Source organism: Abramis brama (genome assembly GCF_963993115.1).
Source record: "Abramis brama genome assembly, chromosome: 18".
Lineage (NCBI taxonomy): Eukaryota > Metazoa > Chordata > Actinopteri > Cypriniformes > Leuciscidae > Abramis > Abramis brama.
Window position 1 is genome coordinate 21506662 of NC_139980.1, and position 72089 is coordinate 21578750.

Here is a 72089-nt window from a genome sequence, read left to right on the forward strand (position 1 = left end):
CCATAGTTTACCATGATTTACCACGATTTACTATAGTTTACCATGATTTACTATAGTATGCCATGATTTACCATGTTCAAGTATGATTTACTGATTCAAGCATGATTTACCATAGTTTACCATGATTTACCACGATTTACCATAGTTTACCATAATTTACTATAGTATACCAGGATTTACCATGTTCAAGTATGATTTACTGATTCTAGCATGATTTATCATAGTTTACCATGATTTACCACGATTTACCATAGTTTACCATGATTTATTATAGTATACCATGATTTACCATGTTCAAGTATGATTTACTGATTCTAGCATGATTTACCATAGTTTACCATGATTTACTATAGTATACCACAATTTACCATGTTCTAGTATAATTTACTGATTCTAGCATGATTTATCATAGTTACCATGATTTACCATGATTTACCATAGTTTACCATGATTTACTATAGTATACCATGATTTACCATGTTCAAGTATGATTTACTGATTCTAGCATGATTTACCATAGTTTACCATGATTTACAACGATTTACCACTAATTACCATAGTTTACCATTAGGGATGCACCGATTGGGAAATTCTGGGCCGATACCGATACCGATGTTTAACATAACAACTTGGCCGATGGCCGATGCCGATGCCGATGTTTTTTCTTTTTGTTATTTATTCCTTTTGTGCCACGGAAACATACAAGTCTTTCGGCTCTTGATCACACTATCCTAGAATGAGCACAAATTCAATCAGACCAATTTATGAAACAAAAAAAACCTTTAATGTCACTTTCTGGTTGACAGTTATAACCTTATTTATAAGTTCTTTTTCAGTTGTTATGAGGAGCAATATGAGAGAGAAATGTGGTAATTATTGTCTGACCCAACAAAAAAAACATTATAATATTCATTTTATTTTTCGTGTTCGCATTTATGAGGGAAAAAACACGGGTGAATGTTCATACCAAAATATTAAATTTTAAGCGCGCACGCGCTCTTCTGCGAGAGAGAGAGAGAGAGAGAGAGAGAGCCCCGCCCGACGGCGCGCGCGCTGTCACTCACTATTCAGAGCGGTCAAGCTTCCCCGTACTTTTTGACAAGCGTCCTTGACAGGGAGGCCAGAGCTTCTTTGCAGCTCAAGTCGGCGGCGGTGTGTGCAGTTAACGCTCTATCTGTTGACGGCGCTGAGGGAAAAGCTCCCGCCACTGGAAGAAGCGGTCGCCGCCCATTTGTGCCCTCCTGCGCACCCATCAAAGCCGTGCAGAACGTCTTCAGCACTTGCGGATCGTGCATACTCCGCCGCTTTTTCTGCTACACACCATGGTCGTTCTTTTCTCGAGAAAAGGAGTTTTCTCATAGAAAAAAAATAAAATAAATGCGTCATTGTAACCAGCACTTCTGAAAATGCACTTCCGAATGCGTCTCTGTCCCCAGCATATCAAACCAAACTGACGCCCATGTGACATCGGCGAATGTCATTTTTATTTCCCGATGGCCGATGGCAGTTAACGAGGCAAATATCGGCCGTTACCGATGTTCAGCCGATGCATCGGTGCATGCCTATTTACCATGATTTACTATAGTATACCATGATTTACCATGTGCAAGTATGATTTACTGATTCAGGCATGATTTACCATAGTTTACCACAATTTACTACGATTTACTATAGTTTACCATGATTTACTATAGTATACCACGATTTACCATGTTCAATTATAATTTACTGATTCTAGCATGATTTACCATGATTTACCATAGTTTACCATGATTTACTATAGTATACCATGATTTACCATGTTCAAGTATGATTTACTATGATTCTAGCATGATTTATCATAGTTTACCATGATTTACCATAGTTTACCATGATTTACCATAGTTCACCACGATTTACCATAGTTTACCATGATTTACCATGTTCAAGTATGATTTACTGATTCTAGCATGATTTACCATAGTTTACCACGATTTACCATAGTTTACCCTGATTTACTATAGTATACCATGATTTACCATGTTCAAATATGATTTACTGATTCTAGCATGATTTACCATAGTTTACCATGATTTACCACGATTTACCATACTTTACCATGATTTACTATAGTATACCATGATTTACCATGTTCAAGTATGATTTACTGATTCTAGCATGATTTACCATAGTTTACCATGATTTACCACGATTTACCATACTTTACCATGATTTACTATAGTATACCATGATTTACCATGTTCCAGTATGATTTACTGATTCTAGCATGATTTATCATAGTTTACCATGATTTACCATAGTTTACCATGATTTACTATAGTATACCATGATTTACCACGATTTACCATAGTTTACTATGATTTACTATAGTATACCATGATTTACCATGTTTTAGTATGATTTACTATGATTCTAGGATCATTTACCATAGTTTACCATGATTTACTATAGTATACTATGATTTACCATGTTCAAGTATGATTTACTGATTCTAGCATAATTTACCATAGTTTACCATGATTTACTATAGTTTACCATGATTTACCACGATTTAGCATAGTTTACCATGATTTACTATAGTATACCATGATTTACCATGTTCAAGTCTGATTTACTGATTTTAGCATGATTTAACATAGTTTACCATGATTTACCACGATTTACTATAGTTTACCATGATTTACTATAGTATACCATGATTTACCATGTTCAAGTATGATTTACTGATTCTAGCATGATTTACCATAGTTTACCATGATTTACCATAGTTTACCACGATTTACCACGATTTACCATAGGTTACCATGATTTACTATAGTATACCATGATATACCATGTTCAATTATGATTTACTGATTCTAGCATGATTTATCATAGTTTACCATGATTTACCATAGTTTACCATGATTTACCATAGTTTACCATGATTTACTATAGTATACCATGATTTACCATGTTCAAGTATGATTTACTATGATTCTAGCATGATTTACCATAGTTTACCATGATTTACCACGATTTACCATAGTGTACTATGATTTACTATAGTATACCATGATTTACCATGTTTTAGTATGATTTACTATGATTCAAGGTTGATTTACCATAGTTTACCATGATTTAGTCAAAAGAGCCAAGTCCCATCTCTATACTATGTTTTGATGCAGAGATATACGTTTTGCTAAACGGTTGCTAGGATACTCTCTTTGGTTGCTATGGAGTTACTTGGCAGCTGCCAATGATGAAATTCCAAAGGCTTCTTGTCAGTATGAAAGATATAAACCAACTCCCATGCCTCTGTGACATTCAGAATGGAAGATATCCCTCTTTGGATTTTGGTTGCTAGGGTACTCCGTTTGGTTGCTATGGAGTTACTTGGCAGCTGCCAATGATGCAATTGCAAAGGTTTCTTGTCACTATGAATGATATAAACCAACTCCCATGCCTCTGTGACATTCAGAATGTAAGATATCCCTCTTTGGATTTTGGTTGCTAGGGTACTCTGTTTGGTTGCTAGGGAGTGTCTTGGCAGCTGCCAATCATGAAACTCATAGGCTGCTTGTCAATATGAATGATATAAACCAACTACCTTGCCTCTGCGACATTCAGAATGGAAGATATCCCTCTTTGGATTTTGGTTGCTAGGGTACTCTGTTTGGTTGCTATGGAGTTGCTTGACAGCTGCCACTGATGATACTGCAAAGGCTTCTTGTCACTATGAATGAAATAAACAAACTCCCATGCCTCTGTGACATTCAGAATGGAAGATATCCCTCTTTGGATTTTGGTTGCTAGGGTACTCTTTTTGGTTGCTAGGGAGTGGCTTGGCAGCTGCCAATGATGCAATTCCAAAGGCTTCTTGTCAGTATGAATGATATAAACCAACTCCCATGCCTCTGTGACCTTCAGAATGGAAGATATCCCTCTCTGGAGTTTGGTTGCTAGGGTAATCTGTTTGGTTGCTATGGAGTTGCTTGACAGCTGCCAATCATGAAACTCCAGAGGCTGCTTGTCATTATGAATGATATAAAACAACTTCCATGCCTGTGTGACATTCAGAATGGAAGATATCCCTCTTTGGATTTTGGTTGCTAGGGTACTCTGATTGGTTGCTATGGAGTTACTTGGCAACTGCCAATGATAAATCTGCAAATACTTCTTGTCACTATGAATGATATAAACCAACTCCCATTCCTGTGTGACATTAAGAATGGAAGATATCCCTCTTTGGATTTTGGTTGCTAGGGTACTCTGTTTGGTTGCTATGGAGTTGCTTGACAGCTGCCACTGATGAAACTGCAAAGGCTTCTTGTCACTGTGAATGATATAAACCAACTCCCATGCCTCTGTGACATTCAGACTGGAAGATATCCCTCTTTGGATTTTGGTTGCTAGGGTACTCTGATTGGTTGCTAGGGAGTGGCTTGGCAGCTGCCAATCATGAAACTCCAAAGGCTTCTTGTCACTATGAATTTTATAAACCAACCCCCATCTCTATACGATGCTCTGATACAGAGATATAGGTCTTGCTAAATAGTTGCTAGGGTACTCTGTTTGGTTGCTATGGAGTGGCTTGGCAGCTGCTAATGCTGAAACTCCAAAGGCTGCTTTTTCAGTATGAATGATATAAACCAACTCCCATGCCTCTGTCATATTCAGAATAGAAGATATCCCTCTAGGATTTTGGTTGCTAAGGTGCTCGACAATGGTTGCTAGGGAGGGGCTAGGAAGTGTTGAGGTGATTCATGATTGGCCATTTGATGCCCTGAGTGAAACGAGACCACCTTTGTGTTTATATGATCTACTAGAGCGTTTCTAGACGTTTCTAGGGTGTTCAGGATGGTTGCTAAGGTATTTTTGGTAGTTGCTATGGTGTTACTAGGTGGTTGGTAGTTGTCAAAGATGTGGTTACTATGGAGTTTTTATAGAGTTATTAAAATCTTTAATAACGAGTGCCTTCAGTACGGCACTCGGCCTGCGGCCTCGTGCCTATGGCCGATTAGGCACAAGCATGGAGCGATATCGCAAGGCCACGAGTGTAATATTGCTTTAAAAAATACAAAAAAATGTACAAATTTATTTTTTTTGGTTTAGGATGGTTGCTAGGGAGCTCTTAGTGGTTGCTAGGGTGCTGTAACTGGTTTCTAGGGTGTGGCTATGAAGATTTTAGGCCATTACTTATTGGCTGCTTGATAATATAAATTCTCTGAGGGAGAGAGAGACGGAGAGACGCAGGGGTGTCAGGCCCTTTGGAGTCTGTGTGTGTGAAAACGTCGGTTTGGATTCAAATGTTTTTAGAACTCCCCATGTTAAGTCAATGGGACTTTTTTGGCCGCTTTTTCGTCCGCTGTGCGAACATCGTACACCCGATCGCTTAGAAAAGTCATAGCACACCTCTCCTCAATGAGCCGGTCGATTTGACACCTCACTCAGGGGTCTGTGACAAACGGTGCGGGGCGAGTTACGCGCCAAACTTTTGTCCGGAATAATAAGAAAAAGAAGAAGAATAATAAGTATGAGCAATAACAATAGTGATGCTTTTAAAAAAGCACCACTAATAACTAGAATGTACATTTCCTGAAGAAAATGTGAAGTGGTGCTTGCAGTGGCAAAACTCGCCACTCGGTTGCTAGGGTGTTGTACATGATTGCATACGAGCCAACAACCATGTCTGTACGATGTTGTGGATCTGAAATATGGCTTCTATATGTTGCAATATGGTTGCTAGGTGGCTGTAAATGGTTGCTAGGGTGTGAAAACACAGTTACCATGGTGATATTTACAGACTGTTTTCCAACTGAAACTAATGAGCCAACCCCCATCTCTATACGATGTTCTGATGCAGAGATATACGTTTTGCTAAACGGTTGCTAGGGTACTCTATTTGGTTGCTAGCGAGTGGCTTGGCAGCTGCCAATGATGAAACTCCAAAGGCTTCTTGTCACTATGAATGATATAAACCAACTCCCATGCCTCTGCGACATTCAGAATGGAAGATATGCCTCTTTGGATTTTGGTTGCTAGGGTACTCTGTTTGGTTGCTAGGGAGTGGCTTGTCATCTGTCAATGATGAAATTCCAAAGGCTTCTTGTCAGTATGAATGATATACAACTCCCATGCCTCTGTGACATTCAGAATGGAAGATATGCCTCTTTGGATTTTGGTTGCTAGGGTACTCTGTTTGGTTGCTATGGAGTTGCTTGGCAGCTGCCAATGATGAAACTGCAAAGGCTTCTTGTCACTATGAATGATATAAACCAACTCCCATGCCTCTGTGACATTCAGAATGGAAGATATCCCTCTTTGGATTTTGGTTGCTAGGGTACTCTGTTTGGTTGCTATGGAGTTGCTTGGCAGCTGCCAATGATGAAACTGCAAAAGCTTCTTGTCAGTATGAACGGTATAAACCAACTCCTATGCCTCTGTGACATTCACAATGGAAGATATGCCTCTTTGGATTTTGGTTGCTAGGGTACTCTGTTTGGTTGCTATGGAGTTGCTTGGCAGCTGCCAATGATGAAACTGCAAAGGCTGCTTGTCAGTATGAACGGTATAAACCAACTCCCATGCCTCTGTGACATTCACAATGGAAGATATGCCTCTTTGGATTTTGGTTGCTAGGGTACTCTGTTTGGTTGCTATGGAGTTGCTTGGCAGCTGCCAATGATGAAACTGCAAAGGCTGCTTGTCAGTATGAACGGTATAAACCAACTCCCATGCCTCTGTGACATTCACAATGGAAGATATCCCTCTTTGGATTTTGGTTGCTAAGGTACTCTGTTTGGTTGCTATGGAGTTGCTTGGCAGCTGCCAATGATGAAACTGCAAAGGCTGCTTGTCACTACGAACGGTATAAACCAACTCCCATGCCTCTGTGACATTCACAATGGAAGATATCCCTCTTTGGATTTTGGTTGCTAGGGTACTCTGTTTGGTTGCTATGGAGTTGCTCGGCAGCTGCCAATGATGAAACTGCAAAAGCTTCTTGTCACTATGAATGATATAAACCAACTCCCATTTCTCTGTGACATTCAGAATGGAAGATATCCCTCTTTGAATTTTGGTTGCTAGGGTACTCTGTTTGGTTGCTAGGGAGTGGCTTGGCAGCTGCCAATGATGAAACTCCAAAGGCTGCTTGTCAGTATGAATGATACAAACCAACTCCCATGCCTCTGTGACATTTAGAATGGAAGATATCCCTCTTTGGATTTTTGTTGATAGGGTGCTCGACAATGGTTGCTAGGGAGGGGCTTGGAAGTGTTGAGGTCATTCATGATGGGCTGTTTGCTGCCCCGAGTCAAATGAGACCACCCCCACGTTTCTATGACAATTCAGTCTGGAGATATCTCTTTGAACTCTTTCAATGGAAGTCTATGGAACTTGTTGCTAAGGGGCTCTAAATGGTTGCTAGGGCGTGGCTTGATAGCTTCACAATGATCCTGAGAGACTGATTGGTCGTCTGAGTAAAATGAGCCCTCCCCCTTGTCTCTATGACACTGTGATCCAGAGCTACGTTCAGTACAAAGTCCCTATGCAATTTACCATAGTAGGAAAAGCATGTGTGTTTCATGGGACGTTCCTTCCCCATAGTAAGTCAATGGGGCAACTTTGGGCAGCTCCTGCCCCCCAGGGGTGCAACTTTTACCCCATTGTGAGGTATGTTCTTACAGAGCCTGTTAGCCTCTTCAAATGTGGCAAATCACACGTTTCTGCGAAATCCTCGCTCAGAGCTACGTGTGGTCAAAGTTCGTCTCAATGTTAAGTCAATGGGACTTTTTTGGCCGCTTTTTCGCCCCTGGGGCGAACACCGCACCCCTGATCGCTTATAAAAGTCATAGCACACCTCTCCTTAATGAGCCGGTCGATTTGACACCTCACTCAGGGGTCTGTGACAAATGGTGCGGGGCGAGTTACGCGCCAAACTTTTGTCCAGAATAATAAAAAGAACTAGAATGTACATTTCCTGAAGAAAATGTGAAGTGGTGCTTGCAGTGGCAAAACTCGCCACTCGGTTGCTAGGGTGTTGTACATGATTGCATACGAGCCAACAACCATGTCTGTACGATGTTGTGGATCTGAAATATGGCTTCTATATGTTGCAATATGGTTGCTAGGTGGCTGTAAATGGTTGCTAGGGTGTGAAAACACAGTTACCATGGTGATATTTACAGACTGTTTTCCAACTGAAACTAATGAGCCAACCCCCATCTCTATACGATGTTCTGATGCAGAGATATACGTTTTGCTAAACGGTTGCTAGGGTACTCTATTTGGTTGCTAGCGAGTGGCTTGGCAGCTGCCAATGATGAAACTCCAAAGGCTTCTTGTCACTATGAATGATATAAACCAACTCCCATGCCTCTGCGACATTCAGAATGGAAGATATGCCTCTTTGGATTTTGGTTGCTAGGGTACTCTGTTTGGTTGCTAGGGAGTGGCTTGTCATCTGTCAATGATGAAATTCCAAAGGCTTCTTGTCAGTATGAATGATATAATCCAACTCCCATGCCTCTGTGACATTCAGAATGGAAGATATGCCTCTTTGGATTTTGGTTGCTAGGGTACTCTGTTTGGTTGCTATGGAGTTGCTTGGCAGCTGCCAATGATGAAACTGCAAAGGCTTCTTGTCACTATGAATGATATAAACCAACTCCCATGCCTCTGTGACATTCAGAATGGAAGATATCCCTCTTTGGATTTTGGTTGCTAGGGTACTCTGTTTGGTTGCTATGGAGTTGCTTGGCAGCTGCCAATGATGAAACTGCAAAAGCTTCTTGTCAGTATGAACGGTATAAACCAACTCCTATGCCTCTGTGACATTCACAATGGAAGATATGCCTCTTTGGATTTTGGTTGCTAGGGTACTCTGTTTGGTTGCTATGGAGTTGCTTGGCAGCTGCCAATGATGAAACTGCAAAGGCTGCTTGTCAGTATGAACGGTATAAACCAACTCCCATGCCTCTGTGACATTCACAATGGAAGATATGCCTCTTTGGATTTTGGTTGCTAGGGTACTCTGTTTGGTTGCTATGGAGTTGCTTGGCAGCTGCCAATGATGAAACTGCAAAGGCTGCTTGTCAGTATGAACGGTATAAACCAACTCCCATGCCTCTGTGACATTCACAATGGAAGATATCCCTCTTTGGATTTTGGTTGCTAAGGTACTCTGTTTGGTTGCTATGGAGTTGCTTGGCAGCTGCCAATGATGAAACTGCAAAGGCTGCTTGTCACTACGAACGGTATAAACCAACTCCCATGCCTCTGTGACATTCACAATGGAAGATATCCCTCTTTGGATTTTGGTTGCTAGGGTACTCTGTTTGGTTGCTATGGAGTTGCTCGGCAGCTGCCAATGATGAAACTGCAAAAGCTTCTTGTCACTATGAATGATATAAACCAACTCCCATTTCTCTGTGACATTCAGAATGGAAGATATCCCTCTTTGAATTTTGGTTGCTAGGGTACTCTGTTTGGTTGCTAGGGAGTGGCTTGGCAGCTGCCAATGATGAAACTCCAAAGGCTGCTTGTCAGTATGAATGATACAAACCAACTCCCATGCCTCTGTGACATTTAGAATGGAAGATATCCCTCTTTGGATTTTTGTTGATAGGGTGCTCGACAATGGTTGCTAGGGAGGGGCTTGGAAGTGTTGAGGTCATTCATGATGGGCTGTTTGCTGCCCCGAGTCAAATGAGACCACCCCCACGTTTCTATGACAATTCAGTCTGGAGATATCTCTTTGAACTCTTTCAATGGAAGTCTATGGAACTTGTTGCTAAGGGGCTCTAAATGGTTGCTAGGGCGTGGCTTGATAGCTTCACAATGATCCTGAGAGACTGATTGGTCGTCTGAGTAAAATGAGCCCTCCCCCTTGTCTCTATGACACTGTGATCCAGAGCTACGTTCAGTACAAAGTCCCTATGCAATTTACCATAGTAGGAAAAGCATGTGTGTTTCATGGGACGTTCCTTCCCCATAGTAAGTCAATGGGGCAACTTTGGGCAGCTCCTGCCCCCCAGGGGTGCAACTTTTACCCCATTGTGAGTTATGTTCTTACAGAGCCTGTTAGCCTCTTCAAATGTGGCAAATCACACGTTTCTGCGAAATCCTCGCTCAGAGCTACGTGTGGTCAAAGTTCGTCTCAATGTTAAGTCAATGGGACTTTTTTGGCCGCTTTTTCGCCCCTGGGGCGAACACCGCACCCCTGATCGCTTATAAAAGTCATAGCACACCTCTCCTTAATGAGCCGGTCGATTTGACACCTCACTCAGGGGTCTGTGACAAATGGTGCGGGGCGAGTTACGCGCCAAACTTTTGTCCAGAATAATAAAAAGAACTAGAATGTACATTTCCTGAAGAAAATGTGAAGTGGTGCTTGCAGTGGCAAAATTCACCACTGGGCAGATGCTAACACAATTAACATGTTGTGATACCATGATATACCACATTTTAGCATTATTTACCACGATTTACCATGTTTCTAAGATGATTTATTACGATTTACTACATTCCAGCATGATTTACTATGATTAACATGCTGTTAGAATGATGCTAGCAGGATTAGCATGTTGTTAGCATGATTAGCATGTTGGTTGGATGATGCTAGCATGATTAGCATGTTGCTAGCATGCTTTTAACAAGATGCTAGCATGATTAGCATGTTGCTAGCATGTTTTTAGCTAGATGCTAACATGATTAGCATGTTTTTAGCATTATGCTAGCTTGATTAGCATGTTGCTAGCATGATGCTAGCTTGATTAGCATGTTGCTAGCATAATGCTAGCATGATTAGCATGTTGCTAGCATGATGCTAGCTTGATTAGCATGATGCTAGCATGATGCTAGCTTGATTAGCATGTTGCCAGCATTATGCTAGCTTGATTAGCATGTTGTTAGCATGATGCTAGCTTTATTAGCATGTTGTTAGCATAATGCTAGCATGATTAGCATGTTGCTAGCATGATGCTAGCTCGATTAGCATGTTGCTAGCATGATGCTAACTTGATTAGCATGTTGCTAGCATGATGCTAGCTTGATTAGCATGTTGCCAGCATGTTTTTAGCAAGATGCTGTTGCCAGGTGGTTGCTAGGGTGTTCTGGGTGGTTGCTATGGTGTTGCTAGGCAGTTGCTAAGGTGTTCTGGGTGGTTGCTAGGCAGTTGCTAAGGTGTTCTGGGTGGTTGCTAGGCAGTTGCTAGGGTATTCTTGGTGGTTGCTAGGGCGTTGCTAGGTGGTTGCTAGGGTGTTCTGGGTGGTTGCTATGGTGTTGCTAGGCAGTTGCTATGGTATTCTGGGTGGATACTAGGGCATTGCTAGGCAGTTGCTAGGGTGTTCTGGGTGGTTGCTAGGTGTTCTGGGTGGTTGCTAGGCAGTTGCTAGGTGTTCTAGGTGGTTGCTAGGCAGTTGCTAGGGTGTTCTGGGTGCTTGCTAGAGATTTTTGTGGTTACTAGAGCATTTCTAGACGTTGCTAGGGTGTTCAGGGTGGTTGCTAAGGTGTTTTTGTTAGTTGCTATGGTGTTACTAGGTGGTTGGTAGTTGTCAAATATGGTTACTATGGAGTTTTTATAGAGTTCTTAAAATCTTTAATAACGAGTGCCTTCAGTACGGCACGAGGCCTGCGGCCTCGTGCCTATGGCCGAATAGGCACAAGCATGGAGCGATATCGCAAGGCCACGAGAGTAAAATTGCTTTAAAAAATAAAAAAAATGTAAAAAAATGTTTTTTTTTGGTTTAGGGTGGTTGCTAGGGAGCTCTTAGTGGTTGCTAGGGTGCTGAAACTGGTTGCTAGGGTGTGGCTATGAAGATTTTAGGCCATTACTTATTGGCTGCTTGATAATATAAATCCTCTGAGGGAGAGAGAGAGGGAGAGATGCAGGGGTGTCAGGCCCTTTGGAGTGGTGTGTGTGTGAAAACGTCGGTTGGGATTTGAATTTTTTTAGAATGCCCAATGTAAAGTCAATGGGGACTTTTTTGGCCGCTTTTTCGTCCGCTGTGCGAACATCGTACACCCGATCGCTTAGAAAAGTCATAGCACACCTCTCCTCAATGAGCCGGTCGATTTGACACTTCACTCAGGGGTCTGTGACAAACGATGCGGGGCGAGTTTCGCGCCAAACTTTGTCCAGAATAATAATAATAATAAGAATAATAAGTATGAGCAATAACAATAGTGATGCTTTCAAAAAAGCACCACTAATAATAATAAGTATGAGCAATAACAATAGTGATGCCTTGCTTTCAGCAAGCACCACTAATAATAATAAGTATGAGCAATAACAATAGTGATGCCTTGCTTTCAGCAAGCACCACTAATAATAATAAGTATGAGCAATAACAATAGTGATGCCTTGCTTTCAGCAAGCACCACTAATAATAAGTTTAAATTGGATTTCAGTAAGTTGGCTCTCTCAAGCCAACTTAATAAGTTTAAGTACAATATCAGAAAGTTGGCTCTCTCAAGCCAACTTAATGAGCCTCAGCCTACCATTGAGTAGTTATTTTAGTGACTGTTGCTGTTTGACTTACAATATGTTAGGCTATGGTAGATGGTCTATTTCCCTGTTATCTAACTAAAAAGGCTATGATCGTTTTCTGTTGGTCGGATCGAATGGCACAGACGTGAGCTTTTGACGGTGAAATGGATAGCGCGCTGTTGGTGCGCAACTCAGCTAACGTTAGGCATTTAGTACTCAAACTAAACTCGTGGTGAAGATGAAACCAATGTGGTACACCCATCAATCATCCATCATCAGTAGCCTATACATCACTGTGACACTGCAGACTAGAGTAATGATGCTGAAAATTCAGCTCTGCCATCACAGGAATAAATTACATTTTAAAATATATTCAAATAGAAAACAGTTATTTTACTGTGTAATAATATTACACAATATTTCTTTAAAAAAAAAAATCTACTGACCAAGTAGTGACTATAGTGTATATAAATTGCCCATCATACATTTTTAATAACTTATATGTCCAAATTCCTTTTTGGGCATAAAAAGGGTGTGTTTGTATTTCTACTTTCTGAAAAAAATCAAACATGGATGAAGTCGAGTCAACCTTCTTTTAATATCTAAGAAAACAGGAAGAAAAGTGTAATTTGAGGAGTAATTTGTTGTAAATGTAAATAAGACTGAAAAGATTTCTAACCTCAAAGTTCAGATTGCGGACTTCTATTTTATATGCTCTGCTATGATTTTGTAGATGGACAGTTTTGAGAATACATAAAGCAAACAAACGTTGGATGAATTATATAATTTAGGGGATCATTAAGATTTCCTCTTAGCAGTTTTAATATTGGTTGTTTGCACATTCTTCCAGTCACTCTGCAATTTAACAGAACCACTTTTTTTGACATTGAACACTAGGGACCTGACAGAGCAAAGCGGAAGGAAGGAAGGAAGGAAGGAAGGAAGGAAGGAAGGAAGGAAGGAAGGAAGGAAGGAAGCAGAATAAGTTATAGGAGCAAAGCAGAATAGAGCAGTGACTGCAATGAGAGGGAGCCCAAAGACAGACAGGAGAATCCAGTCCAGACAGATAGAAGGCAGGCAGTTGCTTTCAGAGACAGACTGAGGGAGAGACAGAAAGTTTTCACATGATTCATGAAATATGTCTAATCTTTCTGCATATGTTCTTCAGTTGGACAAATTCCTATAGGTACATTAGTAAACTGAAGCTCTCGTTTGAAGATCAGATTCTGCCTTTGCCAGATCCATACAATCTAGATGATGGCTGGTATGCTGCTGATGCTAATAAATTGCCCCCTGTTCAGTATATTGACCTTTTTAACTACCTGATTAACACTCCATGCCCATGTACAGGTGAGGCTTTGCGAGCCTATAAGTCACTAGAGGCTTATAACTATTTTGTTTGTGATCATGTCCAAAACATCAAGCAGCATGATCTATCAGAAACAAGTCCTGTTGCTTTTGTCGCTGCCACAGTGGCTCCAGGACAGCGGATCAAAGAAGAAAAATACAAACCCTGGGTTTGTGTTAGTAGAAATGGCTGTATTGTTGCAACCCACTGCACTTGTGCAGCAGGTTTAGGAGAGGCCTGCAGCCACATTGCTGCTCTACTGTTTGCCATTGAAAGCATTACACAAAGCAGAGACAGAAATGAAGTGTCATGTACTGATATCCCATGTCAATGGAAGAAATGTGAAAAGCAAAACATAGCCAGCTGTACTGCTGAAAATCTTGACATGTCACATCCAAAGCATGGTAAGGTATTGAACGGCAGACAGAGGGAAAAAAAGTAAGGAAGTACCAGGGTTATCTATCCAGGAGCAACAGCAAGCCTTTGCAGAGCTGAGAGAGATCCTGCCCACTGCAGCAGTTTTAGTTAGGGACAGCAGTGACACCGACACTGCTTCGGAATCAGAGGATGCTGTAGACTATACCCACAACTCCCATACAGATTAGCGAGACTAACTAATGTTGACAGTTGCTCTCCACAGACTATAATCTATGATGCCATTCCCACCAAGGCACAGATTGACAATCTGTCTCAAGCAACCGTTGCTCAGTCCCAGTCACACCTTTGGAGTGCTCAGAGAAGAGGAAGAGTGACTGCCAGCAACATCCACAGGGTCATCAAACGCAAAGCAGATGGAGCTTCAGCTGTAAGGACCATCATGCAGTATGATACCAAGAGCATCTCCCACATCCCCTCAGTAAAATGGGGTACTGAACACGAAGACACTGCAAGAGATGAGTTTTATCGGCATATGACAACAGTACACACAAATTTTGTTTTGAAGCGCACAGCTTCAAAACAATTTTGCAATGCAAATTTTGTTTTGTCATCTACCAGCCTTACCCATTCCTTGCAGCATCACCTGATGGGATCTCAACATGTGACTGTCATGGAGACGCAGTTCTGGAAATTAAATGCCCTTTCAAATACAAGGACTTGTGCTCAATTTAGATCCTACAAATCCAAGATCCAACTTTTTGCTTAGATACCCATGGTAATCTGAAGAAGGCACACCAGTATTATGATCAGGTACAAACACAAATGCTAGTGACCAACTGTACCCAGTGCAACTTTGTTATTTGGACAGAGCCTGGCCTTGTCATTGTCAATGTGTCACGAGATGAAGATCATATCACTAATTTGTTGCACCAAACTAAAGTGTTTGTTGAAACACACCTTATCCCAGAACTCCTTATGAAGAAAATGGAAACAAGTCAGGATGATGCAGTCATTTGCACTTGCAGCAGACCCAAGTTTGGAAGGACCATAATCTGCTCTAATGAAAACTGCAGTGTGAAAATGTACCACTACAGTTGTGTAGGCATCAAAAGAAAGACAAAACAGTGGCTATGTGTCAGATGTAGATAATGCAGACATGAATATGTACAGCACTAACACTTTTTCAATTTCAATTAAATGTAAATCATATTAAGTATATTTGATCTATTCTTGCCTCTTTCTCTTCTAGTAAATATTGTAATTATATTTTTTTAATTGTGCTTTCATTGAATGTTTTAAATAGAAAGTACTGTTAGCTCAACTTGTGCTGAAAAGAAAAAAAAGACAACACTTACCTAATAAATGTTTATTGAATGTTGCAAAAATCTAGTTAGTAAGATACGCTAAGTTCTAGGTACGGCATTAAGGGGGGAAGAACATGACAATGAAACCAAGTAAAATTGTATACAAAGATAATGGACATTTATTAAAGACGTACATACATATGTATGTTAAAAGAGAAAAAGGAAAGAATAACAATAAGATGAATACAATAATAAATAAATCAATCAATCAAATCAAATTATTTACAATAATAAATAAAATAATAAAAAATAAATCAGAAGTACACAACAAAGTTAAGTAGCAAAGGGTTTTGTTTCAAATATCTTTTCACAAAAGTAATCACAAGAGAGTCTAGCTTATCAATTTGTTAAAAAGTGAGAGGAAAGTAATCGAAGTCTGGTAGCAGTATTATTTAATAAGTTTAGGTCTAAGATTACTTCGAGCACAACAGATGGTCAATATGTCACTGGAGAGAGGAACAAGGGTCAGAGGGAGCGTGTTTTTCAGAATTCTAAAGATCTTAATGCGTTCAATAGCTCGCTCCACATGAATACGCAATGCTGAAAGTTGGCGGGCCCTCTGAACATCACACCCAGGTAGCTGCTTTCTCCCCTTCAAGAATGGAGGCATGACCAGTGTGGCACCAAGCCTAGCCAGGTGATCACCTATCAGAAAACCTCTATCTGCCATCACCTGATTGCCTGGATTAATGTTACTGTAAAAGCCAGACTTACCACTGATCTCTTTATCGGATATCCTCCCTCCCCACATTTTGGAAATAAATGATATTGAGCCATAGGGGGTGATACCTATTAGAGCCTTGAGAATATTATGGTGTTTATAATTCGACCAGGTCTGGGCTCTAGCCCTGAGATTGAATGGCCTGTCAATGAAAAACTCTGTGCAGTCAATGATAACAACGCATTTCTTAAACCTCTTCTTGAACTTCTGTGGCATGTTTTTCTGAAGAACCTCTGCAGATGGCCAGGAGATTAAAAATTGGAGACGCTTTGCAAGGACAGGTATGACTTCGTTGATAACATTTGAAACACATGCAGAGGACACACCAAACCGGAAACCAAGGTCTAAATGGGCAAGTCCGTGTCGGAGCTTCATCAAAGTTAAAAGAAGTTGATTCTCCTTGGAGATAACCCTTCTTTCTGAAATAAGCGGTGCAATTAAGTTCAAAATCCAAATAAACACAGCAAATGATGGCACTCCAAAATAAAATGAAAATAAATTCTGTTTGCGCTTAATTTGACTAGCTGCATCGTTCTCTGTGGCAATGAAATTTTCTGAAGAGATGATCATTTTTGACAGCTTGTCTTTGTAAGAGTCTCTCTCTAAACGCAACCTATGTACCTCTTGCTGTAGCATTTCACACATTTGACATTGTCCCGCATTGTCTTGGTTGTCCCCTTCTTCTTCCTGGTTGTCTTCTATGTCAGGAACAATCTCTGGTTCTGGTCCTGGTCCAGCTTCAGAATAAAGCTGTCTCCTTCTCACTGCTCGATGGTACCGGCCCTGTTTATCTGCTGCTCTCTTAGCAGATGCGGTTGGATCGGCTAACTCAGGTCCCGAAGGAGCAAAGTCAGGGTGGTCGGGGTCAGGGTTCGGACAACCTGCATAATAAACATAAAGACATAGACAATTTAAGCATGTGCTCTTAAGTAACTATATTTTACCAAATGTTTACGTCAATTTTGGACACTGGAGAGTTCAAGTTAGGCCTAACAAAGCAAGCTTTACAATGAACACTGCTGTTTGTTAGCCTTGGCCTAGACCTTAATTGTAGAAAATGTCCCCTTTGTAATGTAGGCTACAACATTTCATTTTAATGGAGTAGGGCAGTTCACGTTCCATCCTTTAAAATCTGCACAGAAATCAGTAGCTTCAGTAGAGCAGCAGACTTAGGACAAAAGGGGGCGCTGTTGTTCAGTAAAAGCTTGCAGTCTTTTTTTCAGTGTAAACAAACACTTGAAGAAACGTTAGTCAAAATTTAGTTTGCTTGCACTACATTAAAAAAGACTGCAAGCTTTTAGTGTGTTACAGCTCCTACTTTTGCCCTAACATTTACACATATAACTTTGTACTGTGTCTTTTAAGGAACAACCCTCTGGACTTGCTGTCATAGCAACAGGTGCGCAAGCATAAACCTGCTCGGGAGCAGAGGGTTGTTCCATAAAAGACGCTTAGAAAAGCGGGGATTAAACTCCAAAACCGGACTTGAATGAGCCTAACAAATAAGTTGGGGCTAAAGTGGTTCCATAAAAGATAATTGAAGTTCACGCAATCTCACTAATTTGATCCAGGTTTATCTAGTCTAGATAATTGCGTGTGCACGCGTTTCTGAAGCAGCCCTAGAGGTCGATCATGGATCAAATCGATCCACCATCAAACAGCGTATATTTTGTGCTGTTTTATGCGTTTGTGACATGTTTTTTTTCCCTCAGTGCAAAACTTACATTTTACAGTTATATTCTCCATCTGTAAATGTTAGAAAGTCGTGAAAAATGTATCCATTTTACTGCTAATCTTCATATTGAATGAGCGCTGCTGCGCGCATGCGCGCCAAATAGGAGCGCAATAATTCTGACTAAAATATACATTTTGCTTGGCAAATTAATATGCGATATTTTATAACACCAGAAATATCTTCTAATTATAATAATTTATCTTTAGGATGTTGGATAAGTTGCAGTGAACTTCTAGCTCATTACACTATTTTATACTTCTAATAAAAAAAAAAATGAAAAGATGAACAGAAGTAGCCTAATTCAGGGAAGATTTTTTTAAAGAAACTAAATATATAAAGATACAAAATATAGTTTTGGGTATAGGACCTATGCTACTTAATAAAGATGATGTATACTTATTTAGAATGCTGAGAATTACAGCTTTTAATGCAATAATTTTTTGGAGAAAGCAAGAATCCCCAGTTTTAAAAGAGTGGTTAGATTTAGTTTCTAAAGTACACTATTGAGAGGATAACATGAAATTAAGAGCAAATGTATACATTTTGAAAAGATATGTGCAACTCTTATATTCCATAAAATAAAGGAATATATATTAGCCTACATTAACTACATTTTTATATAACCCTCCCTTTTATTTCTAGTTATTTGTTATTTTATTTATTGACTTATTTAATATTGAATATTTGATATTTAAATAATATTACTTGAATAACTATTAGGAATTATGTGTCATTATAAGAGTTTGATATAAATATGTGAATGTTACATTTTTATTAATATTTATTTATTGTTTTTTTGTCTTTTCCCCCTTATATGTATGTGTTGGTGGGTATTATCACAAAAGAAAAAAAGTAGAAGGAAAAATAAGGAATATTTATTGGGGGAAAATATGATGTCTTTAAAGGAACTGTCCATTTGTATAATTGTGTTAAATGTGTTTGAATTGAAAGACATAATAAAGTACATTTTATATATATATATATATATATATATACAGTACCAGTCAAAAGTTTGGAAACATTAAAATTTTTAATGTTTTTGAAAGAAGTTTCTTATGCTCATCAAGCCTGCAGTTAAAAAAAAAACAAAAAAACAAAAAAACAGTAATATTATGAAATATTATTACAATTTAAAATAATGGTTCTCTTTTTTAATATACTTTAAAATGTAATTTATTTTTGTGATGCAAAGCTGAATTTTCATCAGCAAGTACTCCAGTCTTTGGTGTCTTATGATCCTTCAGAAATCATTCTAATATGCTGATTTATGATCAATGTTGGAAACAGTTGTGCTGCTTAATATTTTTTTTTATAACCTGAGATACTTTTTTCAGGATTATTTGATGAATAAAAAGTTAAAACGAACTGTATTTATTTAGAATAGAAATATTTTGTAACAATATACACTACCGTTCAAAAGTTTGGGAACAATAACTATTTTTTTTTAAAGAAATTAACAAAATAGACAAACTAACAAAACACGAAATAGACATGAAGGACTTTAATGCGTTAAGAGCTCGCTCAAGTACTGGGGAGCTAAACCATTTAGTGCTTTGTAAGTAATCAGCAATATTTAAAAATGTATACAATGTTTAATAGTGCAATGCAGTGTTGACAGAACCGGTTCTGCATTTTTCATTGAGAGCATATGACATAATTTAGATATATTTTAAGATGAAAAAATGTGGTTTTACAGATACTAGACACGTGACTTTCAAGTCAAGTCAAGTCAAGTCATCTTTATTTATATAGCGCTTTTAACAATGCAGATTGTTCCAAAGCAGCTTTTGATAATAGGAAATTAAAGTAACAGAGATTGTTTTGGCTTTATAGCAGCTCTAGAATAAAGTTATTGTCCAGCTAAAGTTAGTTTGATTGATTCACTTCCGTCGCAACGATCATTAGTTATTAACTTTGGGGCCGCTAACACAACACCGTTTTAACAGAAAACTCTTAAGTTCTTTCTACGCAAACTTCAAAAACGCGAACCAGTGAGAACGCCGATGGCGTGCACATTCACATTACGAGTTCAGTCTATAGGTATGCGCGTTTGAATATATGTGTGTGTAACGGAGTTATATATATTGTGTGTGTGTGTCTCCACTTGCTAATAATGATCTGTTAAATATTCACACTGAAAGATGATTGGATAAGAATAAGGGTCAACAGGGTTTCCTATTGGCTGGCTGGTTCTCTGTGCTGTGTGCACTGTGCACCCTGTGTCGCAGCTATCAGTTCACATGTGTAAGGCCAGCGGTAAGTCGTGTGATTGAGAGCTCTGTAATTCTGTCTGTAAATGATCTGTAAATTATATGTGTGATATATCATGAGCAATAGCCTACTTATTTTTGAGACCAAGAAGAGTGTTATATATTAGTGAAGAGTGAAAATGTGTCTTATAGCGCCAGAGTGGTGTGACACAGGCTGAATTATTTTGACTCACTCACCCTGGTTACACGATGTTTTTCAGGTAAATTGTTATATTTTTGATATGAGAGAATGAATTCATTTGAAACGTTTATTTTGTGAATTTGTTAAACTGTGTCATAACTATCAGTTCACGTGTGTAAGGCCAGCGCGCCAGAGTGGTGTGACGCAGGCTGAATTATTTTGACTCACTCACCCTGGTTACACGATGTTTTTCAGGAGAATAAAATTAATTGGACCTGATTATTGAAGCACGAGTTTTATTAACAACACAACACAACGCAGAGGGACAATAAAGACCAGTTACATTGGTGCCGTGATCGGTCTTCCGAGCATCCGCGTCGACCTTGTGACGCCAGGCGGACATCCAGGCATTGGTGCACAGCGGACGGCGGAGGAATACCGCGAGAGGCGAAACTCTGGTCATCGTTGCGGAGCAGACTTTCAGAGCGTCAGCGCGAGGCGGAGCTCGGAAGTGAAGACGAGGTGGTTGCTTACAATACTGCACGCGAATATATGAACACAGAACTGAGTAAAATTAATGGATTGAAACTCTGAAAAAAAAAAAAAAAAAAAAAACGATTGAAACTGACTTAAAAATAAATAAATAATAATAATAATTAGAAACTGAAAGAAAAAAAAATTATGCATATTATCTGAACTATTTTCTGTTTTGGATGTTATTCTTATTTTAGTGTTTTTCTTCTTTTTTTTACACTTTTTTTTTTTTTTTTTTTTTTTTTTTTTTTTTTGCGGGGGTTCAATAGAGTAACAGAAAATGAAGAAATTTAACACACCAGGTCTGGGAAGAGGGAGAGGTGTATATCAGACAGATGTAACATTTTCTGTAGGTAGGGGGATTTCCGGCTACCCACTGACTTCCACACCACGGGTAGCCTATGAACATTGTGGGGAAACGCGTCAAATTGATCAGCATGAGATTACTGGGACAGATGTGAATGAGTTAAGGACTTCATCTGCAGAGGGTAGTATTCCGATGGATATGTTGGCCAATGTGGTAAAACAAATAGGTCAATCCATCAGTGAGAATATTGTATCCTGTCTGGAATCCAGAGTAACGGGGTGTGGGGCGGGATCTAGATCAGGACACGCTGGCAGCAGTGCACCCTCTGACATGCAAAATTTGAAGCTGGTATTACAGTCTGATGTTAAAGAGCCAGCTTACTATCGTGGGGATGGTTCTGATAAATGTACAATTTATGAATGGGTGGAATTGATGTCGGTATACTTGCGTAAATGTGAGTATAGTCAAGAATGTCAGGCTGAAGAAGTTCTGAGCCGATTAATGGGAAGGGCTCGAGATGTCGTTAAAATAGCCCTACGCAACTATGAAAATACTGACTTGAGTATTGGCCCTGGACCTGTTTTTGACATCCTGAAGCAGCATTTCGGTGACGCAGTGTACTCTGCCATGCCCTTGGCTGATTTTTATGCCACCTTGCCGCTTAAAGGGGAGAGCTCGTTTGACTATTGGTTAAGGCTCAATAGGGCAATTGATGTAGCAGATGACTGTTTGAAAAGACAGGGAAAAAAGCTTGATAATCCATCTCAGGAGGTGACTGTCATGTTCATTAGACATTGCCCAGACCCCCAGTTGCAGCTGATTTTCAGATGTAAACCTCAGCAACACTGGACAGCTGCTGAAGTGCAAGAAAGGTTGGATGAATTTCAGAGGGAAACCAGATATACACAAAATCAGTTGTCATGCTTAGCTCAGAAACAGGAAACCACAATGCAAACCTTCCCTTCTGTTCACGACGTGGCTAGCGATTATGAGGTGGCAGCAATTAAATGTAACGCTCCTCAAGTTCAGCAGTCTTTTGCTTGCAGTTCTGTTGAAACCTTAGAGCGCCTAATTACACGACTGGAACATGTGTTGGAAAAAGTTCAGAGTGGTCCAACAAAACCTGCTGAAAACTCTGTGCGACCAAGGCCAGATATAGAGGGGATGGACAGGGTGCGTGTAGAGTTTGTGGGGACCTTAACCATTCCACCTCTAACCATTGTCGGGCAAAAGGGCTCTGTTTTGAATGCTATGCCCCAAATCACACACGTTTTTTAACACGGTGTGTTAAATTTCTTCATTTTCTGTTACTCTATTGAACCCCCGCAAAAAAAAAAAAAAAAAAAAAAAAAGTGTAAAAAAAAGAAGAAAAACACTAAAATAAGAATAACATCCAAAACAGAAAATAGTTCAGATAATATGCATAATTTTTTTTTCTTTCAGTACAAAACCGATCGGTATGTGTGACTTAAACATGACTGTTTATGGGTGTACTGTTCAGGTTCCTACCTTAGTTGTAGACGGCCAGGTTGATGACCTCATTGTGGGCAGTAACGTGATAAAACACCTAATCAAAGAGTTGAAAAAGCATGGAGGATTAATGGAGAAAATGAGGTCCAATGTCGATACGAATTCTGAGGATAGCAATCTTATTCAGTTGCTGGCTAACGTTGAGAGGTGGAATGGAACAGTTGTCCCTGAGAAGGTTGGAACGGTTAAACTGAAGAACTCAGTCACACTTGAACCTTTACAGGAACATTTAGTCTGGGCAAAACTCTCTAATCTAAACAATTTGTCAGCTGGCAGTGCCATCATTGCAGAGCCGTGCAGTGCTCGCTCAAGGCCCAGAAATATCCTTATTGGTCGCACAGTGGCGAGGTTGTGGGCCGATGGATGGGTGCCTGTTAAAGTAATTAACCCTTCACCAGTGTCCGTTACTCTCAGACGTAATGCAAAATTGGCTGACATTTATCCGTGTTTGGCATTGGAGGATTTTGATCCTGATGCGAGTGTCACAAACATAGGGTTGCCATACACAATCAAACAACATACAAACAATGTAGAGTTTCCTGACAATTCAAGTGCTGACAGTTTGTCGGATATCAGTGCACCCAAGGAAGGCTGTGAGTTCAGTGATAGGTTAATGAACCTGGGACTTGCAGATGTTGATTTGAGTTCTTGTCAGTTGTCTTCAGAATGGAAGGAAAAACTTGTTGATCTACTTGCAAAGTACGAATGTATCTTCTCTAGACACAGACTTTATTGTGGCAAGGCTAAGGGTTATGTACATCGGATAAGGCTCAGTGATGAACATCCATTTAGACTTCCGTACAGACGACTTCCGCCTAATCAGTATGATAAGCTCAGGCAAGCTTTGGATGAAATGGAGGAGAGGGAAATTATCAGAAGATCCAGTAGTGAGTATGCTTCCCCTCTGGTGATTGTTTGGAAGAGAAATGGAGATTTGAGACTCTGTACTGATTTTAGGTGGCTCAATGCTCGAACAATAAAGGATGCCCATCCACTGCCTCATCAAGCCGACGCTTTAGCTGCGCTGGGTGGAAATGTTTTCTTTTCTACTATGGATCTGACATCTGGTTACTACAAAGTTGCAGTACATAAGGAAGACCGCAAATACACTGCTTTCACATCTCCTTTTGGGCTATATGAGTATAATCGCCTTCCTCAGGGCCTCTGTAACAGTCCGGCGACTTTTATGAGAATGATGCTCGGAATTTTTGGAGATCAGAATTTCCTGAGTCTTCTCTGTTATTTAGATGATGTGCTTATTTTTGCCCTAAATGAAGAGTTGGGATTGAAGAGATTGGAGTTGGTTTTTGAGCGCCTGAAATCTCATAATTTGAAATTAGCTCCAAAGAAATGTCATTTTTTGCAACGGTCAGTTAAGTTCCTTGGTCATGTGGTCAGCGAGGCAGGGGTGGCTTCAGACCCTGATAAAATCAAGGTGATTATTGAAATGACTGAGTCAGACCTTATGGATGGAAAAACTGGTGTCCCATCTCAACAGAAGATACGTTCTTTTCTTGGGATGGTTGTATATTACCAGCAGTTTATAGAACAGTGTTCAGTAATTGCAAGGCCACTTTTTCAGTTGATTGCGGGTCCTAAGGCTCAGAGAAGAAAAAAGGGTAAGAAGACCACATTGAAAAGAACACTCACTGCAGAGGATTGGACTGACGATTGTAGGCAGGCATTTAGTCGTCTTAAACAGGCCCTGATTGACAGTGTTTTATTGGCTCATCCAGATTTCAACAGGCCATTTTTAGTTTCGGTGGATGCTTCCAGTAGTGGCCTGGGTGCTGTACTTTCACAAGTGCCAGAGGAGGGGGGTACAGCAAAGCCAGTTTATTTCGCCAGTAAGTCACTTTCGTTCACCCAGTCGAAATATCCAGCACATCGGCTAGAATTTTTTGCATTGAAGTGGGCGGTATGTGACAAATTCAGTCACTGGTTAAGAGGTCGGCCCTTCACAGTATGGACTGATAACAACCCACTGACATATATTTTGACAAAGCCGAAACTGGATGCTTGCGAGCATAGGTGGGTTGCCAAGTTGGCTCCATATCAGTTCGATATTAGGTACATACCTGGTTCAAGGAATGTTGTGGCGGATGCTCTTAGCAGAGAGCCATTTGTGAAGCAGAGCGCCTTGCATCGTCTTACTAGGGTACCTTATAACTCACTGTTGAAGGAAGCATCAGCAGTCCAAGGAGAGCAGGTTCAAGAAGTTTTCAGATGGTCCGCACACCCTTTTGAACCTGGCACGGAGTCTGGCATTGAGCCAAGTCATGGCATGTTGGCAGTTAATTCTCAAACAGCTGTAAATGGGTCATCTAGTTCTTGGTCCGCAATGGAAGTGTCTGCGGTCATGGAGGCAAAGAGGTCTCATTTGGTTACACCACATTGTGACCTTTTGTTACCACAGTTGATTCATCATGTTGTTCCCACAGATCAACCAAAACTGAAGGGCCTGTCTTACGAAGAGTTGGCTGAGAAGCAGCAGACTGACAACATATTGGCTAGAGTGATTTTCTATGTTGAGAGGGGTAAGAAACCGTCTAATCGTGAGTGTAAACGGGAGCTAGTGGAAGTGGTGAGGCTGCTTAGATCCTGGAGTAAGTTTGAGATGAGATCAGGGATTCTTTACAGAGTTTCAAGGGATGTAGTGTCAAAGAAAAAGACTTTCCAGTATGTCGTTCCGAAACTGTTGGTGGGGACAGTTTTGAGGGGGGTTCATGATGATGCTGGTCATCAGGGCCAACAAAGGACATTGTATCTGGCGAGACAACGTTTTTTTTGGCATAAACTTGAGAAGGATGTGAGAGATTATGTTAAATGTTGTAGGAGATGTGTCTATGGCAAATCCCCTGAGCCAGAAGCTAGAGCTCCTCTTGAAAACATTGTCACATCTGATCCCTTGGAGCTTGTGTGTGTTGACTTTTGGTCAGCTGAGGACAGCAGGAACAAGTCCGTGGATGTTCTTGTTGTCACTGATCATTTTACGAAGTTGGCACACGCTTTTCATTGCCCAAATCAGTCAGCCAAAGCTGTTGCCAAACAGTTATGGGACAATTTTTTTTTGTATATATGGTTTCCCCAAACGAATTCACTCCGATCAAGGAGCAAATTTTGAAAGTGCTTTGATTTCTGAGCTATTGTCTGTTGCAGGTGTGGAAAAGTCACACACCACTCCGTATCACCCAATGGGCAATGGAGGGGTGGAAAGATTTAATAGGACTCTCGGTAACATGATTCGAGCTCTCCCCCCTACAGCGAAGCAAAGGTGGCCTAGAAAGTTGAAGTCACTGACATTTGCGTACAATTGTACAATTCATGAAACGACTGGATATGCGCCTTTTCAACTGATGTTTGGCAGGACTCCAAGACTACCAGTTGATGTGGTTTTTGGGTCAGTTTTGCGTGACAATGACATAGTTGACTATGATGAGTACGTTAGGGATTTGTTAAAAGACCTCAAACAAGCGGTGACAATTGCGGGAATGACTGCAAGAAAACAGCTGAAACGACATGCTTCTCTGTATAACAGAAAGGTTAAGGGTGCTCCCGTAGATGTCGGGGATAGGGTCCTGTTGGCGAACAAGGGAGAGTGTGGGAAACGAAAATTGTCCGACCGCTGGGAGAGCAGTTTATACATTGTAGTTGACAAGAATGCTGAAACCAATACTTTCAAAATTGAGAATTCTTCCACAGGCCAAGTGAAGATTGTTCACCGCAACTTGATAATGCCTGTTAATTTTCTGCCTCTTCCCGATGAGGTTGCAGAGGGACCTTTGAGTGCGGAAGGGTGTGTGGGGAGTGAAGAAACCCAGACTCTAGATCACTTGCCTCAGCCTGCAGCTGGTGAGAGAACTGTGGTATGGGTTTCAGAGCTTGACAGTTCAAGTGGTTCTGAAAAGGGGCCAGAAATGTTGGAAGAAGAGGTTGGTAGACAAGAAAGGATTGGAAGTCATGATGGTTCCAGTGACTCAGTGGTAGTGGGTGGGTTAGAGGACTCTGTTATACTTCCACATTCAGCTGATGATGAAATTGATCTGGACATTAATTCAAATTTGACTGCATTGGACCAGCTGTCTTCAGACGTTGACTGTCAAAGTGATGTAGCTACTGTGGTAACAGTTCAATCAGTTAACCAAAATGATGTTGGAGGGTTGATGACTTCAGTCAGATCAAGAGCGGGAAGGTTTATCAGACCAGCTGTAAGGCTTATTGAAACAATGCAAGTACAAAGAATAGATAACCAGGTTAATGCGCCTATGTGGATCTAATCTATTTTCTTCTGTTTGTTTTCTTTTTCTTTTGTGTTTGAGTCGCGACTATATTTAGTCGGTATACCGAGATGTCATTGAAAGGAATGCATATATGTTGAGTGAGTGTACTATACATGTAACAGGCATGTTGACCTATGAGTTTGGAGGGGCGTAGCTAACCTTTCCTTCCTCTAATTCTTCGTAAGAATAGTCTATGAACTGGAATACTCATCTACATTTTTTTTTCTCTGCGAGATGTATTTGCATTGCATTCCAATTTTTTGTTTTTTTTGTTATTTTACAAGTGTATAAGTATATATGGATCTGTTATGATTACTGATGTTCTTTGTACCTGAGTGTTACCTGATTAGTCGTGGGTGATGTATTATGCCATGATATTTTATTTTTGTTTATTTGCAAGTGGAGTTCAGAAGGGGAGAATGTAACGGAGTTATATATATTGTGTGTGTGTGTCTCCACTTGCTAATAATGATCTGTTAAATATTCACACTGAAAGATGATTGGATAGAATAAGGGTCAACAGGGTTTCCTATTGGCTGGCTGGCTCTCTGTGCTGTGTGCACCCTGTGTCGCAGCTATCAGTTCACGTGTGTAAGGCCAGCGGTAAGTCGTGTGATTGAGAGCTCTGTAATTCTGTCTGTAAATGATCTGTCAATTATATGTGTGATATATCATGAGCAATAGCCTACTTATTTTGAGACCAAGAAGAGTGTTATATATTAGTGAAGAGTGAAAAATGTGTCTTATTATAGCGCCAGAGTGGTGTGACGCAGGCTGAATTATTTTGACTCACTCACCCTGGTTACACAATGTTTTTCAGGTAAATTGTTATTTTTTGATATGAGAGAATGAATTCATTTGAAACCGTTTATTTTGTGAATTTGTTAAACTGTGTCATAACTATCAGTTCACGTGTGTAAGGCCAGCGCGCCAGAGTGGTGTGACGCAGGCTGAATTATTTTGACTCCCTCACCCTGGTTACACAATGTTTTTCAGGAGAATAAAATTAATTGGACCTGATTATTGAAGCACGAGTTTTATTAACAACACAACACAACGCAGAGGGACAATAAAGACCAGTTACATGTGCAGGCGTGTAGTCCTTCCCTACAAATCAACCCTCAACATACTACTTGTCTGGCCTTAAAATGTATAATACAGAATTTGTATCACTTCCGCGTAGCCACGCGAACAGGAATTATCCCGACAACGCTTTATCTTTAGAGAGGTAAAGGGAGGGGAGGGAGGCCTTCACAGGGGAGATACTAGTTGACATTTCAGGACTGCGCTGTCGTCGCGTCCAGGCGCAGGTCCTTCATCAGATCTGGATACAGCCTGGATCCGGCGGACTGCAGTAAACCTCAGGATAAACAGAGAGACTAATATTAGCGTAGACACCATTCTTCTTATGATGTAACGAGTACATCAGGATTTATGGGAAGTGTTCCCGGTTCCGGCTGACCTAATCTATGCAGCCTAACATTGAATTATAAAAGTCTATAATGTGTTATGTGTATGCTAGGTCAAAGAGATGTGTTTTTAGTCTAGCTTTGAACTGACAGAGTGTGTCTGCTTCCCGGACAATGTTAGGAAGACTGTTCCAAAGTTTTGGTGCTAAATAGGAGAAGGATCTACTGCCAGCAGTTGATTTTGATATTCTAGGTATTATCAACTGGCCGGAATTTTGAGATTGCAATAGACATGAAGGACTATAATGCATTAAGAGCTCACTCAAGTACTGCGGAGCTAAACCATTTAGTGCTTTGTAAGTAATCAGCAATATTTAAAAATTGATACTATGTTTAATAGGGAGCCAATGCAGTGTTGACAGAACTGGGCTAATATGGTCATAATTCCTGGTTCTGGTAAGAAGTCTAGCTGCTGCGTTTTGGACCAGCTGTAATTTGTTTATTAAGCGTGCAGGGCAACCACCCATAATAGCATTACAATAATCTAGCCTTGATGTCATGAACGTGTAAGAATTGATAAATTAGGAAATTCCAGACAGTCTGTTCTGGGGGTGGCCAGGCCCTGAGAGGACAAAAGGACCTCTCTGGAGATTATCATTTGAACTGGCCCTCGTGCACCATTGAGACGAAAGTCTTCCTAATCTACATCTCTTTCCCTCTCCCCTCACCCCCTCTCTCTCATGCTCAGATGATCACCTGGTTTCTCCTAAGAAAATGTATAGTTTAATGTAAATGATTATCACAGAGTATTTTCATGTTTGGTATCATTTAAATGTCACAGTGCGACTGGTACAAATGTCCTATTTCCAGAATAAGTAAAACACAAGGTAATAAGGTTTTTGAAGGTTTATGGATAACTAGCATAAAAGGAGGGGTTGGTCTCTCAAGCAAATGGTCACACACCCCCAAGAGGTGTTACAGTGTACCTCTGAATGCAAATTTCTATTGTTAGCACATGGTTCCAGGTGAAAAGGTTTGTCTATTTGTCTAGGAAGTGCAGCAGGGAGATCGGAGCCTTTTCTGTACCTCAGATCGGTCCGTGAGGTTGAGAGTGAGAGCTCTCAGCCTCACGTATTTCTTAATGTTGGGTATGCATCTCTTTTCTTTATTCCAGAGAATATGATGTTTTGTATCGATTGTCTTTGAATTGATTATGGAATTGGCATGATACATTTACCTGACGTAATAAATTGTTACATTTGATTATTCTAACTGACTTTGATATTATTTTCATTGAAGAGTTAAATGGAATAGTCAAACATTCGCTCACTTTTAGTGAGGCACAGATATTATTAAACCTTTCATTTATGGAGTCAGATGAATTAACGAGAGAATACATAACTAAATGTATTGTAAATTTAACCAACCAATACTTTGCACGAGTAAGGACAGAACACGTGATAACCTTCCCTGTGTATTGGCGGACCGGCATATTGGACCAATTTCACGGGCCTTACAAACGCATGGACTAATTGTTCCGCATTTGTCAATGAGAGCATATGATGTAATTTATATATATTTTTAAGATAGAAAAATGCGGTTTTACAGAAACTAGACACGTGACTTTCAAATGAAAGATTGGTATCAAAGAGCACACCCAGGTTCCTAACCAACGACGAAGACTTGACAGAGCAGCCATCAAGTGTTAGACAGACAGGCCTTTGGAATTAAAATAGCCCCACATCATCACATAGCCTTCACCATACCTAGAGATTGGCATGGTTTTATTTCATTTAGCCTAATAGCTGGTTTGATTTGCATTGATAGATGATCTTATGGAAAGTACTCCATGCCAATCTCTAGGTATGGTGAAGGCTATGTGATGATGTGGGGCTATTTTAATTCCAAAGGCCAAGGGAACTTTATCAGGATGCATAGTATCCTGGATCCATGAAGTAACTGGCCTTTAAAAATAAAAATCTGCCTGCCTCTATGGGAATTTAACATAGGGGTGTCCAAACTTATGCACCCTGTATTTTAAGGAAGAACATTTATTTATTTACGATACATTATTAATTCACAAAGAAAATTGGTGTCCTTAAAGGTTGGATTTTTCCTAATTTTTTTTTAATTAAGGCATTAAGTTCAATTTCCAAAAGACGATTTTTTATTCCTCTTTTTAGTCAACTTTAGCATGGGTGTCTAAACTTATGCATAGCACTGTAAATACCTAGGGTTTTGTTTATTTTCTTCTAATAGGGTTGAAAAATAAGTAGATCTAGCAGCTTTTAAGGCCTCTCTGTATGCAATCGTAGCCTGGTAATACCAAACTCTGCTACTTCGCTTTGCTTCGTAGACAGAGTCTGGCATGGCATAATTGAAAAGCGTTTTCTTTCTTGCGGGGGGCGCTTGTCTGAAGTTTAAAACCCCTAAGCCGTAACCGTTGGTTACCCGTAAGCCAATCACATAACGTTTGGTTATGGCATGTGTTATGCGCATGCTCAGCTGCATCTAACTTCCACTGTAAACGCATGTATGATGCGGAAACAAAACCATGGAGCGAAATACCGGAGTGAACATGGCTGTGAATGACTTTTGCAGATTTTGTTAAGTAAATCTACACTGTAACAAATTGCTGTAGATTCTACAGCAAAAGTTATTACTGTAATTCGCAATGCATTATGGGTCAAAAAGAGTATTACAGTTGTTAACAGTATATTTCCCTGTCAACTGTAAATTGATTTACAGGTAAGAGGCGTTTTCACTGTAGTTCATATGGTTTTACAACAATTTACTGTGATGTGGCATTATGGGATTGCGCGGCTGAATACAGGTTTGAAAACTGGTGGACTGGAGCAGGGCAAGAAGAGTTGAAGATAAAAGGCACTATTTACTAAATTTTTGGTAAGTTAACTTAAATTTACGTCCATAAATATTACAATCGAATGTATTACTTAATGCTGTTTAAGCGATTCATATTTTTAAACAGAATTCAACATAGGCATGTCAGATGCAATTAATTTTATCGACTTGTTTACAACTGCGTGTTATCAGGACATTTAGTGGGATGTAAAAGTGTTTGATTCCAATATTTTCCCGCCGAAACGTTACGTTTATTTAGTAAAGGAATGTGTCTTTAATTTTAAATTTCTTGTTTCAGGCGAGGCATAGAAAAGTGGTGAGACGAAGCTGAACTGTTAGGTAAAACCATCGTAAATGTTATGGACGAATGCTGCAGTTTGTTACAGTTTTATTCGCCTTTGCTCTCGAGAGAGTCGCTTTTTACCGAGCATTTGCAGTTTGGAAGACAAGACATAATTACTGAAGTGCTGTTGAGACAAAACCAGTGTTTAACAAATCCCTGCGTCATAACTAAATTCAAAATTACTGGCAAAAGATTTGAAAGTTCATTTTATTTTCTGTTCAAAGTTCCCATAGTTATCGTTTTATTAATATAACTTGAACCTAAATCTAAATGAGAAATGTATCGCTGTAAATTGTGTCAACATGAGAGCAATACCATTGTAGGTTTTACTAAGCATATGAAAGGTCACAGTAATGTTCCACACTGCTGTTTTACCTGTGGTGTACCTGACTGTTCCTGTGCATTTACAAAATTTGCAGCTTTAAGAGTTGTGAGAGGACATTTAGTGTAAAATCCACATTTGCATCTCATATCTCAAGAACACACAAAAACAGTCCACATGAGCTTCTAAATGAAGCAGTTTTTGCAAACTCGCTACAACGTGTGTCAGCCCTGTACATCTCAAGATTCTCATATACTGCATTTAATTACATTGTCATTTACATTTCTTTCCTTTTCTTTTTTTTTCTTTTAGATATCAGCAACAGCAGCTGATGTGGAAAAAAGTTCTACACTTCCAGACTCTCCGAGACTGATTGTCTTAGGTAATGTATGTTCAAAAATCTTTAAATTACTTAATACATTTTGCCTGTTGTATTTTAGTATTTTATAAAGTGTTTCTTATATTTATTATTTTTAGGTGAAATTCTCACTGCAACCCAGTGGATGCTGAGTATTGAGGGTCAAGTGGTTATGAATCCACACCCCAATTTTATGGCTGGATTTGCTGCTTTGTTTGCAACTTACTACAACTTTAATCTGGTGTACCAGCACGAGGCATCCTGCACACTTGAATTTGTTCAAAGGTAACAGTTTACTTAAAGATAAATGTGTATGTTAAAGGATTAGTTCACCCAAAAATTTAATTTCTGTCATTAATTAACTACTGACTGTTCATTTTCGGAACACAAATTAAGATATTTTTGATGAAATCCGAGAGGTTTCTGAACCACACATAGGCAGCAAAATCATTGCAACTTTCAAGATCCAGAAAGGCAGTTAAGACATTGTTAAAATAGACCATGTGACTACAGTGGATCAACCTTAATGTTTTGAAGCCACGATAATACTTTTTGTGCGCAAAAACCCCCAAAATAACGACTTTATTCAACAATCTCTTCTCTTCTGTGTCAGTCTCTGACGCTGTTAAAGTAGTAAACACAGTGCAGCGCTTCCAGGTTCTACGTTAGAACAAAAAGTATTCTCATCACTTCATAACATTAAGGTTGATCCACTGGAGTTACGTGGACTATTTTAATGATGTTTTTACTACCTTTCTGGGCCTTGAAAGTTGTAATGACGTTGTGGTCTATGTGTGGTTCAGAAACCTCTCTGATTTCATCAAAAACATCTTAATGTGTGCTCCTGAAAATGAATGAAGGTCAGTAGTTAATTAATGACAGATTAATGAGTAATTAATTACAGAAATGTAATTTTGGGGTGAACTAACCCTTTATAATACAGTAGTGCAGCGAATGCTTATTGTAAAGTGGTATATTTTCATTAGTCTGCACATGATCCTAAAGCTTCTGCTTGTGTTTTTCTGACTGATTTTTGTGCAGATGTTTTGTTGGAATCAACCCATCCACTGGTACCAAGACAGTCAAAAAAAGTGGAAAGACCTCAGAGAAGAGGAACAACACAGTCAATCCTCATGTGTCTACTCTTCTCAGAAGGCTAACAGACTTTGAGTGGTTAAGCATGTACTGTAAGTTGTCAAATGTATATAAACAAAAAAACTACAGGAGGAGATGTTTTAAATGTTTTAGAGGGAATGTTGTCAATCACCAGCATTTGTGTTGTTTATCACAAACATTTATACAAAAAATAATTAATAAAAAAAAGCAGAAATGTGAGTTTTAACAGGAGATGTGAGTTAACCATAATGCCATTCTGTTGACTGAGCTTAAAGGGTTAGTTCACCCAAAAATGGAAATTCCGTCATCATTTACTCACCCCCATGTTGTTCCAAACCTGTATGAGATTCTTTCTTCTGCTGAACTCAAAAGAAGATATTTTGAAGAATGTTGGTAATCAAACAGTTGATGGTAGCCATTTACTTTCAATTGTCTAGTTACCAAAATTCTTTAAAATATAATCTTTTGTGTTCAACAGAAGAAAGAAACTCATACAGGTTTGGAACAAATTGAGGGTGAGTAAACAGAATGATGACAGAATTTTCATTTTTGGATGAACCCTCCCTTTAAAGGGATACTTCACCGACTTTTTACTGCGCCAAGTCGAAGTGCTTCCAACTTCAAGTGCTATTCCGCCATACATTATAGTTATCCTTTTTACTCGCTTAGAAAAGCGCCACGTTTTATTTTGTGTCACCATACTTGGTCGTGTAACTGTATTTAAATAGGGAAAACGTGGAGGTGTTTGGTTGCTTCTAGCTTCATCTCTGTTTGGATCCTAATGAATGAACTGGTCTAAGCTAAGTGCTATCAAAGTGTCACCGCGCGCTAGAGCGATTGAGTGCGCGCACTGAGATGAGAGAGGTATGTATCAACTCGTCTTAGTTAAGGGAATAACATAGTTTAATATGAAAAAACGGTAGAGTATCCCTTTAACTTTTATTGAACCCAGAATCTTGCTTTTAAGTCTTACAAGTTATTTGTAGTTATTTTGTGACTGATTTTGAAAAGATTTTCTGTACTTGAAAAAGTTAAATTGTTGTTACCAGTCTTGCAGTAATTTGCTTATTATTTTAATAAATATTTTTCTACAACAGCTTTGACTTTGTTTTGTTTTTTTAAATGTTTATTTTAATGCATTTACATCAATATAATGGTAAATAATAGAGTACAGTTTACTGTTAAAATGATTCTTTTCAGCTTTTTAAATGTTAAACTATTCCAGCATCTTCTTGAATTTTGGGGGTATTTACAGGATTTTATTGGCAACTTTATTGGCAGGTAAATACTGTACTTTAGTGAAATTACAAAAAATTGCTGTAAAATATATTTACAGGATTTTATTGGCAATTTTATTGCCAGGTAAATACTGTACTTTAGTGAAATTACAAAAAATTGCTGTAAAGTAAAATACAAGTTTAATTCAATGTTACTGTAAAAAATACTACATATTACTGTATTTCATATACAACAATTAACTGTAAATTGCTTTACAGTATTATACTGTAATCAATTTTACAGCAATTACCAACATTTTTACAGGACTTTATTGGCAACTTTTTTGCCAGTAAATTCCTGTAAATTCTACAGGAAATTTTTTACAGTGTAAGCATCCACGGTACAATCAGCGTCTACGTCACGGCTCTCAGCCCGCCCTCTGTTCGTTGATTGGCCGGCTGTTTTCAGGCCGGAGGAAAACGGAAAGCTCTGACGCTGTCTCAGACTGAGTACAGAAGCGAAAATGAAATTGAGCGGAAGTACGAAGTCTGACGTAGTCAGGCTAATGCAATCGAGCTCTCTTTCCATGAAATGCGAAATACCTCTAGTTTTGTTTTCTTCCAGTTGCGCTCCATTTTTCTGGCTGCTCTCTTAAGGGCCTGAGTGTGCTCGTTGTACCACTGCGTTGGACTATTTTCTTTAATCTTCTTTAAGCGCAACGGAGCAACTGTGTTAAAGTGCTGGAAAAGAGAGAGTTAAAAGTTTTAGGCCGCTGTCGGTAGCCTAAAAGAGGCCTAGAAATAGGGTTTCGTTCCACCAAGTGGGGCACTACCTACTTTTTTTATATTTAACATCAGAAATATATAGAGATTCCTTAGGAAAAAGTTCTTCACACACAACCTTGCAGTTTTTGAGAAAAATGATGCTAAAGGTGCCCATTTTGAAAAAAAGGGAAAACAGGGAATTTTGCACTTTCAAACCTGTTTATCATATAAACCCAAAAATGCCGAATTACCACTTGAAGTACAAAATAAACCAGTTTGAAATGTGTGATATACCTGAAGTTGCTATCTAGGGACAATAAACATGATAAGATTATCAAGAAAACTTCTACTGTAGCCAGGGCCGGGCCGAGGCATAAGCGAACTAAGCGGCTGCTTGGGGCCCCCTCGCCACCAGGGGGCCCCCAATCGAGTTTTTTTTTATTATTTTTTTATACATATTAATTAACTTAAACAAGTGACATAAATGAATGAAAGGATTAATAATTCAAGACAAGAAAATTCTGATTTCATGATCAATATACCTGCCTACAACTGCTGCTGTGTCTGCCAGTAGCATTAACATCCCAATTACTTATCATTATGTTGTTCCAATTCAAAGGTAATATTTGAGGTAAAATCTGAATAACAAATAGAATTAAGCCAAAATATAATAATATTACAGAGCTGCCAACTCTCACGCATTCAGACTCACGCAATTTACACTTTTCACACGCTCTCACGCCACACGATTTTCTCACGCACAGAAAAATCGCGAAGCAAAGAGGACATGGAGACCGACAGACTAGACAGAGCAGGTTAGTTATATGAAAAAAATCTCAGCTCTCAGATTCTGTCAATTTTATTACGAAATTCAAACAATAAATACCGTTTTGGCGTTTGTAATTGTGACGCGACAGATCCCTAGCGGCACGTGAACCGATCATCTCTAGGCTACTAGCTAATAGTAGGCTAAATAAACACGAATGAACAATATTGAAAGAAACAGTACAGCTTACCGAAATGTAACCTATATTCTTCATACATAATATCGATCAATCAATCAAACAAAGGGGTCAATAAAACGGCTGGAGAACAATTATGTCACATAACATTTACCTCAGGAAAGCCATTTAATGACCATAATATAGGCACGTTAGTTGGCTAGAAAAAGAGCTATAGAGAGTATTTTGCTAAATATGTGTACTATATTACATATTTATTATATTTGTACTTATATCATTAAATAAAGTTGTTGTTATTATAATAAAAAACGCATTAGGCCTATATTTAATTTGAGTTATTGTTAACCTTAAATAATACTACCAGCTGATAGGGCTGTCTGTATAGCCTATGTCTTTTTTTTTCTTGAGAAAAATGAACGCCTATCTTGTGTAGCCTACCTAATATTTATCCAAATGAGTCAATATTAAATCAAATCGCAAGAATTGAATTGAAATCGTGAAATTTGTTTCAAGAATTTTTTTTTTTTTTTAACGTAGCTTACCAGAAATTGTACCATATAAACATTGTAACATGTTGTCACTAAACCTAATAAAATTCAGTTTAGTTACTAAAATGTTTTGACGATCACAATACACTTATTGTGATGCAAGTTGTTGTTTTTTTGCAAACCCCAACCCCCCCACATATGAAGGACTAAAAATGACAGAACGAAAAATAAATAAATAAATAAATAAAAGTAGAAATAAATAAATAAATGCAGAAATAATAGTGAAAATAAATACATTTTGGTAATATAAATGGCTATTTCTGTATTTTTACATGTATTTATTTATTTATTTATGCATTTCTATATGTTTTTATTTATGTATTTATACATTTATTTATATATTTATATATTTATTTATTTATATATGTATTTATTTATACATTTATTTATTCCTACATTTATTTATTTCTGTATTTCCACATTTCTACATTTATTTATTTCTGTATTTCCACATTTCTACATTTATTTATTTCTGTATTTCCACATTTCTACATTTATTTTTCCCTGCGCATGTATGCTAATTGACCAATGGCTAAGCCACGCCCCCTCCACTCACTCGGACAAACAGTCAACATTCGGTAACATGCGCTTTGGCAGCTGTCACAGTAGGAGACATTTCACAGGAGGCAATTGATGATTTTTTGGAGACAGAAAGATTATATATCATCTCGATGTCACCAAAAGGGCCTTAAATATGCATTGGAGGGTTATATTAATAATTTTATTGTTGAGAAGGTCGATAAGCTTCAGCTCCAGAACAAAGATTTACAGACAGTTCACAGTGTAAACGTTATAGTTTGGTGCTATTTCGCTTCAAACGCTCGCTTTATACGCGCGTCCTATTCGCTTTGGATTCAAAATGTTCAAGCGTCGAACTAGACGCGGATAGGCGCGAATTTGACGCTCTATTCGCGTTTGGTGTGAGCGCAGAATAATGAACAGGCTGCGATGTCAAGATTGCATTGCTGGAATGTGTGTGTGTGTTTGTGTGTCTGTGTGTGTTTGTGTCAGAGAGCGGGCGCGATCGAACAGTGGAAACATAAAAACATACTCCATTTTGTTCATACAGGACATAATTAAAACTGCAAAGTGTTTAGCCTACTTATATTTGTGTAAAACACAACATTGTACTTTTGTCAAACTGTAAACTCTTGTCAAACTGTAACCTACAACTGTCACCCAACCAAAATCACACACACACGCTGTTTAAAAGGCAAAATGACAAGAAAAAACATAAAAACGAATGAAAACTGATAACCGCAATGCATTGCAATGGACGAGGAAGCAGAGAATGTCTGAGTGTATTGGGCAGAGGCTCTGGTATTGGGTTAGCTATGCGTACTGTGATTGGCTCATCGCGTTTGGGGGCGTGGCTTAGCCATTTGGACAATTAGCATACATGCGCAGGGAAAAATAAATGTAGAAATGTGGAAATACAGAAATAAATAAATGCAGAAATGTGGAAATACAGAAATAAATAAATGTAGAAATGTGGAAATACAGAAATAAATAAATGTAGAAATAAATAAATGTATAAATAAATACATATATAAATAAATAAATATATAAATACATAAATATATAAATAAATGTATAAATACATATAGAAATGCATAAATAAATAAATAAATACATGTAAAAATACAGAAATAGCCATTTATATTACCAAAATGTATTTATTTTCACTATTATTTCTGCATTTATTTATTTATTTCTACTTTTATTTATTTATTTTTCGTTCTGTCATTTTTGGTCCTTCATACCCACACACTTTTAAAACACTTTTAAAAATAACACATTTAATGGTGAATTGTTAATTTGCATACACGAGCAGTAACTGCACTACATGTACATATTCACAGGAATGATTATTGTAAACAAGATTTAATTTTGATTTATTTATATTAAATATATGTCCTATATTAATTTTATTATCATATACACATCACTAAATATCAAGATCACTGTCCTCACTATCAGATTCACACACACACTAACCCGACCCCTAAACCTACCAATCTCTCTCACACACACACACACACACTAACCCGACCCCTAAACCTACCCATCTCTCTCTCGCTCTCTCTCTCTCTCACACACACACACACACACACACACACACACACACACACACACACACACACACACACACACTAACCCGACCCCTAAACCTACCCATCACACACATACACACAAGTCAAGCGTTTTTTGTCTATAAAACGCCGATAGCAGGCTGGGTGAAACCAGTTGTTGGGACATCAGGGTCCGGTACCTCCGTGAAGTTGGCACCCCATAAAACGAAATCATTTCCAAAACTATGCCATTCGTTTGTGCTGCGTTTGTGCTGATTTGTGCCGCAAAAACCAACGTTTGTGCTGGTTTCGTGTTTGAGATATTGAACATTATTTTTTGGGTTGCGTGACGTCACTCTCCACCCCATGTCCTTCAAATCGCTCCAAACCGGTGTCATTCGTTTGTGCTCGGTTTGTGCCGTTAAAACAAACACTGTATCTGTTTTCCTTTCGCAGATATAACAAATTTAATTCGGGAGCTGTGACGTCACTCTCCACCCCACCTCATCTAAATCGCTCCAAACCGGTGTCGTTCGTTTGTACTCGATTTGTGCTTGTTTGTGCCGTTAAAACAAACACTGTATCTGTTTTCCTTTCGCAGATATAACAAATTTAATTCGGGAGCTGTGACGTCACTCTCCACCCCACCTCATCTAAATCGCTCCAAACCGGTGTCGTTCGTTTGTGCTCGATTTGTGCTGGTTTGTGCCGTTGAAAGAAACAGTGCAACTACGATCCCCTCTTAAACATAAAAAAATAAACTTTTTAAGTACAGTTACATAACTGTCCACCCCATATGGTCCAAATCGTTTCAAAACTGTGCCGCTCGTTTGTGCTCGATTTGTGCCGGTTTGTGCCGTTACGATGAACATTGTATCTTTTTCCCCTCCTTAGAAATAACACATTGGATTCGGGACAGTGACGTCACTCTCCACCCCATGCCGTCCAAATCGCCCCAAACCGGTGCTTTTTGTTTGTGCTCGATTTGTGCTGTTTTGTGCCGTAGAAAGAACCATCATAAATTATTCCATTCTTTAGACATCACAAAATCTTTGGAGGAGTAGTAACGTCACGCAAGCAAGCCGCGCTCTCCATCCATCTCGTCTACAAACCTGTCCGGTTCGTTTGTGCTTGCACAGGGCCGCAGCTGTCAGCGTTCTTCTTTAGATATGGGAATGTTTTATTTTAGATTTATTTTATTTTGTGCTATTGACATTTGGTCTTTATATAATCACCAATGCACTACGATATGTAATGTATAGGCTACTGTCACTACTCTGGCTGTAAGCTACGTGTGACTGATGCTTAATTTTGTATTAAAATAAATTAAAATAACCAATAAAAAAAAATTATTAAAAAAATTGTGTAGTGTCTTAAGTTTTCTGAATTAGGCCTACTTTTGACAGCTTACAGTGCCTGTTTGTGCTGTAAAAAGTTTCGTTTGTGCTGCTTCGGTTTTTTAGACATTAAAATCTATTATAATCTTTTATGCTGCATCGGGTTTTAAAATATTAATCACTGAATGTTTGGTCGATTCAAAACGAAAGATTTCGGTTTTTTAGACATTAAAATTATATTTTTAGGTCATTCTGAGGTCACTCAGGTTTCACGGTTTCCACAAACAAAAACATAAATAAAAAAAACAAGCAATGTGTATTAAACATTGATAAAATATAAGAGCCTTTCTTAACTGAGCAGTGAGCACCAATAATAATTGAGCACAAAATCAACATCTTACGATTTCTAAAGAATAATGTGACATTGAAAACTGGAGTAATGATACAGAAAATTCAGCTTTGACATTACAGAAATAAATGTCTTTCGTTTTGAATCGACCAAACATTCAGTGATTAATATTTTAAAACCCGATGCAGCATAAAAGATTATAATAGATTTTAATGTCTAAAAAACCGAAGCAGCACAAACGAAACTTTTTACAGCACAAACAGCCCAGCAAACACAGAACGTTCCCCTAACGTTCCCGTTTGGTTCCCATTTGGTTATTTTTTTGGGAACCAAACAAGAACGTTCTGGGAACGTTCCCTGTAGGTTATTTTTAGGATCTTTGTTTATAACATTAAGGGAACGTTCCCAGAACGTTCCCTGTAGGTTATTTTTAGGTTTAAATTTATAACCTAAAGAGAACGTTCTGGGAACATTCCCTGTAGGTTATTTTTAGGATATATTTTTATAACTTTAAGGGAACGTTCCCAGAACGTTCCCTGTAGGTTATTTTTAGGTTTAAATTTATAACCTAAAGAGAACGTTCTGGGAACATTCCCTGTAGGTTATTTTTAGGATCTATTTTTATAACTTTAAGGGAACGTTCCCAGAACGTTCCCTGTAGGTTATTTTTAGGTTTAAATTTATAACCTAAAGAGAACGTTCTGGGAACGTTCCCTGCAGGTTGTTATTTAATAACCTAAATAGAACCTTCCCAGAACGTTCCCTGCAGGTTATTTTTAGGTTTAATTTTTATAACCTAAAGAGAACCTTCCCAGAACGTTTCCTTGCAGGTTATTATTTTAATATCACTTAGCCTACTATTAACAGGCAGATTACCAACTGACAACGTCGTCAGTACGGTCCCCTAAGGTTATAAGATAACCAACAACGTTCAGATCTATTCGCAATAACTTTTTATTAATGATATTTTAAATTATGTTATATTTTAATTCTATATGTTTATTTAAATGCTGCATGACTTTGAAGTGTTTTAATGCGCATGCGCGTGATCAAACACTGGAGCACGTGCGCTGCGCGAGAGCAGATGGAAACGTCATCGACAACTGACAAACAACAAAACTCCCGTCTCTCGCTGTTGGTTTCACTGCTTTCAGGTAAGTTTAGACAACAAAATCTCACAAATAATACACACAAACGCTCCTGACACATTTCTTACGTGTAATTGACACGCTTCTGTTAAATATTTATTTTAAAGAAATGGTTTTATGTCTTTGAAAAAGTCCGTTAGCATCTACGCTAGCTAACCGTTTTCAAAAGACAACGTTAGGCCTAAGTTACGTTAAGTTGAGGTCTTATTTATGAAAGTTTGGGTTTTTAAACACATATTTAGTGTAGATAACAGTTTTTGATAGTTTTGCTGGTAATTTGTCAATGGGAAGTAAGCTAATTTATTTAGGCTAACCAAAAAAGAATGCACTGTATTGTTAACTTAATCAGTGACGTCACTTACCAATATTGCTAAAATGTGATTTCAGAATAGCGAGAGAAAAAATAAAACTCTACAACAAGGGGTGAGTTATTGTTTAATCATGATGATAATTCCATATGCATTTATTTCACAATATATTATCTTAAGATTTGTATATATTTATCTTTTCTGCATTTCACCTCTGTTCTAGCTTGGTTCCTTGAAATAAACCTATCACATGTAATATTTTTGGCTCTGTGACAAACAGCATGTTATGTTCCTAGATCATCATGCTGTGATGGCCTGCTGCACTCCCTGTCCAAGAAAATCTCTATGAACCATATGACTAGTAAGCAAAACCACCTCAAACATGCAGTGCACTGCTGTCCAAAGGTTTGGGGTCTGTAAGATTTATGCTTTTGAAATAAGTCTCACATTTTAAAATCATTAACCCCAAGTTTTTTTCAGTGAGATTGTCCTTGAGAAGCCTGTAAGCTAAATAATCAGCTAAATAATAGGCGACTAATACAATATTATAATGGTCATAGTTATAATAATTCATTTAACTATTATGATAACATGATATCCTGATGATTACTATATTTTATTTTATTTATTTAGGTCTGTTTTGAATTATGTTGGCCAATGAGACTGACACCATACTGTCCAACTCAAAGGTATTTATGTATTTTTTTTATTTTTTTTATTGATCAATACTGAAATTCTTTGTACTTTTAAATGCGGTTCAGGGGGTCGACAACTTTAGGCAGTTATTTTTCACAGATTTATTTATTTAATGTTTATTTGACAGGGACAAATGCATAGAACATTGCTTTATAAAAAATACAAAGTAGATGCCATGCATACAGGTTTATAGCCATGACTAATTTGCAACCCCTAGATATCTTGGGAAGCTGTGGCTCATACTCTTAGCCTTTAAAAATGTTTGAATTGATATCCCCAATGCAATATCAGGGGGTAAATATATCATTAGAGTTCTTAAAGTTATGGCTTTGCTCTTGTTACCAGATGAGATAAAATCCCTATTGTTTGGCCCTGTATTCTTCAGGACAAGACCTTGATGCCATCCACAGTCAGTAGATGAAGAAGGTGAGTTTAGCCGAATTCAGTTCTCTTTCACTTTTTTTTTTTAGCTTAAACAGACACGTGCACGCAAAATGAAGTCAAAATGGCGAGTTTCCTCTTGTCTTGTGTTTTAAACAGAAAGAAAACGGATGCGTGTCATTTATATTAGTTCTGCGCATTCGTCTTAAAGGGACAGCAGCCTAACGTACCCACAGCTGTTTGTGTCGCCAATGGTGATCAAACATCAAAAGAGAAAATGACTTGTAGCTTTAGCAAAGATACATTAATTTTATAGTTATTTTATTTTTACACTGAAGACTTATTTTACATTTTGATAAATCAATTTCTGTACCTGATAAGTTAGATTTAACTGAAAAACATAATGCACTGCTTATTTCAACTGTGTTTTTCTTCTATTGTATTAATCTATGCTTGTTATCTATTGTAATTTTCTATGCAGGTTCACTCCTCTACAAAATCCCCCCAATAGAGGTTATGCGGAGCGCCCAGCGGTTGAACCGGAAAGAGGTCTAAGCATTTCCGCTTTTCACTTCCGTACACATCTGCAGCGGTAGGTGATCTCTGAGTTTACTGTTAATTTTTGCTTATTACACTAAAATTCTTACTTCTGTTTTAATTAAAATGTCACGAAGGCTAAAATATCAGAAAAGGGAACATCCGAACAGCAGTTTTTGTTGTGTGCCGGTCTGCTCTATGTCGGGGAAAATGAGTAGTACAAATAGGTTCTGTACTCATAAAGTGACGTCAACATCAGCAGTAGCATTCGCCGTCAGGCAAGTGTTATTTAAAGGCACACTATGCAGCTTTCCGTTTTTGTCAAACAGCGACCCCTAGAGTCGCTGTGGAGTACTTGTATTTAACGTTACTGTCGTAAATAGCACTCGCGCAGAGCTGTCTCTGCACTCACGGCCTGATCCCTTCCGCCCTCTATACCGGTACCTGTTCAATAGGATGGAAGCTGTAACGAGTGGAAATAAGGTGTGGCCCCTTTAAGAGCTGCGCGCGCCCTGTTGAACTGTCGTCGGCAGTCTGTGTTGTATCATGTGCACCTCAAACACCCGTATGCGGGTTATTTCAGTTTGATGCTCATTCTTATCCTACTTTTGTTTATCAAGTAAAGATGTGGACGTTAGAACGGGTGACAGACAGTTACACGAGTTCGACTGGGGAATAAAGTGCAAGTTGTGAGATGCCAATTGCCTCCGTGAGTCTGTCTGGCTCTCGGTAATAACTTCATCTGTGAGCTATCCCTATTTCTCCTCCTGACAGAATGCGTTACAAAGCGTCGGACATCGAACAGGCACAGATAACCTCTGAAGATGTCTACTAGTCCATCAAAAAGAACGATATTTACTCGAGTCTGACTCCTTGCTCGGTCAGTCTGCCGTTTCCTTTCTTTCGTCCTCCGACAAAGCTTTCCTAGCTTTGTGTGCAGTGCCGTAAAGCAATTTGTTACATTGCGAGACCTGATATCACGCGATACTTCCTGACACGACCCGCCGCCCCAAAGTTGCAAGGGTGGGTTTTCCGCTCACAGGCGCTCGGGGGATGCGCGACGACCACCATTCAACCCGAAACAAGTCATATAACTATTCCAATGACTCCGAAGCTGTTCGGTTAAGGTAAAAAAGTTACTTAGTGCACCTTTAAATAAACTCCTGATGTACTTACAAACTTTCCAATGCCTCGTTTAATGAGTACAGAACCTATTTGTACTACTGTAGTAGTTTGGTACCATTCTGGGCATTATTAGTGGGGTAATTTACCAGATACAAACCTGGAGCCGTTAGCGCATGCACTAAACCATACGGCTGATATCTCTAAATAAACTCTACATTTTTCAATATTGTGCAGCACTAATATTGAGCATATCTTAAAGTGAACCTGGAATGATAATTTGTGATACCAGATGAGATGTATGTATGATAGATTTTGAACTGTACTATTTTTTTTATTTCAGGTTTTCTGGGATCCCAGCGGAAGGCATCAAGGCATCAGATGTTGGCCTGGACAGATGCACCTGTAAACTACACCGACCTTTGCTTTTGCATGGATGGCTGATTATTACCATGTTCTGTGAGGGTTTCATTATAGCAAAACTGAGCACCTGTGACAGTGGAATTTGTAGGTGTAAAGTCACAGAGATTAAAAAAAAAAAATTGATAGCAGTTTCAAACTTTTTTTCACTTTCTTTCTCATAAACAACACAGCAGTTACAGGTTTTCAAATTCTTCATTAGAGGTGAGACTTATACATAAAAGGTAGAGCGAATTCGCAGGTCAGAGTTCACTAGACTTAAATATTATTTTCTCTGTTTTTTATTTGACTTCAGAGAGAGAGGCTTAATGGGTATCCTTACCCCTATATAAAACATTCCTTTTTTGATTTGTAGTCTGCATTTATTTATATTGCACTATTTATTATTTCAATGTAGTGTTTTGAAATATATACATTTTTCTATACACATTGATGCTGAAATATCTGAATAAATACATGATACCAGCAGCGCTCGTGCTCATATCTCCTACAGCTTGTGATCCCAATTGTGATCCACAATCCCACCTCACTCTTTTCATTTGCTCCAGATGAATATTAATGCCATTACAGGGCTTGAATTTTGGCATGGGATTGTGTGTCCATGTAACGCGTTGTCTTTTTATTTTCTTGTTAAATTTGCAGATGGTGTTGGGAGTTTAAATGTTTTGAGCGGAGTGAAGATTGGCACATTCATGTATATTGTATATAAATGAATACTTTTTCAACTTTATAGCCAAAGTTATAGGCTACAGTTTGCAAAAAGATAGTTTTAATTAAAATGTTTGTGCAGTTTTATTTATTGAAATATTTTCATGTTTGAAATATTAAATGTAAATTACTGTTCCTGAATACATTTTGCTAACGCTGTTTTTAATGACTTATTTTAGGTTGATAATTAAACAATGAATCAACAAAAACATGGATTGTGTGCTGATTTATTTAATACAAACTGATTGATTTACTTATTAATGATAGTTTCTGTAAATTCAATTTATTGTAATAATATATTCATAGGATTCTTAAGTGTTTGAACAATAAACAATGTAGAATATGTTGTTTGTAGACCTATAATTTGTGTACAGGCATATCAGGATGTGTAGACGTTAGGAGAACGTTCTGGGAACCTTTCGGCAACGTTCCGGGAACGTTCCCCTAACCTTCCGGGAACGTTACGAGAACCTTGCGGGAACCTTTCGGGAACGTTCTGGGAACCTTTCGGCAACGTTCCGGGAACGTTCCCCTAACCTATAGGGAACGTTCTATTAACGTAAAGAAAACTTTCCTGGCTAACCAATAGGGAACGTTCTTGGGAACGTTCTGGGAACGTTCTGGGAACCAAAAACTAACGTTCCCAGAACGTTAAATTGTTAGCTGGGAGGCACTGTAAGCTGTCAAAAGTAGGCCTATTCAGAAAACTTAAGACACTACACAATTTTTTTAATAATTTTTTTTTATTGGTTATTTTAATTTATTTTAATACAAAATTAAGCATCAGTCACACGTAGCTTAGGGACTGTTCGTTTTTTATTTAAGGGGCCACCGGAGGAGTTTTGAGATCTGTAGTCAAAAAATACATGACCCTCCCTTCGCCAGCAATAAATCTTTCTATGACCCTCCAAAATGATTGTGAAAAAAGGCATGACCCTCCCCGATAATTTATTGATTACTTCTGGTTTGCGTTTGGCAAAGATGTTCAGATAGCCATTGTTTTTTTTTATAACCATAAACTCCTGCTTTCTCATCTTACTAGGGCTGTAACGATAGACCAAACCTACGATTCGGTTCGTATCACGATTTTTGATTTTAGATTTGAAAAAAAATCTTGTTTTCGGTGCTGATGCCGGTGTGACGCGTTCAACATGTGGGTGGCGCTGCCAATAAAGCATCAAAGCTGTCACAAAGAACCGGCAAAAGTAATTATTATGAATATGTCAAATATAGCAAGGAGACATTTTAATTAAACAAGTGTTTTCTGTGTCGACCGCTGTCGATGCTGACTCGCGATCTTCGCAGAACGCGCCAGAGAGAAATGCACGTTAGCTACATACGGATTACATAAGCAGAGATCAGTCTGTTTTCTCTCGTTTTCAATTGTTCTGTTTAAAAGTAGACATTTCAAGCTTTCTATATATTTATCAGGTCTGTGAGGCAAGTAGGCTACCTTACGCTGAGTTTCGGTTCATTTATGAGACAAGTCTAGTTCACTCGCCGGCGCCTCCGTGTCATGATTATCTATTTTCTACTATATTTACTTCTTATTTATTGAATCCACGCAATTTGTTGATGAAACATTGATTAAAATTAAGATACAATTAATAAAAAACCGAAATTTACTTTAAAGAAAGGCTTTGTGCTTTTTGTTTGAGGTCTCTGTGAAAATTTTAAAGTCGCTCTCAGAACGGTCATGTCCGTAATGGAGAACTGTCACGTCCATAACATTGTTTTTTTTTTTTCCTCATAAATGCGAACACGAAAAATAAAATAAAAAGAATATTTTATGTTCTGTGTGTGACGTTTTGAGGTTTTTGAGTTCTGTTTTATGAATCTGTTTCTATGTTTTCAGTTTCTGTGATCCGTTTTCCCCTGTCTTTTGTGATTTTGGTTTAGTCCTGTTTTCCCCGGTCTGTTTTATTAGTTCATTTGTGTCAGCTGTGTCTTGTTAATCATCCTGTTTGCCTGTGTATATATACCCCAGTGTTTTACTCAGTCTTGGTCTGTCGTCGTCAGATTATGGTTGTCTTTGTATGGTTAATGTTTGATTCCTGGAGTTTTGTCTTTTGATTTTGTAATCTGAAACCATTTCAGTTCTAATAAATAAATACTTTGTTTTTGAATTACTTAAACCTCGTCTCAGCATCCTGCCTGTTACAACCCTGACAGAACGACAGACCCTAACAAAAAAGAAAATGTGCTGGGATCAACTCACAGGGGTAATTAAGGAGAGCCACGACCTGCTGGAGTATACGGTGAAGTTCAGTGATATGGCTAAAGACTGGAATGTATGTGATGAAACCATTATCACAGCATATATGATCGGTGCTGTAAGCGTCGATCCTCGTCCACTCCCCGATTTCTCGGGGTTGAGCTGGAGGGAAGCTGTTGCCATCTGCTGGGAAAGTTTTACCCCCCAGTACGCCTCACATCCAGCCAACCCAACCGATTTAGTTCCAGTACCAGTTCCAGTGCCTGAGCCGTTGGTGCCAGTTCCAAGTCTTGTTCCGAAGCCTGTTCCGAGCCCAGCACATTTTAAAAAGATCACCTGGCCCAGAGCACGAAAACTTATTTCTAATAGTGCTGATCTTGGGTCTAAAATGTTCGACCCATCTTGGGTATCCGTTCGGAGAGCACGCAAGTTTTTTCCACATACCACCAGATCTACTGATCCTCTCATCAGCCCAGCCGAACCTGAGCCTGAATCTGAACCAGTGATGTCTGTTCCTGAGTCTGAGCCGGTGGTGTCTGTTCCTGAGCCCGAGCCGGTGGTGTCTGTTCCTGTTCCTGAGCCGGTGGTGTCTGTTCCTGAGCCCGAGTCGGTGGTGTCTGTTCCTGAGCCCGAGTCGGTGGTGTCTGTTCCTGAGCCCGAGTCGGTGGTGTCTGTTCCTGAGCCCGAGTCGGTGGTGTCTGTTCCTGAGCCCGAGTCGGTGATGTCTGTTCCTGAATCTGAACCAGTGATGTCTGTTCCTGAGACTGAACCAGTGATGTCTGTTCCTGAGTCTGAGCCGGTGGTGACTGTTCCTGAGACTGAACTGGTGATGTCTGTTCCTGAGCCCGAGCCGGTGGTGTCTGTTCCTGAGCCCGAGCCGGTGGTGTCTGTTCCTGTTCCTGAGCCGGTGATGTCTGTTCCTGAATCTGAACCAGTGATGTCTGTTCCTGAGTCTGAGCCGGTGGTGTCTGTTCCTGAGACTGAACCAGTGATGTCTGTTCCTGAGTCTGAGCCGGTGGTGTCTGTTCCTGAGACTGAACCGGTGATGTCTGTTCCTGAGCCCGAGCCGGTGGTGTCTGTTCCTGAGCCCGAGCCGGTGGTTCCTGTTCCTGAGCCGGTGGTGTCTGTTCCTGAGTCTGAGCCGGTGGTGTCTGTTCCTGAGCCCGAGCCGGTGGTGTCTGTTCCTGTTCCTGAGCCGGTGGTGTCTGTTCCTGAGCCCGAGTCGGTGGTGTCTGTTCCTGAACCTGAGCTGGTGGTGTCTGTTCCAGAGCAGGAGCCAGAACCTGTCAATTTCCCCATTAAAATTTTGGGGGGGCGCATACCTGCTAGGGGAACAGCGGAGGGTTCTCTGACGCGGTTCCCAATACCACCATGGCCACCTGAAAAAATAGCTCCACCATGGCCGCCTGAAGGGTCATCTCCACCATGGCCGCCTGAAGGGTCATCTCCACCATGGCCGCCTGAAGGGTCATCTCCACCATGGCCGCCTGAAGGGTCATCTCCACCATGGCCGCCTGAAGGGTCATCTCCACCATGGCCGCCTGAAGGGTCATCTCCACCATGGCCGCCTGAAGGGTCATCTCCACCATGGCCGCCCGAAGGGTCATCTCCACCATGGCCACCCGAAGGGTCATCTCCACCATGGCCACCTGAAGGGTCATCTCCACCATGGCCACCTGAAGGGTCATCTCCACCATGGCCACGCCCACAGCCTGCTCCACCATGGCCACGCCCACAGCCTGCTCCATCATGGCCACGACCACAGCATGTTCCGCCCTGGTCTCCTGACCAACCTGCATCCGTCTGGATCGTCCTGGAGTCTAGGATGCCCACCCTCCCACCCTTTTGGATGTTTTATACGGCGCGAGGACGCGCCTTTGGGGAGGGGGGAGGTACTGTTACGTTTTGAGGTTTTTGAGTTCTGTTTTATGAATCTGTTTCTATGTTTTCAGTTTCTGTGATCCGTTTTCCCCTGTCTTTTGTGATTTTGGTTTAGTCCTGTTTTCCCCGGTCTGTTTTATTAGTTCATTTGTGTCAGCTGTGTCTTGTTAATCATCCTGTTTGCCTGTGTATATATACCCCAGTGTTTTACTCAGTCTTGGTCTGTCGTCGTCAGATTATGGTTGTCTTTGTATGGTTAATGTTTGATTCCTGGAGTTTTGTCTTTTGATTTTGTAATCTGAAACCATTTCAGTTCTAATAAATAAATACTTTGTTTTTGAATTACTTAAACCTCGTCTCAGCATCCTGCCTGTTACAACCCTGACACTGTGGAGGCCGACCCTTCTTCATCCGGTGGGTAGGCTATATTAGCCTACTTTTGGTTTGCGCAGTGTAATTCATAGAATTACTAAAAAATATTTTGCCACCTAAAAGTTAAAGATTTTTTGTGTCACGTCACATGTGTATTTCCCTCATATTAAATATAAAACGCATGTGTAGACTGATATTTTTCGAATGTCTTGACTCCTTTATTAAGGGAGTATGATATAAACAGACGTTTCAATATATTGGTATTAAATGCATTTTCTGAGAATTTATATTTCAAGTTTTGACTGCAAATATCACGTATCACTTTTTTTGGTGTAGGTCTACATATTTTTTATGTTAACTCCAAATAATACTAATAATAGTAATTTAAAGATGTGGTAGCCCTACATCTTACACATCACACTCCACTGTTATGGTGGTAATTTTAGTAGATTTACTCACTAACATTATTGTGAAAACAAAATAAGAATGGAAACTAAAATATGATAGTATCGTGCAACAGCGCACATTCTATCAGCTGCAGTTCTGGCACCTCAGTCCCAATACTGTAAAACTCGATGTACATTCACATCACATGTTAATGCAGCGGTAGAGTTACACTCACATGACACTGCACTTATTCGCAATCATAAAAGTTCATTATTTGCTCGTGCTTTAAAGCTTTGCCGGGTAAACATTTCATTGGCGTTCTGTTCTGACATGATGCACTTTTTCTGAGCGCGTGAAGTGCGCGCGCACTGTCAAACAGCGCCAAACTGGATTTTTGTTGGGTCAGACGCATCTGATAGCGATGGGGGGCCGAGATCGCGAGAGCTACATGGAGCTACATGTAAAAAAATATGCACCAAACAAGCCACTTTGAAATGTTGCTGTTTTCACAAAAGTTGGGTGACCCTCCCCCTAGACTAAAAAAAGTTGGATGACCCTCCCCTCAACAAAGAATAAAAAGACATGACCCTCCCCTATTTTCCTCCGGTGGCCCCTTCCATAAATACCGAACGGTCCCTTACAGCCAGAGTAGTGACAGTAGCCTATACATTACATATCGTAGTGCATTGGTGATTATATAAAGACCAAATGTCAATAGCACAAAATAAAATAAATCTAAAATAAAACATTCCCATATCTAAAGAAGAACGCTGACAGCTGCGGCCCTGTGCAAGCACAAACGAACCGGACAGGTTTGTAGACGAGATGGATGGAGAGCGCGGCTTGCTTGCGTGACGTTACTACTCCTCCAAAGATTTTGTGATGTCTAAAGAATGGAATAATTTATGATGGTTCTTTCTACGGCACAAAACAGCACAAATCGAGCACAAACAAAAAGCACCGGTTTGGGGCGATTTGGACGGCATGGGGTGGAGAGTGACGTCACTGTCCCGAATCCAATGTGTTATTTCTAAGGAGGGGAAAAAGATACAATGTTCATCGTAACGGCACAAACCGGCACAAATCGAGCACAAACGAGCGGCACAGTTTTGAAACGATTTGGACCATATGGGGTGGACAGTTATGTAACTGTACTTAAAAAGTTTATTTTTTTATGTTTAAGAGGGGATCGTAGTTGCACTGTTTCTTTCAACGGCACAAACCAGCACAAATCGAGCACAAACGAACGACACCGGTTTGGAGCGATTTAGATGAGGTGGGGTGGAGAGTGACGTCACAGCTCCCGAATTAAATTTGTTATATCTGCGAAAGGAAAACAGATACAGTGTTTGTTTTAACGGCACAAACAAGCACAAATCGAGCACAAACGAACGACACCGGTTTGGAGCGATTTAGATGAGGTGGGGTGGAGAGTGACGTCACAGCTCCCGAATTAAATTTGTTATATCTGCGAAAGGAAAACAGATACAGTGTTTGTTTTAACGGCACAAACCAGCACAAACCGAGCACAAACGAATGACACCGGTTTGGAGCGATTTGAAGGACATGGGGTGGAGAGTGACGTCACGCAACCCAAAAAATAATGTTCAATATCTCAAACACGAAACCAGCACAAACGTTGGTTTTTGCGGCACAAATCAGCACAAACGCAGCACAAACGAATGGCATAGTTTTGGAAATGATTTCGTTTTATGGGGTGCCAACTTCACGGAGGTGAGACACCTTTGTCCAGGAGGGCAACATGTTTATAGCTAGCTAGCAATAGCTAGCTCCGTAGTGTCCGACGTTTTGAGCCATTCCTACGCACATTGCTTGATTTTTTCCCATCGGACTTCAGTAAAGGGCTGCGGACCTTTCCCACCATCTTTTCCGACATGAAGAATACACTTTACGGGTGTTAATCGAGCTTGATCGCCGCTATCAGATGAAGATGCGCTGCTTACGTCCTCCTCCATGTTTACATGTGCGTAGTGATATATTGGCTTGATTTCGGCTCTGACCTACTTACATTTTCGATGCTGATTGGTTGAAAATCTAGCTCAACAGTTTTATATGTCTCAATACGCAGTCAATATAGTGCGCCAATAAATTACACTTTTCTCATTAACTGCAGGATAATGCGTGGAGAACATTTTGCTTGGATACCTTTTATTAACGTTGAACATATTGAGCAAAAGAAAAAGTAGTGCCCCGTTTGTCGGAACGAAACTGAACGATACAGCTCACGTACAGCGGCCTATTTCTGTCGCAATATCGAGTTCTTCTAAGCTATCTGGGGATGCTGAGATGATGAAACTGATCAGGAAAATTATTAATAAAGCAATCTTTAGTGGCAGAAGTGGTCTAACATATTTGTAACACGAGTCGGCTTTGCAGCCTTGGCTAAATGAAGTTTACACGAGACTAGATAATGATCTGAGATGTCTTCGCTCTGCTGCAGAATTTCAACGGCATCAGCATTGATATTAACAAATATTAAAGCATAATCTAATTTTGAACAAAAATTACGAAAAATCTAGCTTAATTTTGATTTTTCAGTTTCTTAAACAAAATGGGAAAAAAAAGATTTTTTTTTTTTTTTTTTTTTTAAGTAGAAAATCAAGTTACCAGAAGGTACATGGACTGGGTCCAATAAAACATGCAATATTATTATTTCATTATTTCTTTACAAAACCAAAAACAAATAGAGTAATTGTTGGGAAGTTTTGTTTCCATAAGCTGCACTGCACCCTCAAAACAAGTGCCAAACCCCTCTTAGTCTGTTCATTCCCTGCTAGCTCCAAACTCCACCCACCCAATCTCAAGCTAATCAGGACTCTCTCACAGGCTTTATCAGCTGCACCTGTGTGGTGCCCATGCCTTTGTTTGATATTTAAATATTATTTTGTATCACTTATGTTTGGGCTAAATTTGTTTGCTATATTTTCTGTTTAGGTATGTTCTTTAGTTATTTAAATGTGCATTTGATAAGCTTATATGTATGCGTAGATGGCCTCATGTATTGTTTTATTTATTTACTTATTTATTGCCTGTGAATGAAATGTAACATTTGTAGTTGCTGTAATATCGTTGTAGGAACACTTTTTCCAACTGTATTTACGCCTCATATTCTCCAGTCTCATACAGGAAACTCACACACATACACTGTGTATGCTGGTGTTGCCTTCTGACATCATCACAGAATAAATTAAATGCTTATACATTACAGTTGCCTTGTACTTAATTTGGCATTGTTTATTGGGACACTAAAACACAGTATTTCTCTGTTCCCTTGGAGAAACCACACGCGCACACACGTACACACACAATAACTGCTTGTATGTGCAATATAGACTTCTAGAACCAATTTGACTAGACTGGACCTGTTCTTACCGACAGCCCACCTGGCTTCAAGCTAGCTACCTAAGCATTCCCCCTTAGTCCTTTTCAAATATCATCAATTATGTTATTATGGTCAATTATCATTTAAGAAACAACATACTAACAACATATTAAGATTTCAACCCAGTTGATTTGTGTACCGGAAGTATTTTCTGTGGTGATTCCATATTTCTTTGAAATATAAAACTGTTATTCTTGGTTTTACATATTATAAGAGAGAAGAGTCGGATGTTTTTATTTAATCAATCTTATTATTATTTTTGGCCAAATTTTATGCCTACACAAGTGTAAAATTAGTAAAAGTAAGCCTTTCTTTAACCTTTTTCTTGAAGACTTAAAATACTTTATGTAGCCTATCTGATTTCTGATTCTTCTAATGATTTTCTAATAAGAAAGCTGTGAAAACTGTAATGAGTCATGTTTGAAAAGACAATCAGCAAGATGATAGGCTAAGGATGACGGTGTGTTGCTGATCCGGACAGCTGATAGCATGACAAGGACATTATGAGTGAGCATGCATGAGCGGAGTGAAGCAGCACAAAGGAAACTTTTACCAGCACAAACCAGCACATTGAGACTATTTGGAGTCAATTTGGAGCATGGTGGTTGAGGGTGTCTGGTGACATCATCGCCTATAATTCAATGTTTAATATTTAAAAACCGGAGCAGCACAAAGGAAACTTTTACCGGCACAAACCAGCACAAACAAACAAGACTATTTTGGGTGAATTTGGAGCATGTGGGGGGCTGGGGTATATAAAAAGAAGAGTTCCTTTTGATTCCTTCATCCTTATTTTCTTTCCTTGCATCATTCCCGCTCATCATAAGGGGGTGGAGTTAGGAAGAGAGGAAAAGAAGTGAGGATGCATAAATAAGAAATGAGAAGCACCCATAACCTCACTCATAGTTCCTCTGGAAGCTTCTTACTCCTCGTTCCTTGCCTCCTTTAATGTGCAATTAAAGAATTGAGATAAATCACTGTTGAAGTATGGTGACCTGAAATCCATTAAAGAGTACTTATCCATGATTCCATGATATTGATTATCTGCTATTAATGCTAGCAAATTTGGTAAACAATGGGAGCATTTGAAATAGGATGTGTTGTTAGAACATTAAACAATTAGCCATTAAAAGAAGAGCAGGCATATTTAAAATTTCAAAGGAAATAAATAATTTACTATAAAAAGGTTCTTTCACTACTGAGGACCAGGGGCCTGTACCATGAAGGTAGCTGAACAAACTCGGGGTTACAGGATTAGTTTTGAGTTGACAAAACCAAACCGATGCAATCAGGCTTTATTGGTACCATGATGCAGCTCATCAACTTTCTCTGTCAACTCAGGCTTTGATCCTTAAGCTATGATTACTCCACGCGCGCGTGCACATAAAAGAGTGACGTCGACACTGAACAACCAATCGCGGGTAAAGCTAGAGCAATATATTTTTCCGCGGAGGAGCAAGAGATAATCATTAATAATTACGATTAATTTAAATATGTATTTCAAGCTCGAAACAATACGGTCTCTGCTGCCAAAGCAAGAGAAGACTGTTGGAGAAAGATTGCTGATTGTTAATGTGTAAGTTAAACAAATACATTCTATATTTATGTAAAATTATGTATGTATATATGTATGTGTAGCCTATATGTGTAATATAGCCAATAGCCTATTTTTGTAATATATAAAAAATGTGCATGTATGTAGGCTACTAAGAAAGATTAACATTCATTGATTTTTAGATTTTTAGATGCAACCCCAACTCCAAATGTTCTTGGCAGCAGATAAAGACAAAATATAAAAATATAATTCAAAGTGGTTATTTCAAGGCGTTAATTCAAAGAGTATTTACCACAACCTTTTATTACTTTTGTGAACATTTTATCACACTTGTTTGCAGCAAACAGAAATAAAGAATTAAATTCAGAAAACCAGAATACACTGGCGGAGGAGTTGGCTCTGAGTAGGCAATAAGGGACGGCCGATTATGGATGGGATTACAGGTGCTGTACAATCTGACCCTGGTGCTGGCTCCTCTAAGCAAGTAACACTGGGTACGTGTGCAATACATTACTACTTTTTTTTTTAAGTTTTAAATATGGCTGACTGTATGTTCTGCAGGGAAATACAGTGTCCCTGTTGAAGCTAGCACACAGACACAGACACACAGACACAGTCTCCCACACAGAGGTCAGTATGCAGCAGACAGAACACCAAACATAACCTGCTTTACAACAGTTATGCTTTACAGTGGCCTACTTTTATTTATTAGGGTGAAGCAAATAATGAAGACACTCTGTCTGTGTGTTCTCAGACAGTTGCTGATGTGAATGCACTGGGCTTTTTATTATGGCAAACATTTGAATGTGTGGCATAAAAAAGGGACTGGCCCTTACACATCTCTTTTGTAGGATTTTTCACAACCTGACCCAGAAACTGAGGCCTCTACCTCAATGGGCTTCAGAAGAAATGTGTAAGGATTTAAAACCCTTGACATAAATTACAGTCAGTCCTGTGTTTGTAGGAAGTCAAGGAACTTTTTGTGATTTTGATGAGCCTCCAGAAAACTTGTAATGATCATGTTTGTGGTGGAATTATGTTTCAGGTGGAAACAGACTCAGTCAGGGCCCTGTACAAAAAGAGTCTCAAACTAGACTGCACACTAAAAGAGTCTCAAGCTAGACTGCACACTAAAGGAGCTGACTGTGAGCTGAGGAGGCTCCAAACAAAATCAAACAGCTGGATAAAACTGATCTATATATATATATATATATATATAGATAGATAGATAGATAGATAGATAGATAGATAGATAGATAGATAGATAGATAGATAGATAGATAGATAGATAGATAGATAGATAGCTTATTTAACCAAGTAACACTTTAGTATGAATATTTATTAATGCAACTTTCTCTTGCTCTCTTTCTCTCTCCCATCCCACAAAACCAATAAAACAGTTTGAGACATATCTGCAGTTTCAATGTGCTTTTATTAAGTGTAATATTGTATGGTGATTGCATCTACATCTGCACCAGCTGGGTGGTCAAGTGTGATCGGGTCAGTTTCATTGGGGAGAAGCTGGTTTTGTGTTGTTTCTCGCTCTTTCTACTGGTGGCTATATTGTGCAGAATGGCACATACAGCCACTATCTGTGATGCCCGCTCTGGTGACTCTGAAGCGCCGAACACAGTTGAAATGTGCCTTTAGGATGCCAAAGGTCATCGCTATCTTCACTCTGGTTTTACTGAGGGCCACACTGAAGCGGTGCTGTGGCCCTATCTGAGGGTCATGATAGGGGGTCATTGTGTAGGTTTTTCTATCTCAGTTCAAATTAACAGTGTTTTGTACTGTACCAAATTTAACTTGCTTTCCTCAAAGCGCTGACACAACACAGACTCAAGGAAAATTTGTAAGACAAGCACTGGAGCCAGGCCATTTGGCATCCAAACTTGATCATATGTTCATGACCACAAGTCATCTGCAGATGAAATGTTTAGTAGATCATTGTTATATCTGTTAAAGTTACTATTAATTTAAAGATTCATCTCACAGAAAATAATCATCTCACATATTCACATCATCTCTACCTGAACATTAAGGCTGTGATAGGACTTCCTATTAACATAATCTGCCTCATGTTCCCCTAGAGCAGTGGTTCCCAACCCTGCTCCTGAAGGACCCCCAACACTGCATGTTTTCTTTGTCTCCCTAATCAAACACAACTGATTCAACTCATCAGCTCATTATCACATGGGTTAATGAGCTGATGAGTTGAATCAGGTGTGTTTGATTAGGGAGACAAAGAAAATGTGCAGTGTTGGGGGTCCTTCAGGAGCAGGGTTGGGAACCACTGCCCTAGAGCAGTGGAGATTGGAGCAATAGACTGCATACATGTTGCAATGACTTGGGAATCCTATCATAAGATTATCAGAAGAATAATAAAAAAGATTCAAAATAATTCTTAACATGTATTATATTGTGTAGTACATTTGTGAAATTTGCTTTTTGAGAAAAAAAAAAGTGTTCATGTGATGTCACCCTATCAATATATCTTACCGGCAATTTTATAAAAGCCCTCTTTTATGGACATGGTCGATAAATGTCCGGGGAACACTATTAATGAAGCTTTTCATGTACTCCTGCAGAGCGAGGACCATCTTGCGAATGGTTCGACAAACATATGTTTTCCCCTAGCTTCTGTGCGTCACCCGCCGTGCAAGAATGTACCACTTGCACACACAAAAAAAAAAAAAACGCAACGCAATACAATTTGCGGTACAGTAAGTGCATGAATTCGACGTGTTAAATTCTTTATGTGAGGCTCAAGAAGTTCGCAAAGATAAGACATTCCTTCCGCGGAAAATCTGTATCTTTCATACAAGTAACTATCAGTTAAGGCAAGGGGATTTTGTCTGGCTAAAAACTATTTCTCTACGAAGTGCTCGTCAAACAATTTGCGCTGAGATGTCCACCGGATTTGGAAGAAAAGGTGAAGTCATTGCAACAGACACTTGGAATAAGTTACGTCACCTATAATGTTTCTTTGCTCTCAGCTGATTGGTCAAACTTCGGTCTGAGATCTTGAATCCAGAACATAACCTGCCCCGGAGCAGGTTAGCCGTGCAGCGTAAGATACCATGGCAACGAACACCGATTAAAGCCGAGCTACTTTCATAGTACCTAAAACCCAGGGTTGGCGGAAACTAAGCTGAAACATAGCTGGCTAGCCACCTAATCCGGCTTCATGGTACAGGCCCCAGGTCTCTCCAAATAAACTCCAAAACAAACTTAGTTTGTTTAGTTGTTAGAGATGGGAGGAAAAGAACAGTACATATTTAATTTTCTTGAGAAAAGAAAGGTGAAGATACAAATATTATCTCATCCCTAGTAGACTTTTATGTTAAAGTATATGAAAGTGACTCTAACGTTATTGGCCCTTTGTGGAAACTAGGCAAAATGGAACAGAAAGAACTACAAACTAAGAGTCCAAAAAATACATACGGTGGAGCAGAAGACCACCACAGTGGAGCAAAAGAGACAGAGACAACAGGTGATCAACCGTGATCATGATTGGGCAGACAAAGGGTTCATATTCTGCCTCCTGAGTCCACCGGTCTTAAAGCTGCTTCAAAACAATCTGTATTGTATAAAGCGTTACTGTATATAAATGAAGGTGACTTGACTTAACTTGACTTGAGAGCACTGAGACCACTGGCCTTGAGATCAATGGTTGAGTACCTGATCGCCGCTCGTACCGTCCTCAGAGGTGGATCCATCACACTGGCTATCAGTCTCTAATTTATCTCTTTTAATTCCTTTTATAACTGTTTTAATTTCCCCTGCTTTTATTTTATGCCTATTTTCTATGCAAAGCTCTATGAATTGCTATTGTGTGATTATTATAATTCCTTTCTATGTAAAGCTTTTGAATAACTGTTTGAATTTTCCTTGCTTTTATTTTGTGATTATTTTTATTCCTCTCTATGTAAAGCACTTAATGTCTTGGGTTTGATCCAGCCTGGCTGACTTTCAGAAGGCAGTAAAGGAGGCAATGATTAAATTCATCTCAAAGGTAATTTTAGGTAACGCAAATCGGCCAAAAGTAATGTCTGACACAATTGAATCTGTTTTAAACCCCTAAAGGAATGTTATGAGAGATGCTAAACAATAGAATTGTGAAGAGCTTTTATTGTTTTTCACTCAAAACATTGAGAAGATCAGAAATGCAATTGTACCTTTACATTCCCTTTCATCAACAAATCCTGCACTGTCTAACCTTTTCATTAACTTTGAACCAGTCTCATCAACACAGGTGGCAAATATTGTCTCTAAAATGAATGCAGTTCTTCATCCCTTGTTGAAAAAAACTCATTTGGATCATACAGTATATAATAACTATAGACCTATTTCTAAACTGCCTTTTATCTCCAAGATTTTAGAGTAAGTGGTCTACTCACGGCTTTACTCACATTGGTATAATTTTTTATATTTTAGACACATTCCAGTCTGGCTTTAGGAGCTGTTACTGCACCAAATCTGCATTGCTTAAGGTTACTAATGATACATCATTATCTCTGGACTCCGACTCACATGTTGTTCTAATTTTATTAGATATAAGCGCTGCCTTTGATACGACTGACCATGAGATTCTTCTCAACCATCTGGAGTGTTGGGTTGGTGTACAGCCCTTCAGTGGTTTGCCTCGTATTTGCCTCGACGGGACAGGTGCTGTGAATCTAGGAGACTTTTCCTCCATACTCCTTTAGTATGTCAGAAGTATAGTATTGTGTACCACTGTTATGCCGATGATCTTCAGTTTTATTTTCCTGAGAGTTTGGATAAAACATGTTCTCTGTACAAAGTACATGAATGTTACAGTGACACTCAAATTAAGTTAAGGGACTTACTTGGTTAAGGGATGTTGAGGGATCTTACTTGGTAAGTTGTACATAAGCAAGATACTGTAATGTTATTATAAAATAAGGTCATACAAGAAGTTATGCCACCTTTATAAAATAGGTTTACAGATTGTTTCAATGGGGCTTTACAGTGGTACACAGGAAGATAATGGTCAATGAGGCAAACAGAATCCAATTCTGCTGTATTCAGTCGCAATTCTGCCATTTAGTATGATGCATTAAGGCGATTGTTTTTTTTTTTAATACTGTGTACTTTTTCAGTATAGATAAGAGACTAAAAATTAAATGTTTTTTTGCACAGCGACACATATCAGTAGCACAAGGGATATTATGGAGCTTAAAATATGACAATATGATTTGAATTTGAATTGTGTAAATTTGAATTATTTACAAGTGAAATCTAACAAAATTGAATTTTAGGTGGTAGTTTAAATAGTTCTGAATTTGATTTTTTTTAAACGAATATTGAACATTTGAAATTTAACAAATTGAAATGTTTTTATGGCTGAATTTTATAGACATGTATTTTCAAACAGCTAGTTTTTTTTTGTTCTGAATTCGTATACTGCAAATATTCAGTTTAAAAAAATACAGATTCAAGATGAAGAAATTCGGAACTTCAAATTCAGTTTTCTAAAATTCAATCTCAAAAATTCAAGTTCAAAAATTCAGATCTTACAGAAAGTAGGTCACAGGTCATCCACAGGGAAGAGTAAAGGATCTCAGATAAGTCGAACAGAGCATTTTGGCTGCACTGCAGTAGTTTTCTGCCGCAAATATTTTATATTAAGAGTAGAAAAATGAGAAAACAGCTTGAGTATTAGATTTCTAATATTCTAGTAATAATAGTCCGCTGCAGCAGTTGCACGGAGCTTACAAAACGCGTGTATTGCAACTATAGGCTACATTTAATTTTCTCATCAAACAACTAGACTAACGAATGGCTCGGTACAACAGAAGAGCCTAGGCAGGGCTTTTTCTCTGTGTAGACCAGCAGTTGGTCTGAATTTGCTATAACCTATAGCCTATTTTTTGGACTGTATAGGCTAAGTCACGTTTTATCATCAAACACGCTGTGATTTATTCCAAAGTGACTCAAGCATATATAATGCATTTAACGTTAAATAATCTAAATGTTGACTTTCAAAAGTAGGCGCGCCAAGAAGGCTATTCTCTGTATTTTGGTTCATTTTTGGTGAGCGCCAGAAAGATCTAAAGAGACAGAGACGCGCTAAAGCAGCGCATCATGTTGTTTTATTTATTTTTCAATGACATGATATTTTGTAGTCATTTTGAATGTACACAAATAAAAATATACATTTTACTGTTTCGGATGATGTCATATTATCTGTATGACTATAAATAACAGAGTATTAAGTTATTTCTCAGTGGAACAAATCCAAGTGATGGCGCTCGTCATTAGGTAGAATGGAGCGTAACCCGTGGACTCGTGCGCTGTACAATTGTACGCAAAAGTCAGTGTCTGAAGCAGCTGTGACCACTTTTCCTTAGACCTTGGCGGCAGTGCTCTGACCATGGGATGATAAGCAGTTGTTCTGGACTTTTTTACCCCGGCAACCTGCAGCAACTCTCGGATCAGTTGGCTCTCAAAGTTAGCCCCTTGATCCGAGTGGATCCTGTCAGGGAAGCCGTACACACAGAAATATCAGTCCCACAGCTGTCGGGCTACCTGCTTTGCTGACTGGTCACGACACGGAAAGGCATGTGCCATACGGGAAAAATTATCAGTTACGACTAACACATCCACATTACGGCCTTTGGAGCTTTCTGCAGTCCAAAAATCGATACATACTAGCTCCATTGGGCTTGACGTTTTAACGCTCTCTAGCGGGGCTCTACCTTCAGGTTCAAGCGTTTTACTGACAACACAGCGCTAGCAACACTTAACGTACCTACGAATGTCGCGTTCCAACCCGACCCAGAAGAACCTTTGCCTTGCCAGATGCATAGTTCTACCTTGGCCCTGGTGCCCTGCTTCATCATGGACGCCTGTCATCACCTGCGTGATCAAAGAAGATGGAACAACGAACTGTAACCGTTTCTTTCCCGCAAGGTTATCTTTGCTTATGCGATACAGTACACCATCAAGTATCTTCAACTTGTCCCATTGCTTTAAGACTCTGAGCACCTTATACGTCTCACCAGCACGCTCACGACGTGAGGCTCTCTTGCCCCTATTGAAGTAAAACAGGACCCTGGACAGACAAGGATCGCACTGTTGCCTATCTCGGAGTTCATCTAAGGAGAAGACAGGTAACGGGCACTGCCCAGGAGGCAACAAATTCTGGGTGTCTTGGGCAATCCAGGAGACTGCTCTCGATTCAACTCCCGCTTCCCAGTCACTGTGACCTTCTAACACTGCAGACACCTCGGCACTGGAAAGCGGATCACGGGTTGGCGTTACATAAGGAGGACATTCAGCACTCTGGATACCAGCACTAAGCCTGAATGCATCCTGTACTGTGTCTTTCTCACACTGTTCTGCTTCCTCAAGCAATGCAGTGTAAGGCTCATTCAACAGCCTCTGACTAACCCGGTTATGGACAAAGGGTTGACGACTTAAAGCATCGGCCACTATGTTCTTACTGCCTGGAATGTACTTGATGCTGAAACGATAAGGCGCCAACTTGGAAACCCATCTCTGCTCACACGCGTCAAGTTTAGGCTTTGTAAGGATGTAAGTTAAAGGATTGTTGTCCGTCCAAACAACAAATTCATGGCCTTTCAGCCAATGGCTGAATTTGTCGCAAACGGACCATTTCAAAGCCAAAAACTCTAAGCGGTGAGCAGGATACTTTGACAGACTGGCTCTGAACACTCACAGTCTCTCCATTACCATACCCAGGTTGCACGTCCAGGTCTTCGACCGCTAAAACAGGAGATACATCGGCTATTTTAGCATTCCGCCTCAAAGTGACCGGCTTACTAGATGGGTTGATCACCTTAACCGGCACCCATCTGTCACCAGGTAATGTGGCTATAACACGCCCGACTAAAACACCTTTCTTGAGTTTGTGCCTTAGACGGCTCAACTAACACAGTACTGCCCGCAGAAATAGTGGAACTCGCTGGGAGTCTGCCCCACACAAGGTGTTCGTGCTGAGGCAAAAGTGTAACGGCCTGAGTGAGCTTAACAGTACCGACAACGTTTGGGATACTACCACCCTCCCATCTGTTATGCCCAGACAGCATACTCAAAAAACGCTGAATCTCTGGTTCCCCTGTAGAATTTGGCTGATTCATGACACGCCAATAACTTTGAGATCGCTTAAGTTGACTGAGAACGTACTTGATCACATTAGTACCAATAATGAACTGGTCTTTTTGCCCTGGTACGACCAAGGTAGGCACAATAACCGAATGACCACACACATGCAACTTTAGCTGATGGATGCACTTGGGTTTGACCCGAACACCACCACAACCGACAAGCAAAACATCAGTGGGAGGCTGAACAGGATCAAGGGTCCCACATGCATCCAACAACCTGCGCTCAGTTTCCTCATTAATAGTGCATGCCATAGAACCAGTGTCTAACAGGCCTTGGCAAGTGACTGTATCATTCACCAACACATTGGTATAAAACAAACTGTCAGCTTTTTCCAGCTTCGCAATGTCTTGGAACAAAATTATACTGTCACTTGACTCAACCTGACAATGGTTACTATAGATGACCATTGGGTCATCTTCACTGATGAGAGGCTGACCTTCAACACTCACATTGCCCCCTCCCCAATGTGAGTGATCTAGTTTCCCTGATCGTCACCAGTCTGGGCCACAGCTCGGCCAGCAACCTTGGTATGGTATGGTATACTTTATTGTCCCAATGGGAAATTTGTTTTAGGCTCACAAATACAACCACTGCATCGCCACACATATAAAACATACACAGTACATAAATTGAGAAGAGAGGTACACATTTACACCAAAGTAATTGACCTACTGTATACACTGAAAGTGGTTTACATCCTGCCACTCAATACACTGGAAAGTAATTGGAATCAATCCCCTCTATACATTTGGAGACAATTGGCATCACACCGCACTATACACTGGAAAATAATCGGCGTCACGCCGCTCTATACGCTGAAAAATAATTGGCATCACGCCACTCTATACACTATAAAATAATAAAATAATCGGCGTCACGCCGCTCTATACGCTGGAAAATAATTGGCATCACGCCACTCTATACACTATAAAATAATAAAATAATCGGCGTCACGCCGCTCTATACGCTGGAAAATATTTGGCATCACGCCACTCTAAACAATGTAAAGTGAATAACATCACCCCACTCTATACACTGAATACTGTAACGTAGTTGGCCTCACGCCACTCTGTACACTTGAGAGGCACAAACAAACACAAAAAAAAACAAAAAAACTTAGAACTTATTATTTGTACTTTATATTATTCAATAACTTAACAGCTGAAGGGATGAATGAGTTCTTGAACCGGTTTAGTCTACAGCTAGGCATTCTTAATCTTCTCCCCGATGGCAACATTACAAACTCAGAGTGCAGGGCATGTGTTGTATCATACAGAATCTTATTTGCCTCCCTCAATGTAGATTTTTCATATAGGTTCTGGAGATAAAGAGGTTCTGTTCTGCCCATGATCTTCATGGCCATGCGAACAAAACGACCAAGCCTAGATTTCAGATGCACTGTTAAATTACCGTACCAAAGATGTATCAATCAATCAATCAATTTATTTATATATAGCACACTTAAAAACAACCATGGTTGACCAAGGTGCTTCACAGGTTAAAACAACAACAAATTACTGCTCATACATTTATACAACAATAAAACATGTGTAATATACAGTATACGAGGTATAGTGAAAATTAAAATAAAATTAAAATTAAAATTACCAGGAAATTAACAGCCCTAACTCGAAAGAAAAGCCAAAGAAAAATAATGAGTTTTTAACAATGATTTAAAGCATTCCAGAGTTCTTTAAAGAATAAATGTATTCCATAACTGATCACATTCTCCAATACAGCCTGATAAAATAACAACATAATCTTACTACTAACACCATAAAGTCTAAGCCTTCTCAAAAAATACAGTCTTTGTTGTAGCCGAGTGCACAAAGTATCTATATGAACTTGCCATGTAAGAGAACAGTCAACGTAAACACCAAGATATTTATATGAGGACACTTGTACAATAGGAACATCATGAATATGTATAGGGCTATGGTTGCCGATTGACTTTGGATCAAATATCATCTCCTCAGTTTTCTTCACATTTACAATCAGATGGTTGGCATCACACCACTCTATAAACTGATCAATCTCAGAGCAGTAAGACAAAATATCTTGATCTTTATATAATAAGCTCAGAATCGCAGTATCATCACTAAATTTCACAATATAGTTGTTGTATTATTCCTCACACAACTGTTTGTATACAATGTGAAGAGAACTGGGGAGCTAACACACCCTTGCGGGGCTCCTGTACTAATTTCATGAGAATCAGAGATCTCCCCATTAACCCTGACCTGTTGGGTTCTATTCGTTAAAAAAGAAGAATACCATTTAATAATGCAAGGATTTACATCCATCTGTTTTAGTTTCTCCAATAGTAAATACGGTTGCAAAGTATTAAAAGCTGAACTAAAATCGATAAAAAGTAGGCGTGCATATGCTTTTGAATCGTCCAGATGTTTAGATACTAGATGGGTGATACTTCCTACTGCATCATCCGTACTCCTGCCCTGTCTGTACGCAAACTGCCATGGATCTAGTTTCGACATTACTTCACTTTTCAATAAGGACACAATGTACTTCTCGAAGCATTTCATTATTATTGATGTCAACGCTACAGGTCTAAAATCATTGTTCTCGGACGGATGTGACTTTTTTGGAATTGGGATAATCACAGCTTTTTTCCAGAGCGCAGGAACTATATGAGAATCCAATGAACGCTGAAAGAGTGTACACAACACTGGAGTAAGTTCTGCAGCACAGGTTTTCAAAAGCTGTGAAGAAATCCCATCAGGTCCCTTGGATTTCTTTGTACATAACTGCTGAAACAATAGTTGCACCTTACAACTGTCTACCTGCAGTCTAGTGCCCGTGTCATACGGAAGAGAACCTATCACAGATCTGCATTTATCAGAGAAATCATGAGTTTGAAACCGCAGATAGAAATGATTAAGTTCGTTAGCTTTCTGTAAATCGTCACTTGTACATATAGGTGGTCTATTTGATGCCATATTAGTAACAGCTTTCATTGTATCCCACATTTTTTTCGAATTTGAAGTGGAGAAATTACGCTCAATAACATCTTTCTGTCGTCCCCTTGCTTCTTTTAAATGATGATTAAGCTCTTTTTGTATTAATTTCAACCCAGCAAGATCATGGTTCTTAAACGCAGCCTTTTTCCTGTTAATGCAATTCTTAATTTCTTTAGTTATATAAGGTTTGTTGTTTGGATATATAATAACATTCTTTTTAGTGAGTACATTGTCCACACAAAAATTGATATATTCCGTTATTGTCTCAGTAGTCGTATCAATGTCCATATCATTAAAAACATTCCAATCCGTACAGAGGAAACAACCTTTGAGTCTCTCAGTGGCATCGTCCGACCATACAGTTACTTCCTTCATACGTGGTTTACTACGTTTGAGCATAGTCTTGTATGTAGGAATTAGATGGATAGTGTTGTGATCGGAGTTAGCCAGCGGTGGTTTCGCTTTGGCCTCATAAGCCTTTTTAATGTTACCATAACACTTGTCAAGGGTTCTGTCCTTTCTCGTCCCGCATTTTATATATTGTTCGAAACCAGGCAAAAACAGTTCAAGCTTGCACTGATTAAAATCACCTAAAATGAATACGGGAGCCTCAGGAGAGCACTGTAGTTGTTGGTGAACACAATCCGCTATACACTCTGCTGCTCTTGCTGCGTTTCCACTAGGAGGGACGTAGGCCGCACAAACAACGACACTGCCAAACTCCCTCGGTAGGTAAAAAGGTCTCATTTTCAAGCACAGAACTTCAGCATCAGGACAGCAGATTGAGTCTTTAATTGTGTACTGTTTACACCAAGCATTACTCACGTACACAGCCAGACCGCCGCCTCTGATTTTCCCTGACTGTTAAGTCCTGTCTGCCCGTACCAGCGAAAATCCTTCCAGCTCCAGAGCAGCGTCCGGGACATCGCGGTGCAGCCATGTTTCCGTAAACACCATCAAACTTGAAGTGCGATATTCAAAACATGCTTTGGAGTTAGCTCGAAGTTCCTCCATTTTACCATGCAGTGATCTGGCATTGCACAGTAGCATCGATGGTAAAGGTGGTCTATTTCCTCGTCGTCGAAGACGCTGCCGTATTCCGCCTCGTTGGCCTCGTCTCCTATGCCTTCTATTGCGCACAGATGACGATCTCACGCAAACAGGCAGGTTCAAAGGAGGTGTCCCAACATGGCGTAGCGCCAGCAATGCGTCTCTGGTGTAGCTAATTGACGTCCATGTTGTCACACCTGTATGTAGTGTTTGGCACCGTGCAAGATGTCCCAATACAGCGGCCACTAGACACAGCTGAACGAACATTGTCGTACGGATATCAGCGTTAGAACAATAACGTTAAAAATTAAAAATAAAAAGCTAAAAAACAGATAAGAAAAGAACAAACAACAGACGAATGCAGTAGAGCAAGAGCCCGGGTCGCAAGCAGAGCTGCGCCACCGGAACCTTGCTACACTCCCTACGTTGATGCCCAATCTCTAGGCAAGCAAGACATCTTTTTTCTCTCATACAGTGGGAGCGAGTCGAGTGAGATCTGTCTCCACAGACTTCACATGAAGGGGATCGATACCACTGTGATGTTCGGGGACGTGGTTCTGAAGCAGGTAGGGTCGTGCGCTCCAGCACCCTTTCTAACATTTTCAGCACACGCTCTAAACTACCCAATTCTGCGGCTTCACTTGTTTTAGGGTGCGGGACTGCAGTACACGATGCAGAGGTTACGCCCATACTTTCGCTTCCTACTGCTATCTGAGTGCTGACAGGTTTTTCAGCAACAACAGCCAGATTCACAGCAACTTTAGGTGCAGACGGAACCGGCCTCCGAGATTTAAAGTCTCTCTCATGCTCGTCGATAGCCTCTTTGACCTCCTCAGTTGACCATTTGCTTATGGGCTTGCACCTAAAAACACTGGAAAGGTCAGGATTGGGACAGTTCCTGATAAACATCATTGCAATCTCTGAGCTCATATTTTCCATCTTTCAACCACATCTTTGCAGGTGAGCATCTGCTAGCTCGGCTGCCTCATTCAACCTGACCCAATAATCAACAGGGTGCTCGTTAGGCTTCGGCTGTGTCGCATAAAAATCGGCTAACGGCTGGCAAGAGCCAGGGCTTTCGCTAAAATAACGCCGTAGTACCTCATAGACAACCTCAGGACAGAGTACTGCGGCCGGGCTGCTTTTCAGCTTGACCTTAACAATGCTCTTTGCCCGGCCGCAGAGATGATTCAATATCTCTTCCACACTGTCGGCTTTGTCGCAACTCTTTTTGGACAAATATACCTCCATCTGCTCAATCCACTCCAGGATGGTGAACTTATCACTACCATCCCCTCTGAACACTTGTGGTTCCTTAATGTCAGCTTTGACTATGAGATTTAATTTGGACAAATCAAGATTCGGGGACGGAGGCATTGTCCTAGAGGGCTGCTGCTCAGACGACGGAGCGGAACCAGGTAATGCTGAAGTCTGGTTTGTTAGCAACCGTGTGACAATGGAGTCACCTATCTGGCTTCCAAGCTCACCAATAAGGTCACGTAGTTGCTGTGTAACATTGTCACAACCAGTATTGGCAGGAGTGGAAGACTCTGGTTTACACGGCTTGTTATTGGGAAGCGCAGTTGGAACAGTCACAGAATCATAGGCCAACACACGTGGTTTACCGACTTTAGGAACGCCTACCCCAAAAAATCCTCGACCCCTGCCAATATGTGGTGTTACTTGGTCTTCATTCCATCCCCCTTCGGCCATTTTAGAAATGGAAAATGACAACAATGAAGATCATAAACAAAAATCAACTTTACAGTTATTGTACGTTTTTCAAGCGAAGAAGAAAACAAGGAAAAAAAATTTAAATTTAAACGCAACAGTCCAATGAGCGCGTGCGTGGTGTGTGAAGCGAGAGTTCAGTACTATCAATGTCCAGACACTACCACCAAAACGTCAACGATGAAGATTCTTTGATCGTCGATTTCAGAAGCGTTGTGATCCCGCGTTGTCGAACCCCAGCAATCAGCTGCAGCAGATCTGGTGCATCCGGGTCACGGCACCAAATTATGTAGCATGTCTGGAACGGACTCTCTAACACCAAGAGACCACACGACCACTCAACAATGAGATCCAATGTTTTTTTTCTCTTTAATCTGTAAACAAATAGAGATCATCAGTGGATCAACGGGGCTTCAGCTTCTCTCTCTCTCATGTACACACATAATATTCATGGAGAGAAGCAACATTGCGTGTGCTCATGAGCCTCGCGCACAGGTAGACTGAGGCTATTACCAAACTTAAACAAAAATAAATAAATAAAACACATGTAAATTAAATAATAAATCTGATTACCATATATTTATAATCTTCCTTGTGACACATCACATTAATACTCTTATTAATAAATAGTATAGTACATTAATTGTATACTAGATTGCAAAACCATATGCATTAATTCAGATATTTGTATGTATTAATTCAGATATTTATATGTTATAACATGCTATGATGAAACAAATAATCAATTATAATACCATTTGTACACAAATCCAAAGAAAACACTCAAAGCGCATTTAAAGGAGACATATCATGCTTTTAAATCGTTCCTTTTTACATATAAATCATACATTTGTAGTCTATATAAAGCGGAACTGCAATGCTTGGGTCTGAATTCCTCATTATTATAGCTCCACAGGCCTCTTTTCTACCCCTTTTCTGATGTGCGTCTGAGAGCAACTCGTTTTGGTGCGGTCTCTTTAAATACAATTGAGACCCTTCATACCCCGCCCCCTCTCCAGGTTGTAGCCGTGACACTCGGTTCAACTCCACCCCGTTCGGCCATTTTTGTAGTTTGATAGCAGAGATATGATTATCTAGCGGCACAGAAACGTTTTATTCACACGTTATTAACAAAATGTCAACAACGGAAGACTTGTCCAGCCAGCCTTACATGTTCGAGCCAGAATCGGAGCCGGAGCGAGATGAAAAAGAAGACGACGAACCTGCAGAACAATGTCTTCATATGGATGTATCGCAATGGTGTGTTACTGTATTTACACATGAAACTTTGGTCTTCCGACCTTTTACCGCCGTGTCGATTTATTTTGATTAATATGTGCGAGGGAGAGAGAGCAAGACAGCGTCTAGTTTGGAGACGGTGAAGTCTTGTTTACACTTTCGCCTGGCTCCGAAGAGAGAGAGAGTGCGCGCGCGCGCGCGCGCACGCGACCGGGGTGCGATATTTTTTTTTCCCAGGATGGTAGGGGAAGACTCATGAATATTAATTAGGGTAGTCATCCCTGATTGGTCTTAACCCCAGTGACGGGTAGGTTTAGAGTGGGGTTAGGGGTAGATCAACAGACTCCCAGTGGCGGGTAGGTTTAGGACAGGGTTAGGGGTAAGTCATCAGACCAATCAGGGATGACTTCCCTAATTAATATTCATGAGTCTTCCCCTACCATCCTGGGAAAAAAAATATCGCGACCGGGGTCACTCTCTCTGCTCGTTCTTTCAGTTAAACATGCGCCCTGTCCTACAGTCTATGGCCCTGTCACAAGCGCGGCAGCTCATCTACATTAGACGGTGTATTGAAGCGTGTGGGTTACTACATCCAACAACCGAACATTTTAACTTACCCTCTCGTAACTTCTGCATCCTTTAGCTTGGACTACAAAATTGCAGCGAGAAATAAAAATGGCGGATTGCTCGAAGTGGTGGGCCGGAAGTCAATGTCCTTATTTGGCAGTTCCGCTGCAAATACTGTGACGTAATAGTTCAAAAAACGTCATAGAGAACAGAAAAATCGGAACAGGTTGAAAAATATGACCAAAACAGAATATAAAGATATCAACGAAGCACCTGAAGAGAATAATTTCAAATTTTCTGTACTTCTAAACACTCCAAATATACAACAAAATGCATTTAAGGGCTAAAAAAGTGGATTTAGCATGATATGTCCCCTTTAACAGCATACCATGTGCAGGCCGCACGAATCTATGAATCTGATTCGTTCCCCTTATAACACTCTTAATACAGTACATATTTATTAACAGTCAACCAGATCTCTTTTCTTTCACTAAACAGAACATACCTGTAAACAAAT

General features: G+C 39.6%; 2 long non-coding RNA genes across 5 annotated transcripts; both read left to right on the plus strand.

The window, feature by feature from the left end:
- Nucleotides 1–32065: 32065 nt before the first annotated feature.
- Nucleotides 32066–33583, plus strand: LOC311067988. Its single transcript, XR_014603322.1, has 3 exons — nucleotides 32066–32378; nucleotides 32474–32639; nucleotides 33396–33583. It is a non-coding gene; the product is annotated as an uncharacterized lncRNA (long non-coding RNA).
- A 7969-nt stretch (nucleotides 33584–41552) lies between these two features.
- LOC311068577 lies at nucleotides 41553–46237 on the plus strand. Of its 4 annotated transcripts, none has more exons than XR_014603397.1 (6): nucleotides 41553–42291; nucleotides 42473–42537; nucleotides 42810–42865; nucleotides 43218–43298; nucleotides 43735–43845; nucleotides 45256–46237. It is a non-coding gene; the product is annotated as an uncharacterized lncRNA (long non-coding RNA). The 4 variants fall into 4 exon arrangements; XR_014603400.1 differs by lacking the exon at nucleotides 45256–46237 and having other exon boundaries at nucleotides 41553–41874; nucleotides 42256–42291; nucleotides 43735–44078; XR_014603398.1 differs by lacking the exon at nucleotides 45256–46237 and having other exon boundaries at nucleotides 43735–44078.
- Nucleotides 46238–72089: the final 25852 nt, after the last annotated feature.